The sequence below is a fragment of the Thermobia domestica genome, unplaced genomic scaffold (genome assembly GCF_964235325.1).
Source record: "Thermobia domestica unplaced genomic scaffold, izTheDome1.hap1.1 HAP1_SCAFFOLD_119, whole genome shotgun sequence".
NCBI classification, from domain to species: Eukaryota; Metazoa; Arthropoda; class Insecta; order Zygentoma; family Lepismatidae; genus Thermobia; species Thermobia domestica.
The window spans coordinates 14,117-86,205 of record NW_027655891.1 but is presented as its reverse complement, the minus strand read 5'-3'; the positions used below and the strand labels follow the sequence as shown (position 1 = coordinate 86,205).

At 35.9% G+C, this 72,089-nt stretch overlaps 1 protein-coding gene across 3 annotated transcripts; it reads left to right on the top strand.

Moving 5' to 3' along the window:
- The first annotated feature begins 16,629 nt into the window (after positions 1-16,629).
- LOC145676372 (uncharacterized) lies at positions 16,630-63,052 on the top strand. Of its 3 annotated transcripts, none has more exons than XM_081747224.1 (3): positions 16,630-16,730; positions 31,978-32,530; positions 59,503-63,052. In XM_081747224.1, exons 2-3 carry the CDS (start codon positions 32,043-32,045, stop codon positions 60,701-60,703), a joined length of 1,689 nt encoding a protein of 562 aa, XP_081603350.1. In that variant the 5' UTR covers positions 16,630-16,730; positions 31,978-32,042; the 3' UTR covers positions 60,704-63,052. The 3 variants fall into 3 exon arrangements, with proteins under 3 accessions (XP_081603350.1, XP_081603349.1, XP_081603351.1); XM_081747223.1 differs by lacking the exon at positions 16,630-16,730 and adding an exon at positions 16,801-17,303; XM_081747225.1 differs by lacking the exon at positions 16,630-16,730 and adding an exon at positions 17,183-17,241.
- Positions 63,053-72,089: the final 9,037 nt, after the last annotated feature.

Genomic DNA, 72,089 nt, shown 5'->3' with positions numbered 1-72,089 from the left:
AATTAATTTTGATTTGTGAAGAACAGTGAGTGAAAGTCGGGTAAGGAGAATAGCTGAAGTGAAGGAAATGGTGGTTGTAGGCTGTTTTTGATGTAAGTGGCATTGTGTGTGGAAGCGGAAGTGACTATTTGGTGGAGAGCTACACATGTTTATGCAAATAATCTTAACACATCAATCTCCGACCATAATGCAGTTCAAATAAACATAACACTTCAACCCCAAGATCGGAAAATTGATAGAAAAGAATGTAAGTGGGCAAGAAACTTTCATGAAACGAACGTGGAGTACTTTCAATATCTTCTTAGCAAGGAAGACTGGATGGACACACTACTAGAAAATGACGTAAACAATAAATACAGACAGTTCATTAATACAGTTAGGCACTATTTCGAAATAGCCTTTCCACTTAAAAAGATAAAGGTATTTTCTCACAAAACTAGATGCAACTGGATAACACGAGGCATAATTAATTCCTGCATGAGAAAGAAACAACTACATACAATTGTGAAAAGGACGAATAATAGGAAACTAAAATAATATTTTAATAAATATAGGAGTATTCTTAAAGGTGTAATAAAAGAAGCAAAGAAAATTCACACATCAAATAGGATATCTAAATCTGATAACAAGAACAAAACACTATGGTAAGTAATAAATGAACAATCAACCGCATCACAAACGCAAAAAAATAGAAATTAAAAAAATAATACAGCATGGCCGAGAAATAACAAATAAACAACATATTGCAAACCTACTTAATGATTTTTTTGCCAACGTTGCGAAAACATACTCAAATTCTGAGTCTGAAAAGACTAACAACATAAAATTATCTAGTAATTCTGTATCTATATACTTAATACCTACCACAGAGTTAGAAATAAGATCGATTATTAAGAAAATGAAGACGAAAAAATCTTCTGGGCCCGACGATATTCCTTATTACTTGCTTAAAATGTGTGCCGAATATTTTCTTATACCGTTGACTAATATATGCAATTCCTCTCTTGAAACGGGAACATTTCCAGAAGATCTTAAACTTGCAAAAATAAGACCTATACACAAGAAAGGATCAACTACTGACCCAGGAAATTATCGTCCTATCTCTATTCTATCTGTTTTCTCCAAAATTATAAAAAAAGTTATGTATAACAGATTGGTGCCCTTTTTGGAAAAGAATAATATCTTCACGAAGAGCCAATTCGGGTTTAGGAAATGCAAATCAATTAACAATGCCGTAGTTGCTTTTCTAAGTGATATATATAAAGCGAGAGAGAGAAGAAATAAAATATATTCAATTTTTCTGGATCTCACAAAAGCCTTTGACCTTGTTAATCACAAAATTTTATTGAATAAATTGCGTAGTTATGGTATTAGAGGTCATGCTAATTTATGGTTCCACTCCTATTTGACTAACCGCATGCAATATGTAGAAATAGGTCCAACCAAGTCAGAGGTAAGACACATTAGGCACGGAGTTCCACAAGGATCAATATTAGGTCCTATACTTTTCCTTATCTACATTAACAATCTTCCTGATTATATAGTTCCAAACAAAAGCGTACTTTTTGCGGATGATACAAATATTTTAGTTGAAATTCCAAATAACATTTGCTCCGAGGGAATAATATTTAAGAACACGACAGATAAAATTACAGAATGGATAAAAGCAAACCAACTTAAATGCAGCGAAAACAACTATAATGAGTTTCAATGAAGGAAAACTGAACTCTCTAAATATACATCAAATACGTATAGACGGGGAACTCATACAGGTATCTGACACTTGTAAATTTTTAGGGATAAAATTAGACTCTAAGTTAACATGGGACGATCACGTGAATGATTTGTTGAGGAAACTAAGCGCGAAAATATATCTCATACGTAAAGTTAGTAAGATTCTAAGTACAGAAACATTGAAAACTATTTATTTCGGATTGATCCAGTCAATTCCATCGTATGAAATCATTTTCTGGGGTAATACCTGTTATGCAAAGAAAGTGTTTACTATGCAGAAGAAAATCTTACGAATAATGTTATCAGTCCCGTTTCCTACACCAAGTAGACCACTGTTTCAGAAACTTAAAATATTACCATTGCCGTGTATATACATTCTAGAAACAACATCATTTATACATATGAATAAAAGAAACTTTCAACTCAACTCGGACCTACACGAATACAACACAAGAACAACCAATCATATTCATATCCAAAATTTCCGTCTAACAAGAACTCAAAATTCGTTACATTACATAGGAATAAAACTTTATAATAAATTACCAGATCGTGTCAAACGAATGCCAAATTTGCAGTTTAAAAGACACCTCAAGTTACTGTTACTCAAACATCTTTTCTATGGTTTAGATGAATATCTTCACTGTGATCTTTCTTTATAATGTAAATATTAAGATTTATTTGAATTTTAAAATATATAAAACAAGGTAAATTTATATTTTCTCTAAAAGTACACTTAGTTTGTTTTATTGTTACGTATATATTTTATATTATTACTTTATATATTATATTATTATATATTATTTTTTGTAATAATTGTATTCCTAATTGTAGCCTATCTGTTGCAATTATTATTATTATAACTTGTAATAGTAACTGTATCTCTTGACGAAGCCATGAACGCTAACTTCTTACAGCGGAAAATGAAATAAATAAATAAATGTTATGATTTACTTCTGGGAGATGCAGTGTGCAAATGGTGAGTGAGGACTGTGACATGTCGTGTTTGAGTTTTACTGAATTATATATACATAACGAACGTCAGTCGTTGAAATTGTGTGAAAGTCACGGTGTAGTGTTTACAAGGGCATTACGCGAGCAGAGGGCTCTACAAAATTTTCACACATTTATTGCATTTTCCGGTAACTTCTTGCAGAGCATGCACTTAAATGAGGAGCTAATGCATAAACCACGAACGAACTTGCTAGGTGGTCACTCAAAGCACGAATGCTCTCTAACGGAATCAGGGCAGGAACGCAGCAGGGGACCGAGCGGAGCGAGGGGGTGTGTCCGTACCGAGCAGGCGCGTCAGTGACGGGGGGCATATGAATAAACAAGGATAGTAGAAAAATACATAAAATATCCGCAATAATTTTCACCTTCAAAAGTACTAAAATAATCGTAATAACTCTTACTTTCAAAATGACTTCACTGATTTCCCGGGTACAAATAGCCCGCTGCGAGGAGAAATTCGCCTGTTTTAAATTTTTACTTCTTTTCCACACTTCGCATAGTTGATTTTACGTTTCAACATACCATGACGCTGCAAAAACCTTATAATAATATGCTCTTTATCACACATTTCTTTGTAATAAAATCGTATATCCATCGCAAATGAGTAGTAGGCCCCCCGTTATGGCCAGCCGAGTCAGCAAAAATTTTTGTGACGTCATAGGTCAAAGGTCAATGACCTTGGCCCGGGGTCAATGACCTAGGGATACCTAGGACCACCCCCTCTAAATTTTGGCAGGGGTACCTTGGCCCACCCCTTAAATTTTGGCAGGGGTACATAGGACCACCCCGCTTAAATTTTGGAAATTGCCAAATCTAAAAATTGGGTATGGTAGCCTAGGACCATAGTATGTACCTCTATCAGTATTGGGTGTCTATGTCGTTCCCTTTCATGGGTAAAAAATTGCCAAAAATTGAAATTTCGGGGGTTTTTGACCTAATTTATCCCCTTTGATGAGGTGTTATTACCTTATATAGTTATATGGGCGTATACAGGGGTTCATTACCTTTCATAAGACATGGGTATATTTGTGCACCCCTTGAGAAATTTGGGAGGGGTACGTTGGCCCACCCCTTCAATTTTGGAAATTGCCCAATTTCAACATTTGGTATTATAGTACAGGACCCTATATGTATTATAATAAATTTGGATGGTCCACCTCGTTTCCTTTTAGGGGTACCAAATTGCCAAAATATAAACGTAAGCAATACGTTGTACCACGTGTTTGGTTTTTGGCTCAATTTATCCCCTTTGATGAGATGTTATTACCTTATATGGTTATATGGTCATGTATAGGGGTCCATTACCTTTCATAAGACATGGGTATATTAATGCACCCCTTGAAAAATTTGGGAATGGTACCATGGCCCACCCCTTAAATTTTGGAAATTGCCCAATTTCAACATTGGGTATTATAGTATTGGACCCTAACATGTATTATGATAAATTTGGGTGGTCCACCTCGTTCCCTTTTAGGGGTACAAAATTGCCAAATTTTAGTACAACCACATGTTTGGTTTTTTTGGCTCATTTTATTCCCTTGGATGAGGTCCTATTACCTTATATGGTTATATGGTCATGTATAGGGGTCCATTATCTATTATAAGACATGGGTACATTGGTGCACCCCGGGAGGGGTACCTTGGCCCACCCCTTAAATTTTGGAAATTGCCCAATTTCAACATTTGGTATTATAGTACAGGACCTCAATATGTATCATGATAAATTTGGATGGTCCACATCGTTCCCTTTTAGGGGTACAAAAATTGCCAAAATATAAACGTTGTACCACGTGTTTGTTTTTTTGGTCCATTTTATCCCCTTTGATGAGATTCTATGATTACAGGGGTTCATTTCTTATCATAAGACATGGGCACCCTTCTTAAATTTTGGCAATGGGGGGTCCACTGAAATTGTCCAATTGAAGCATAGTACAGGACCTCAATATGTTTCGGTGGTCCTATTACCAAATTTGTTTAGTACAACCACGTGTTCGGTTACTGACTCAATTAAGGTTATAAGGTATGGCTGGGTATCCCCTTTCAATTTGGTAGGAAACTTCGGGTGTAGTACAGTCACGTGATCGATGATTTGGTTTTAATGCGCGACGAGGTCCCTGGTCAATGTTCTCTAGGAAAGATTCTTGGCATTTAAAACTTTTTTCTTCAACTTTTCAAACTAAAAAAAAATGAAAACAAAAATTGAAACGAAAAAATTTCGAAACAAAAATGTTCAAACAAAAAATTTTAAACAAAAAATTCGAACATTTTTTAAACTTAAATTTCAAACAAAAAGTTTTTTAGTTTGAAACAAAAAAATTTTAAACAAAAAAAAATTGGAAACGAAAAATTTCAAAACAAAAATTTCGAACAAAAAAATTTAAACAAAAAATTTTGCAACAAAAAAAAAATAAAAATTTTCAAACGAAAAAAAATTTCAAACAAAATTTTGAAAACAAAAATTTTCAACAAAAAAATTTCAAACGAAAAAATTTTTAAACAAAAATTTTGAAACAAAAAAAAATTTAAACAAAATTTTTGAAACAAAAATTACAAAACAAATTTCAAACGAAAAATTTTCAAATAGAATTTAAATCAAACAGTGATCAGCTTTCACGGTTAACCGTTAAACTTTATCCGGTTTTTAACTATTCGATTAACAAATAAACGGTTTTCAACTATTCGATTAACAAATAAACGGTTTTCAACTACTCGATAAACAGATGAACGGTTTTAACCTTTTCACACCAGTGAGTGCAAGAGTTTACAATCTAAAACAAAAAGAAAATTTGTACTCGCTTTAAATACGCATCATTTTTGAAACAAGGTGTTAGTGTTCATCATGGATACACAGTGGAAACATCCATTTACCTGTATTCTCGCAGGGCCTAGTGGGTGTGGAAAAACGTATTTTGTGAAGCGATTACTGTCACATCTCCCAACCATGATCAATGCAAAATTTCGTAAGATATACTGGTATTATGCAGAATGGCAAGACGTGTATGCAACAATGCCAGTTCCAGTAGAATTTCACGAAGGACTTCCACGAATGAAAGATTTTCAGCCTCAAGATGGACCACATTTGATTATTATTGATGACCATATGCGAGAAGTGAATAGTGATATTGTTGATATGTTCACAAAAGGATCACATCATCGAAATATTAGTGTGATTTTTATAACACAAAATGTATTTCATCAAAGTAAAGCAAATAGAAATATGAGTTTAAATTGTTCGTATTTGGTGTTGTTTAAAAATCCACGTGACAAGTCACAAATCAAGCATATGAGTTATCAAATCATGCCTGAGCATCCACTGTTTCTACAAGAAAGTTATGCAGACGCAACAAGAAATCCACATGGTTATTTACTGATGGATCTTAAACAAGATACACCCGATGAAATGCGATTTCGTACAAATATTTTTCCCGACGATTTGCATCATTATGTTTACGTACCAACAAAACATGTTTAAATTGTTGTGTATGTGAAAAGAATGACTTAGTCTGTCACGATGTCTCCTACAGTGAAACACGCTGATCTGCTATGTGCTCTGCACAAAGCTAAACCAAGATTGCGTAAAGCTATTATTGCCAATGCAGACGCTTCATTAATTCATAGAATTTGTGAATGTTGTTATAATGTCTTAAAAGGCAATGTTCCACTGACAAGTGCGCAGAAGTCAAGATTAAAGCGTTACAAGAACACGCTCCGCTATCTTGTAGACAATACAAAATCATTGGATAAAAAGAAGAAACATTTAGCCGTACAACAAGGAGGATTCTTACCTGCATTACTTGCACCTATTGTAGGAAGTGTGTTATCCAGTATTTTGTTTAAACAATAAACTTCATGGAACATAGCAAGAAGATGGTTTTAGTGCCACCAGAAATGCTTCAACGAATGCATGCATCATCATCCCGTGCAAGTGAAAATCGAGAATCTAATCTCGATCGTGAAATGCAATCTATATTGAATACATCGTATCCAAGTGATGAAGAAAAATGGAATCAGTACAATAGAATATTACAGAAATATCTTTATGTGATACGTAAACAAGAAGAACCAATACCACTTACAATTACATCAATGAAACCTGATGGTGACGTCCCGAATAATGACGATAGCACGAAACAAGAAATTTTAGCCGCAATACCACAAATGTATCGTAAGAAAGCCGAACTACTATTCCGTCGTTTAAAACAAGATGACGCAATTACGTGGGATCATAAAGGAACAGTTTACATCAACGATAATAAACTACAAGGATCCAATATTGTAGATTTAATGTGCGATGTGACTCGACCGAGGAAACATTCTAATCCTCAAGGCTGGGAATTGTTTTGCAACTACCTTGCATCGTCAAACACACCTCAAGAATTGATTGGTAATCCACGGAGATTAAACTATATTGTCAAGCATAATAGTACAACAGCATCTGAAGGATCTGCACCACCAAAACCGGCACCTGAATTATTTTCTTCCGGAGAAAAAGAAGAAGAAGATGATGATGATGATGTTTTAGAAGTCCGACCAAAAAGAAAACGTATCATTCCACAATGGTCAACGTACAAACCATGAACAAAAAGTTGAAATCCATTTATTACAATCCAGCACATCCTGCATCATTTTCTACTGCAAAGAAATTATGGCAAGCCACAGGAAAATCTATACCTCTAGCCAAAATAAAACTTTGGTTAAACAAACAACCTACCTACACGTTACATCGTCCTGTACGTCGTCGTTTCCGTAGAGATTTTTATCTTGTCAACAATATTGATGATCAATGGGAATGTGATTTAAATGATTTACAATCACTTCAAAACTATAATGACAATTACCGCTATATTCTTACAGTGATTGATGTGTTTAGTCGGTACGGATGGGCTGTACCACTAAAATCAAAAAGTGCCGAGGATATAGTGAATGCATTTGAAATGATTTTCCAGGACAGGAAACCAATTGTGCTACGTAGTGATCAAGGAACTGAATTTACCAACAAGACAGTACAAAAGTTTTTCAGGAAACACAACGTGCAACATGTTACAACAAAGGATCCAGATATTAAAGCCAGCATCGCAGAAAGATTTAATCAGACATTGAAACATCGTATGTGGAAATACTTTACCAAATATCAAACATACAATTACATCAAAGTATTGCCTTTACTTGTAAAAGCATTCAATGAAAGTCGACATTCCAGTATTAAAATGGCACCTGCAAATGTTTCTCAGGACAATTTACTGGAGGTGTGGCATAACTTATACGACAAAAAGCTACAACGTTCAAAACAAGATACGGATTTATCTGTTGGTGATACTGTTCGTATAAGTAAAACAAAACGTATCTTTGACAAGGGTTACCTCGAGAACTGGACTTGGGAAATATTCAGAGTAAAAGCCATTGTACCAAGAAACCCACCAGTGTATCGACTAGAGGATTTAAATCATCAACTTATCGATGGTGTTTTCTACAGAGAAGAATTACAACCAGTACCGCTCCCTTCGACGTTCCTCATCGATAAAATATTACGTACAAGAACAAAAGGTCGCAGAAAGGAGTATCTCGTCCAGTGGAAAGGATATCCTTCCTCATTCAATTCGTGGATCCCTGCAACTTCATTGAAGAAGAAGAAGAAGAATGGAACCTGATCAAGATTTTTACGTTACACTTCCCAGTAATAGTTCCATGGATTATTTTCCAGAAAATACATTGACTTCATATATTACGAAATTACAACGACGTGTAGAGTTTCGCCAGAAATGGGATGTGGCAATTGTAGAGATTCATTATCCACATTCTTTGCTGAACATTAACAGTAAAAACAATAAAATATATTACAAATCATCAAGTAGTAATGATCAGGAACCGTGGAAGGTTGTAACGATCCCTGTACGCTATTATAACAATATACGGGATCTTATTCATGCAATTAATATATATCATAAAGAAACCAATTTATTTATATCTCATGACGCAACTAATAATATATGCCTCATAAGACATCCCAAAAAGGAAATCCATACTTCTGTACAATTGTCACCAAGTGTTAGTTTAATGCTTGGATTTGACCCGAAAAGTGATTTAAAAGATATGGAAAAGGGACAATATACACCGGATGTACGATTAGGCTTACCATCACAAATGTACGTCTATTGTGACATTATTGAATCTGTCATTGTTGGAGATACAATGGTACCCTTGCTACGAATTGTCAACATGGATCCTGTGAATCATACTTTTGGAAGTCATGCAGTACAAATCTTTAATCCTGCACATTATGTTCCGGTGGAAAAAATGAATTTTGAGCAAATACAAATCGATATAAGGGATAGCACAGGTCATCGTATGCCATTCACCTTTGGAACGGTGTGTACAAAACTACATTTCCGTCGTCGTCGTCATGACTGATCCGTATTTGCAATACTACCAAAAACAAGCGTTGTCTGGTATCGGCAACGTCTATGTGGGAAGTCCCTATCAAGCAGGACATGGCATTGGAAGTTTCCTTGGTGGCTTATTTCGTTCAGTGTTACCACTTGTGAAGCAAGGCGCTAAAACTGTGGGAAAAGAATTATTAAAATCAGGTGCCAATATGATTAATGATGTTGTGATCTCGAATCAACCGCTGGAAGAATCGTTTCATCAACGTATGCAAGAGGCAAAATCAAATTTACAAGAAAAAGCTAAAAACAAGTTGAAAACTATGCTGGGAAGTGGATATCATAAACGAAAATGGGATGACTGCTCTCAGTTTGAGGTTGACCTTCCAACGATCAACAACACCATCAATCCTACAAAGAGACGTAAATTATCACATAAGAAGAAGAAGAAATCATTGGCATCGTCACCAGATATTTTTGATTAATTCAACGATTGCTTTCTTACATCATCAATCCTGTGAATGTGTAAAAAGTGAATTGGACATTTTTTCAACGTTGCCCACGCAAACCAGTGTTCTGGACAATCGTATTATAGGCTACAAACCAATTAGTTCAATAGCTGAAAATTCACCAATAGAATTTGTAGTGAGTGGTAGCAGTGATGAATATATTGATTTGCCACAAACCTTATTATACATCCAAGCACAAATTGTGAAACCAGATGGTTCCTCCTTCATCAATACGGATAAAGCAATTGCACCTGTCAATGATTTTCTAAATGCTATGTTTAGTGAAGTACAAATCTACTTGAACAATAAACTGATTTCATTTCCGTCACATAATCATCCATATCGTTCGTACATGGAAAAACTACTCAATTATAGTGATGGAGCTAAAAATACACATTTACAAACAGCAATGTGGTTTCAAGATACGGCTGGTCATATGAACGCAACCACAAGTGAGAACAAAGGATTTCAACAACGCTATGAACTGACAAAACAAAGTATGAAATTCGATATGATTGGACATCTTCATTGCGACATTTTTAATCAAGATAAATTTTTAATTCATGGAGTGGAATTACGTGTGAAACTTATTCCTGCAAAACCAAACTTTTGTCTCATGGCCGGTGAAAGTGGTGTCAATGCAAAAATCAATATTCTAGATGCATCGTTGCAGGTGAAAAAAGTCAGCATCAGCCCTAGTGTCAAATTGGCACACAATAAAATTTTACAATCTACACCGGCAAAGTATCCTCTGACAAGGGTTCAAATGAAATCATTTACCATCCCGAAGGATATACAATCCAAAACTATTGATAACCTGTTTATGGGAACATTGCCAAATCGTATTATTGTAGGATTTACATCGAATGAAGCATCCAGTGGAACTATTACCACCAATCCATTTGAATTTCAACATCTAAACATTAATTTCTTTACACTGTACGTGGATGGAAAAGCTGTACCTTCAAAACCGTTGCAACCCAACTTTGAAGAAAATCTCTACATTTCATCGTACCACACATTGTTCTCAGGCTCTGGCATACATTTTACCAATACTGGAAATACAATTTCAAGAGCCGACTACAAGAATGGATATACACTGTTTGTATTTGACCTAACTCCCGATTCTTCTGCTGGAGATTGTCACTATTGGAATTTACAACGACATGGAGCCATCCGATTGGAAGTTCATTTCCAAGAGAAATTAGCAGCACCTGCAAACTGTATTGTGTATGGAGAGTTTTCCTCACTCCTAGAGATAGACCACCAGCGCAACATTATCCTGGACTTTTAAATTACAAGGTACGTATACGTTATGTATCATTTCCATTCACGATGTTGAATACATTACAATTAGCTAGTGCTTTAAACGGTAGTCCATTATTCAGAAATCATTTTACCGGGGTATTTGCAAGCGATGAGTTGCCCTCACGGATTTCTCTTCCTCTGGCAATCATTGTAAATACAGATCCATCCACAAAACTAGGAAGTCATTGGATTGCAATTTATATTGATCATCGCGGTGTTGGAGAATATTTTGACAGCTATGGCCTTCCTCCTTATGTACCACAACATGTTGCATTCTTAAAACTTCATTGTATATACTATAAATATAATAATAGCCAAATGCAAAGTCTTGGTTCATCCGTATGTGGCTATTATGCTTATTTTTATTTGTGCTGTAAAGCCCAAGGAAAATCTCTGCGTGAAATTCAATATTTGTTCACAACAGTACCCACGGTTAATGATCGTAGACTGTTGCAATATACCTTCCAGGTAATTTTATCATATTTATCATTGTAAGTGTATTTGTTTTATCATCATCTATTTCTATACTAATCATCTTTTTCCTCGTTCTTTTTTACAGAATTCACAATACGAAGCTTTGCAAACGGGTGCTATGCTGCAAAACATGGAAACAAATCATTACAATCAAGAAGAGGAGGCGGTCTAATGAAGAAACCCAGCTCAATATACAAACATTGTCAATAAGAAAGAAAAAGAAGAAACCAGAAAAATGAATAAAATACAATTTATACTTATTTATGTGTTTTTATTGTCCATTCCATATACAACGTTATCAGATTCTCCTAAAGAACTGTGCGATATAAGACGAGAACCCTGTGCAAAGTTTCCACCTAATTCCTAGAGAACATTGACCAGGGACCTCGTCGCGCATTAAAACCAAATCATCGATCACGTGACTGTACTACACCCGAAGTTTCCTACCAAATTGAAAGGGGATACCCAGCCATACCTTATAACCTTAATTGAGTCAGTAACCGAACACGTGGTTGTACTAAACAAATTTGGTAATAGGACCACCGAAACATATTGAGGTCCTGTACTATCCTTCAATTGGACAATTTCAGTGGACCCCCCATTGCCAAAATTTAAGAAGGGTGCCCATGTCTTATGATAAGAAATGAACCCCTGTAATCATAGAATCTCATCAAAGGGGATAAAATGGACCAAAAAAACAAACACGTGGTACAACGTTTATATTTTGGCAATTTTTGTACCCCTAAAAGGGAACGATGTGGACCATCCAAATTTATCATGATACATATTGAGGTCCTGTACTATAATACCAAATGTTGAAATTGGGCAATTTCCAAAATTTAAGGGGTGGGCCAAGGTACCCCTCCCGGGGTGCACCAATGTACCCATGTCTTATAATAGATAATGGACCCCTATACATGACCATATAACCATATAAGGTAATAGGACCTCATCCAAGGGAATAAAATGAGCCAAAAAAACCAAACATGTGGTTGTACTAAAATTTGGCAATTTTGTACCCCTAAAAGGGAACGAGGTGGACCACCCAAATTTATCATAATACATGTTAGGGTCCAATACTATAATACCCAATGTTGAAATTGGGCAATTTCCAAAATTTAAGGGGTGGGCCATGGTACCATTCCCAAATTTTTCAAGGGGTGCATTAATATACCCATGTCTTATGAAAGGTAATGGACCCCTATACATGACCATATAACCATATAAGGTAATAACATCTCATCAAAGGGGATAAATTGAGCCAAAAACCAAACACGTGGTACAACGTATTGCTTACGTTTATATTTTGGCAATTTGGTACCCCTAAAAGGAAACGAGGTGGACCATCCAAATTTATCATAATACATATTAGGGTCCTGTACTATAATACCAAATGTTGAAATTGGGCAATTTCCAAAATTGAAGGGGTGGGCCAACGTACCCCTCCCAAATTTCTCAAGGGGTGCACAAATATACCCATGTCTTATGAAAGGTAATGAACCCCTGTATACGCCCATATAACTATATAAGGTAATAACACCTCATCAAAGGGGATAAATTAGGTCAAAAACCCCCGAAATTTCAATTTTTGGCAATTTTTTACCCATGAAAGGGAACGACATAGACACCCAATACTGATAGAGGTACATACTATGGTCCTAGGCTACCATACCCAATTTTTAGATTTGGCAATTTCCAAAATTTAAGCGGGGTGGTCCTATGTACCCCTGCCATAATTTAGAGGGGGTGGTCCTAGGTACCCCTAGGTCATTGACCCCGGGCCAAGGTCATTGACCTTTGACCTATGACGTCACAAAAATTTTTGCTGACTCGGCTGGCCATAACGGGGGGCCTACTACTCAAATGTCTATTGCTAACACGAATAGAACATTCCCGTCGTTTATTCCCATCTTTTTGGCATTGTATCCTTCCGCTTCAGTAAATAGTTACACTTAGAATACGTTCACTCCCATTCAAAATGTATTTCAATATGATATCTAATGTCAGAAATTACTTAAATTCACACTATACTTGTTTTATGAAAGGTGCTTGACATCGTATTTAACGTATAAATTTTGATTTTGGTAGAGCCGTCTCTCGAGTGAACCCTTTCTAGTATGAAATGAGCTGAAATCCACCTAGGCTTGTGTATAGCCCGCTCCCCCCAGTTCTTAGTCACCGGAATTGCAAGAGTCACTACTACTACTATTACTACTACTACTACTACTACTACTACTACTAGTACTACTGCTACTACTATTACTACTTCTTCGACGACTACTACTACTACTTATATCGAGAACACAACCCAACCAACCCCTGCGGGTCTTCTAACCCGTTCCTAATACTACTACTACTAGTATTGCTACTAACTACCACCACCACCACTACTACTACTACTACTACTACTTATACTAAAGCCTCCTTACCACAATATTTACATCTTAAATATTTATAACATGTGATTCCGATTCATCATGAACTAATATGAACCGTTAGAATCACTATGATTCGTTAAAAATCACTGGGGGGAGCGGGCTATACTCAATCCTCCACCTATTTTCACTACCGTTGCTCACGCGCAACCCATGGCCGGTGACGGGTCTGGTCCCTTCGAACGCACCTGCGCGGGCCTCAGCTTCTCCCTGCTCTGACTGTTAGATAGCATTCGTGCTTTGTAGTGGCCACCTAGCACGGGTTGCTTTGTGTTTTTTAGTTGTAGTAGTGATGTCACACAGGACATCGTATTTATAGGGAAATAGTAATTCCAATTCCCTGTTTTGAAGGTAACTGAACCTAACCTTGGCTAATGTAATGTAACTTAAAGTAACCTAACCAAATGTAGTACAATTTCGTATTTTTCTTCGATTTTCCTGTGATTCGGTGGTACAGCACACACATATTTTTTATAGTGGTTATTTAATTATTATTATTATTATTATTATTATTGTGAACTTGTGTCCCTACAACAAAGCAAATGTACCTACCTCTTTTCTGCTGGGATAGACTGTCGCATAACTGTATCTTGTCGTGCTATTTTAGGTCCTACCATTTCTAATAATTCACGTAGTGTGCGCTCGTCCATGCGTAGGAAGTTTCTATACGAATCTTGATCGTCAAGACGTAACTCGTTCTGCAGCAACGCTAATGTTCCGCCCTTCTCATGTCGACGTTTTAACCAAGTCCTGGACCACTCTTTCCTTCGTCTTTTCTTAAATACTGCAGTAATTATTGACAGGGCAATCACTGTACTCACATCATCCAAGTCACTTTCGGATGAGTACATTTTTTTCAAATAAGTCATTTTACCACTTACTTCCACACAAAAGAAATGTACCGCGTTGCACTCTCTTCTTCACTTATCAGTCAAATAGCTAGGTGCACCAGCTATTTGCACTCTCAGGTATAACAATTGAATGAAGAAATGTAAACAAATGAGCAAAAAAATTAACTTTTGCCTTTGATCGTTTATAGTTCGTGTAAAAGTTTTAGCCAACTTATTTGATCAAATTACCATCAAAGAAAAGTTTGATACAATATTTGATGGAAAAGTATGACGATGTATAATAGGCTTAACGAAAAGATATTTATTCAACTGCAGCTCTGTCTCACGACGCCATCATTCTTGTTTTGTATTTTCCTGCACTCAAAATCGAACGCTGATTGGCTATTGAATGCTCTTGAATTGGATTGTTTAGAACACGACCGAAACGAAATTTCTTGAACGAAACTATTGAAATCAAGAGAAAAATGACGTCAGTACTGACGTCTTTTTCATGAAATAGTCTTGAATGGTTTTGAACAAGAGTCTTGTTAAAGCTTTCTTGGATCGTCTACAAGCAGTATTAGGGCGTGAGCCCCACCTACCCCCTTGATGGGCGGCCTTGGTCCTGGCACCTTGCGGCTAGAAGACCATCTTCCAGTGATTGTTGGGAACCGGTCAAAACCCCCACAGCCAAAACCCCCACACTCAAGAAATGTCAAAACGCCCACACAAACGGTCACAACCCCCACACAAATGGACAAATCTCCCAAACGCACGAACGGTCAAAACCCCCACAGCCAAAACCCCCACACTCAAGAAATGTCAAAACGCCCACACGATCGGTCATAACCCCCACACAAATGGACAAATCTCCCAAATACACGAACGGTCATAACCCCCACAGCCAAAACCCCCACACTGGTAGACGGTCATAACCTCCAACGGTCATAACTCCCACACAAATGGACAAAACAGCCACACATAGCAACGGTCACAATCCCCACATAAATGGACAAAACCCCCACACAAATGGACAAAACTCCCAAATGCAGAAATAGTCACAACTGCCACACAAATTGACAAAACCCCTATACTCATGTATTGCCCTTGTACTTTTTAATAATATTTTTTATTCCACTTAAACTGATGTTGCAACTATTCTTCTTGGGCGCCATAAAGAGCCGCAACAAAGACGTGAAATGACGATCATTTCAGAGTGTGGGGATTATGTCCGATTTTGTGGGAGTTTTGTCCATTTATGTGGGGATTATGACCGTTGCTATGTGTGGCTGTTTTGTCCATTTGTGTGGGGGTTATGACCGATTGTGTGGGCGTTTTGACATTTCTTGAGTGTGGGGGTTTTGGCTGTGGGGGTTTTGACCGTTCGTGCGTTTGGGAGATTTGTCCATTTGTGTGGGGGTTATGACCGATTGTGTGGGCGTTTTGACATTTCTTAAGTGTGGGGGTTTTGGCTGTGGGGGTTTTGACCGTTCGTGCGTTTGGGAGATTTGTCCATTTGTGTGGGGGTTATGACCGTTTGTGTGGGTGTTTTGACATTTCTTGAGTGTGGGAGTTTTGGCTGTGGGGGTTTTGACCTAGACCCATCTTGTTGAGGACTTCTCCCGGGTTTGTATATGTTGGCAGTGTTTCCAGATCTGGTTACAAGTGCGGATTGGGCTAATTTTTTATGTCCTCGCTACCATAATTTCAAATTAGGTGACACGATACTTTTTGGGCTACTTTCAACAATCTGCAGGCCATAACTCTTAAGAATATAGCCTTATGTAACTTTCTTATTTTCATACATAACATCACAAATTGTTAGTTTTATATGCTTATGTACCTTGGTACTTATATACAATAAAAGGTTTGATCAGATATTCGATACCATATCACCTCTTGTTTTAGTACTTTTTAATGTCAAGAACTGACAACATTATATTCTGATGAGTTTACGGTGTTCCAATATCACCGACGTTGTTCCTGTGTAAACGTGAAAATCGCAAATTTAATTGTGTTACTCTATTATCCTCATTAACATAAGGAGTAAGTAGAGTTACGATAAAAACTTCCAAAATTCATGGCTCCCAGATAAAGAATTTAACCATTGAACTAGAGAAGTGAGGTATAACAGTGAAACACATACTGTTTACTTTGTAAGGTGTATTTCAGAGCCCACAAAACTCAGTTAAGCAAACTTGTCAGCTAGGAAATCAAAGAGTTGCTCATTTTATTTTAAGTTCATTGTAGTTCTACTACTCCCGAGGTGGTATGGAGTTTGCATTAAAACACAACCGCGGCCAACCCAGATATCTCACATTATTTCAACTCTATGTATTCCAAATCGATAAGGATATATATGATTCGTAAAAGTGTATACCGGTAGCTGCAAATTAATTCATTTTTTACATTGGGGCTACAACTAGTTCAAATCCACTACCTTTGGAGCATAACCTCGCTAGTTTTTAATATAAAGACCTGGCAACAGCGTGTGTTTATTGTTTTTATGTTGTAAGCGGTGCTGTATGTGGAGGCGGGTGGACTATATAGCTGAGAGGTACTCTTGTTTTACTGTGCGGAACGGATCCATAGGTTGTAAAATGTGCAGAAAAAATTTGCGTAAGTCTTTAGTTTGCCCATATTATATCGAGAACAAAACCCAATCATCCCCTGCAGTGCTTCTAACCCGTTCCTACCAGTACTGCTATTACCTATGATGAACAATGGGAATATTTCCGGGTGTTTTCCATGATACATAGAACACGGGAAGAAATTTATTTTCATTTATTATGATTTACGTTTTATATAATTTGAAGGTTAAAAGAATAAAATTCGTTGACTGTACTTTATATAACTAATTAATAATATGACTTTTTAATTCCCATTTCTATTTGTACTAGAAAGTATCAAAATACTAATTTATAAGTGATGAAAACGAACCAGTTTGTAAAGTTATCCTGAAATTCTGTAGAGTTATGTATCTACCAGGGTTGGCAAAAACCATGGTTTTTATTGAAAAAACCAAAAAAAAAAAAACGTTTTTTTGGGTTTAAACCAGGTTTCTTTGGTTTAAATAATTTGCTCTATATATTCATATCATATATGGAGAGAAATAAGTTTCTTTCGCCTTGATGTTATTATGCAACAACCGGGTTATGCTGGAAGGGGTCACATAAGCTTAAAGCGGAATAAAAACTGTTTCTCGAGTTACATCCGAGAGAAATTGTACTCCATTTGAACTCGGAACCAGGATTAATTGGTCACAAATGCGATACGTCTGCCGACTCACTGACGAAGCACTCCTGATAAAAAAAAATACGTTGTACTGATCTTTACATGCTTCTTAATATAGCTGTCAAGAGTCATTTCAGAAGGACAAACAGATAAACAGTTGCACAAGTGAAACTATTATACAGAATTACATATGGACAATTTCAAAGTACTACGGAGTACAGAAGAACTAATTTAGTTCGAGTTAGTTAACAACGACTTTTATTGGTCCAAATTAAAGAAATACAACGACTTAATTTGCATATCAGTAAGAAAAGTGAATAAAGATACGAATTATTTGAGTTCACTTTGGCTCAGACTTATTTATACATAAATAGATACCAAAAATACTTCTCATTTCACTAAATGCCTTTCGTGGGGTCTGTATGACCTCCCCCCTCACACACAAAGTACGGCATTTCCATGTATTTTATCAATAGTAAACATTGAAACGAAACAATATTTAGAATTTTTCTTTGATTGCAATTACATAACAATAATAACAACTACAAAAAAATCACAAAACAAACATTTATAAACTTAAAAAAAAGTTGCTTTTGTAGTATGATCTTTTTGAGTAATGAATGGGAAATTTAGGTCTGAATATAATACGAATAATATACGGGAGTGAAATGTGATAACCTACAAATGTGTGTTCATCAAGATTTTACACACACACATTTTTACGAACATTTTTCGTTTTTGGTTTAAACCAATTGTTTTTTTTTTTTTGAAAAAAAAAAAAACAGCTGGTTTAAGCCTTGGTTATACCAGCCAACCCTGGTATCTACATATCGAATAACCGTTAGTAATACATGTTGTCGTCGTCTCTGACTCGAATTTCGCTCTCTGAGGAACAATCAAATATTGAATAAAAGAATCTTTGTAGCTGTAAATACATTTACATTTAAAATATAATATTATCAAAATGAGGGTTGCATCTCAAGATGTTTCGTTAGTACTAGCGTTTCCGGACCTTTGTTAATTAGTATTTGTTTTCTTCTTTACGTGTGTGTACTTGTGCCAAGCGTTGTTGCAGAATTTTTGTAACACCGTAAATATTGTAAATAATTTTCTTAAATTAGAGATTTAATAGTACACAGTGACAAAGCACTGTACTTTAATCAGCATTCTGTATATAGGCCATTACCTATACTGGGAACCTTACAAATTTTTCTACAGACTAAGTATCTTGTGGCAGTTACATGACTTAATTTCTTTATAACGTGAGTAATTAATGTCTTTAGAAAATTCAACATGTAAATTTAAACTGCTTAGCGGTGTAAAAGTTTGTGGACTTTCTATACCAAATGTTTTTAACATATTTACTCGCGTAAGACATATTTGTAAATAAATATACATTTATGCGTACTCTCTAAATATAATTAAATAACATAATACCGTTCAGAATATACGTTTTAAAAACTTCTGGAGATAACAGTCACAAATATACTCTGATAAAAATCTAATTTTATTTAAAAATCATAATATAGCAATAGAATGCAATTTTCTTCTTTTTTGTACATACATTCCCGGAATATTCCCGTTTTTTGAAATCTTCCTGGAATGATTCCCAGGAAATATTCTCGAAAAATGTATTCCCGGGAATTTGCGCATTACTACTATACACCTACCCTTACTACTACTACTGTTTATACTGTTTATTCGTATAGTAAAACTGCATGCCTAATAACGTAATCTAACGTAAGCTAATTTAGTCCAACCAAATGTAACTGAAAGCAGTAATATTCAGTCAATTTTTACGATTTTGAAGTTGGTCCGGCGATACAGCAGTAATGTCTAATTTTGTATCTGTGACCTGTATGATGTATCTCTGAGCCCTTATTTTCTTTTAACCGTCAGTGTGTTTGTAGAAGAAAATATACCAACGTGAGTGTATAAAATTTTGAATTCACAATGTGGCAACGTGAATTTATACATGTTTATAAATAGACTTAGGGGTTAACTTTGCAATGCTTGCACCAACTTGTATACTCACTCAGAAAAAAAAGAAGAGTAAAATGAGTCAAAACTACCCTAAGGTTAAGCTAACCCGTTCCTATCTCTATCTTACAGTACTACGCTGAAGCGGTCCTACATGTCGATGCGTAGGTAGGTCAAGTATATTAAAGTTTACTCTGAGTTAGTATTTCACGTAAAAATTTCGTACTTCTTACGATTCTTATTATCCTCCAGAATTTTTCGCTCTCATCAGAAAATTCTACTTAGCATAGATGAAATTCACGGGATCCACCAGAAATAATTTGGTGGAATTTTACTATACGAATCGAGAGATTCTAAGATGTACGGAAACATTTGGCCAAGCCTTAAATTTGCACATTTATGTATAGAACAAAGACCATCCAACACCTACGGGGCTTCTAACCCGTTCCTCTACTACTTTTACTGCTACAACTACTTGTATTGTGGATCTGTATAGTAAAACTGCACGAATAATTGTTTAAAACATAAATTCTTTCATGATTTGTGTGTAAATACTCGGTACAATAGAAAATATCTACAATAGAAAAGAAACCAGTTTGTGTTACCAAACAACACGTATGCCTTGTGATTCAAACACTGCGAATCTCGTGCTCTGGTGTGAGTCATTAAATCAGCCTATTAATTGCATATCTTGGGAAAGAATCCTCTTCGGGTCCCCTCATTCCTACAATCAATCACTCGCAAATAATTTTCATAAATCCAAAGGGAATAATATGCTGCTGGTAGTTCTGTCGTACAGTATGCAAAATTTGATCAAATCTATTGATGCGTGTGAAATGCCCCTACAGCAAAAAGATTACCGGCTGGCACGTTCACTAAATTCCTTTTTAAATTTATGAGAATGATATTGTCAGGTACATTTTCTCGCCATTTTTGTGCTAGGATGAGATAAAATCGGTATCAGACAAGAACACCGACACAATAGTAAGGACGATCTCCTCTTCATCCTGTAACTAAATTCCGATCCATGAAATCCACGGTATAATTAAAATTGCTAACTTCGTACAATTACGAAGGAAAACAAAATATATTTTGATTGGAAACATGTCTTTATGTGAGCACAGTCTCAGTATATTCAACCACTCCGTACGCATAGGTCTTTAATACCCAGTGTTAATATGCCATTGAAAAATTAATTGTAGTAATGACGATTTGAGAAGTTTTCTGTCTAAGATTGAAAGAAACACTGCGAAAGCACCTGTAACCCTGCTTCAGTCCGATCGAAGAAACCTCCTGAGGGAGTTTTCTAGCTCCGGGAGGAAACATTCACTGTCGTAGAAAAAGGAACTTGAGATGAAGATTATCAGGTAACTATGATCTAATGTACTAACACTCATGCCTGAGTCAAACCAATATTTCTAAAAGGAGGAAATAATATATGATTCTTTGCCTGTAAGGTAGAGAAAATCATGCAGATTTTCTTAAGGCCCACTACTCGAAATAATTGGCGAAAAAATATAATTGTTTCACTATTTTCCTTCTTATTGAGCCCTAAAGGATTTGCGGTTGTCAACATGAAAATATGTCGTTTGGACTAGATAAAGTTCTATGGGACCACCAGAAGTAATTGTTGAAAAATTAGAATTCTTTTACGATTTGCGTATAAATACAGCTTTTGAATATATAATGTAACAACTACAGCGGAAAAAATCACCAAGCTGTGCTAGGCAGACATTACAAGCTACAAATGCTCTCTACCCGAGTCGTAGCAAGGCGTGTGCGGGGCTGTCTCGAAAAAAGGAAGCCTCGAAAAAAATGTAATAATGTATAAGAAAATAATAATGATATGGAAGAAAGAACCTATAGGCCTATGATATTTCGTATGCAAGTAGAAGAAAGTAATAGGTTTTCCTTTGTGAAGGGGTAAAATTTAAAAATCGTATATTGGTGAGTATTTCGATATTTCTGTATATTTATGTATTTTAGCATTAAGGTATGTCCTTATAAGAAGTAGCAAAATTTCTGATATTTTAAAGTACTGCTTTCAGTACTTTTTACATCCCTAGTGTGATCACAAATAATTCCAACCACTTACTTAATTTCACCTGAAGCGGCAACTACTGTTTTCTCCCTTTACTGTCCACTGTCCTCACCTGTTCTTGTTACGCCACTGTCATAAGGACCTCAGTTTCTAAAGTTTAACATGCAATAAAATAAATGAATATGACACTAATCTCGCCTAGGGATGCGCACGAGTCGAGACATGTCTTGAATCTCGACTCGAATTTTCGAGTCGAGACACGAGTCGAGTCGAGACTGCTAATAAAAATCTCGAATGTCTCGAAAAATTTCCATAATTTTTCATATTATTTTGAAAGTATTCATTCAGGAACAGCCTTGATACCAATTCCAGCATTTACTGCTTTAGAAAGGTACAGAACGCATAAATTTAATGGTCAATCTTTCAAGATCAAGATTTAATTTTCAGCTCAATTCAGTTAATTAAAACTAATAATTAATGTCGTGATATTTGATTGTACTTCAAATATAATAATATTAATAATAATAATAATAATTATTATTATTGATTATCTAGTTTGTATAAAATCCTTGCAAGAAATTGGCAGTCTACAGTAATTTAGCATAGTTATAACTATTGTGTTTTTATTTCCTTGAACGCAATAGGGCTACATAACTTCTGGATTATTCGCTTCCCCAATCACGTGTTACGGATTATATATAATGTAACATTTATTGTACATCACATATTATGATACGAAACTATTTTACATAGTATATTACAATAAATGGACTGCTTGGATGCCAAGAACTAGTACAGGAACCTTTCACTTCTATAGATAGGTATTTTTTAAAAGGAGTTTTTTAAACACTAAATAAAACAATTTTGGTTCCCAACATAAAAGAAATGTGGATTGTTCAAGAAATATTGAACTTCAACTTTCACCCTTGGAAAATTTAAATTTAGATCACTTGGCATCAAAGCAGTTCACTGTGAGATAAATACACTTCTCACTTTACTCTTCTGGTTGCAACGCTATTTTCTTTTTTTCTTTTCATGACAATTCCAGATTGTTTTGTTTTGTGCTCGAAGTATATTTTATATTCACCTAATAAAATTAAGGATTCATTTTGTAATCAGTTTTAAATTTACAGAAACTATTAATATAAGTTCATAATCAAATCGAGCTAATTCCTTAATGCATTTTGAAGGCTTCATAATCGTAACATTTATGTACTTCGAGACTATGAACGTAAAGTGGACTTGACCTAGCCCCGGGTCCGCTGTGACTCAGTGGCACAGCTTTCACCCTTGGTGTGTGAGGACTCTGATTCGATTCCCAGCTGGTGCCAAGTGTGCTTTGTGGCACAGAAACACCGTGTATGTGGACTTTCTCGTGGTTCTCTAATTTTCTCCCACTTACTTCATTCTACCATTTTATTCATTCTCAACGTCACTGTTTTCTTTAGCTTGCAGGACAAAATCGTGCGACGTGAAGTAATACTGAAAGATTTCATTTCGAGTTAGCCGCCCAAAATTATCTTGCCCTGACCTGTTTTAAGTTATGGTTGGAGGTCTGAGTTGGAGATGTGAAATCCAGCATACAAACACTTCGCTCATGAAGTAAGAAACAGTAATTCCTATACTGCTCTAACTTCAGATTTTATAAGCACATAATGTTGAATGTGAGGATTAACTTAAGTCAGAGACGTGAATTATTGATTATAATCTCCTCAATAAGACTGAGCAAACACGCATTCCAGCTTTCCCGTTTTAAAAGGAGGAAGAAAAGTTATTTCGTATAACACTGAAATTACTGGGATTTTATTAATTAAACTTTATTCTTCCTCACGTAACTCGGACACTTCTGCTAGTATATACACTCGACCTAGGTATACACTGTTGTGCAACTCTTAGGAGAAAAGTAAATTCCGCGTGCTATGTCACTTGCGAAAGTAAGTTTCATATGCCCGAAGTGGCATAGATTGGTAGAACTTGAACAATACACAGAAAGTATGATACAGGAAGCAATACAAAGAAATACATGATTAGAAAAAAAATGACACTTTTATTCAAAGTCAACGCTGAAACCACTGCGATTCATGATGTCTCCTCAAACATTACAGAAGGTCTAAGTGGTCCTTACAACGTTCTATGATTACTACAGACAGTGATGCATGCTCTGCATTGTGCTTCCATGCTACTTAAAAAAAAGTTGGTAATGAGAAGACATCGGATTTTTATGCAAATGCATATTTTATTTGCTTATATGCATCTCTGTTAGACTTGGTAGGGGCTTCTAACAACGATAATGCAGCTCAAATTTGAAGTTTTATAATGCATATAAATACATATTTCAAAGTTAATGCATATATTAGTGCTTTTAAAAAGTGTATATTCAGCATATTCTGTTTTTGTTTAAGATATATGCTTATAGCATAAAAAAATATATATGTAACAGAATGGCTTTTTGCATGGGAGCATCCGGGCACCCCTATTGTATTTATGAATATACAATATTTGGCATAATTTGAATGCAATTTGTCTTAACATCCTCATATATATACCTTCTACATCTGACTGCCCCCCCCCCAAATTTACAGAGAAATCGGCGCCCTTGCATGAGGAATGCCTAGTTTATGGAGAAACAATATTGTTAGCAACCAAGACAAACAAGAGATAAACTTGTTCTGAAATCCTACAGGTTTTTCCTCACATCCCCCAGCCCTTCCTCGTCTAGAAGGACTAGACAGAAAATGGAAATTAAAAAAAAGAAAAAAATGCACGGCCATTCTCTTGTAGAAGGCGAAGGAAAGTTTAGAGGCAGAATGGTACACTCCCTCCTCCTGCTAATCTCTCTGCCTAGTATATATTCTTTATTTTATTGTCTCCGAAACAGCATTCCAGACAAATGCTTTTCGGTAGAAAAGTTAGAAACAAACCATCCCACTCTTGGACAAAGTGGGCAAGATGCGGTACACAGGTCAATGAACCTGCTTTGGAAATTCTCGTGCATTTTAGGTTACTGAGAGGGTATAGTTTCTTCAACTATGCCGCCTTCTACTATGGCTCGTGCCATAAATAAGTCATCGTCTGATCATATGGGAATCACCGCTAGTTGTCCTTGCTTGACATCTGTTTCATATTCATATTAGCCAGTGGCGGCCATAAAGGGCCCGCAGACCACGCGGTGCGTGGGAGCAGATTTGAGGGGGCCCCTACAAGGTACGCTCAGCAAGACACCTTTTACTTGTCATTTATAATTTTAATGCACTTTGAAAGCGTTTCTACACAGTCTATAATTAATTCTAACAGTTTCACAGACTTAAATAATGAAGTAATCATTAAAATTAAATAATGAGGTATGACTGTGAACATGAATGTCTGGTTGCTCTTTGCGGTTTTCCAGATTTTATTTTCCAGTGTAACATTTGCATGTTATTATGTTAGTCTATAATGCCACATTTTCGTTATCGCGTATCTTAGACTACAATTACCGTGTATCACAAAAAATTATCGTGTTTACCAGAAATATCTACCAAGAAAACAATTCGAGATATTGCAGCTTGTTAATTGAAGAAAACAGTTGCTTACTGACAGTTGAGTCTCTCCACTGAGATCCAAACGAGACAATTGTGTTCGCATTTGGTCTGTTATAACTAGACGAATCCCGAAGTTATACGTGCCACCGGGCGGGATATCGTGAGTTACAACATATTCAACGAAATTAAAAAGTTCGTTACTTAATTCTCTATGTCTGTGTGTCTGTTTGTCTGTCCGTTATTTGCGATTTTTTTTTCAATTTTGAACATTGCATTCGATAAAGCATCAAAAACTATCAGAGGAAAATATTTCGCGTCACTCTTATCGTTCCCAAGATATTGGCCAAAAAAAAAGTCGATTTCCAGAAATTTAAAGACCTGTATCTCGGGAACCGAAAGTCATAGAAAGATCATATTGGTGTTGATCAATATCTACATGTAAAAGGATGGTAAACATTTTGGTTCCAAATAGTAACCGGTGGCCACTGGATTGGACAATGGTTAGTTCACTAGTGGCCACCCATTATTATCGGCACCAAAATGTTTTCCATACTCTTTAGGGATGCGCACGAGACAAGATTTGTGGCTGTCTCGTCTCCAAAATATGCTGTAAAAATGATGTCTCGACTCGAAAAATGTATATTTCTCTATTGGAAGAGCCGTGTCTCGACTTGAATTTTCTCAGGAAAATCCTGTCTCAACTCGTCTCGTGCGCATTCCTAACACTCTTAAGTGTTGATTAACACGAATATCATCTCTCTATGACTTACCGTTCCCGCGATATTGGCCAAAAAATGGCCAATTTCTAGATATTTAAAAAGCCATAGCTCAGAAACAATAAGTTGTAGAGAGATGATATTGATGTTGATCAGTATCTAAGATAATGGTAAGTATCCTGGTATCAAATAGTAACCGGTGGCCATTGATTAACTGTCTACTGGCCAACTGGCCACAGTTCCCCAGATATTGGCCAAAAAAGTTAGAATTTCTAGATATTTAAAAAGCCATAGCTCAGGAACCATAAGTTGTAGAGAGATTATATTGATGTTGATCAGAATATTCTGGTATCAAATAGTAACCGGTAGCCACTGATTAACTGTCTACTGGTCAACTGGCCACAGTTCCCCAGATATTGGCCAAAAAAGTTAGAATTTCTTTATTTAACCAGCCATATCTCGAGAACCGTGAGGTATAGAGAGATGATATTTTGCTAATTTTTGCGAGAAAGAGAAGAAGGTGCGGATAAAAAGACTCACTTTTACATCTAGGAACAATGACCGTTATAGTTCCCACTCTATATCTCCATTCTTCTTAAGTTCGTTCTGGCAATACTCTTGGAGCATTCTAATCTAAACTGGTTTGTAATGTAAAAGCTAGGAAAAATTACCTGGTAGAATAGTTTGAACCGAGTCATTTGTTCGGAAACGGTTGGTAAATGGAAAACTCGATGAACACGTATCCCATCATTTTCAAGGGCACACTTTTTTGGGGTAAATAAGTTTTGCCCCAGGGTTCCCCGCAGGGTCCCAGACGGGGTCCAACTCAAGGGGTCCCTGGTTCGCTACAAGCTTGCGCCGTGTGAACTTTGTGGTAGACAAACACCGTACTCGTGGTTTTTCTCGGGGTTCTCCCGTTTCCTCCCACTTTCTAAATTCTACCATTTTACTCATCTCTCATCATCACCGTCTCCTTTAGCCTAACCGGCATAACTGTGGGACGTAAAACTTAAAGATTTCATTTTTTTGAAAAGTTTCAAATGGCAAGGGAGGTTAAGTAGTACATCGTTTGAAAGCTTTTGTAAAGTGGAGGAAAATGGAGCAAGTCTCGACTCTCTACGACAACCCTGTGCAAAATGGCGGCGGGTCAAAATGTAAACAAAAAAATACTTGAAAAGTCCACGGCCACCCCTATAAATCGAAAATGGTGAGACAAATGTAAAAACAGTAAAGGACGTGTGGCATTACGAGATCGAGCTAAAGAGAATTTCACAGTGAATATCAAGCTCAAGCTCGAATTAGTGAGAATCTTAACTAGTGTGATCCTCATTGAGATTAGCGAACGCGAGCTCCATTGAGGATAGAGAGCATGAGCCCGAGTGAGTCACGGTTGCAAAATTACCATTTTTACTTCTTACTTTCTATCTTTTTTTCCAACTCGAATGAGTAAGGTTTATGTACAGCAGAAGTGCTTGCTAATAAGACCTTAATTAGCATACGCTTCAATTATCCCTAACTGTTTAGATATCTAATGCAACTTACGTTAACATTTTAACAATTCAGGTTGTAATTAAAACCTTGAATACTGAGCAGAAGAGCACGTAGAATTTTTTGCTGGAGTGTATTTCTAATTCGCAATTAATTCTTCGTAGGTAGGTAGGTAGTCACAATGTTCTGACTGATCAGTACATAATAAATAAATTTAAAATGTAGGAAACTTTTAACATTCTGATTAACTTGCAAATACAACTGTATAGTGTCTGAAGCGGCTTGAGTTGGATTGAATAAAAACGTGAACATATATTCGAACTGCGCAGTGTATTGTTAATTATCATGTACTGGAACAATTTTAAAAAAATGGAAGCGCGACAGATGAGCACCAAACATCAAAATTTCACAAGGCATGGTCAAAGCTCACACCTCAAAGACCAGAAAAATGATTGTCTCATCAACTAACCGTTGTCTTGTCCAAGTCAGTTCCTTCTTGTCATAACTTGTGAAATTCCCTGCAAGTTAATCAGAATGTTAAAAGTTTCCTACATTTTAAATTTATTTATTATGTATTGATCAGTCAGAACATTGTGACTACCTACCTACTATCGATATAAACCCGCCCAGGCGATATCTGCCGAAGAATGCCTGCTAGTCAGTCACACGTACGCTGCATGTACGTAGTATCAGTGAGAGTGTTGGGCGTGTGTAGAATGGGGAAGGCGCGCGATCTGAGTTTGACCGAGGGCAGGTTATAATGGCCTGGAGACTCGGCAGGAGAATTTCGGAAACTGCACGACTTGTCGGGCGTTCGAGGAGTGCTGTGGTAAATGCCTTCAACAAGTGGCGAAACCAAGGGGAAACGACGTCCAAACGTCGAAAGGTTGGGCGCCCCCACTTCATTACAGATGTCGGACGTCATAGGCTGGGCAGACTGGTGTAACAGGACAGGCAGCGAACTGTGGCAGAACAAACATCAGACTTTATTACTGGGCAAAGTACAAGTGTGACTAAACACACAGTACACCGAACACCCCTAACGATGGACTCCGAAGCCCATGTCCCATCCATGTGCGAATGTTAACACCACGACATCGGCAACTACGACTGAAATGAACACATGACCATCGTCACTAAACCTTGGCACAGTGGCAGAGCGTTGCATTGTCTGATAAATCCCGATACCTTCTTCATCACGACTATGGGAGAGTGCGAATCCGTCGTGTTCCAATGGAACAGCTCCTTGACACCTGTACTGCGGGACGGACACAAGCTGGTGGCGGCTTAATCATGCTCCGGGGAACATTCACGTGGGCATCCATGTGTCTAGTGGAGCTCGAGCAAGGCACAATGACCGCCGAGGCGTATCGCACACTGCTTGCAGACTACGTACACCCCTTCATGACGACTATGTTTTCCAACGGTAGTGACATTTTTCGAAAAGATAATGCACCATATCACAAGGCCAGGATTGTGATGGAGTGGTTTGAGGAACACAGGGGCAAATTCCAAGTGATGTGCTGGCCGCCCAACTCGCCGGATCTGGACCCAGTCGAACACAGATGTGATGTGATTCAACGTGACGTCAGAGCTTATCGCCCCCCTCCCCAGAATATACGGGAGTTAGGTGACCTATGTGTACACATGTGGTGCCAACTCTCTCCAGTGATCTTTCAAGGATCTTTGCGTCCATGCCAAGACGCGTTCGCCATTGTTATCCGTGCCAAAGGTGGACACACTGACAGGTAGGTAGTCATAATATTCTTGCTTATGTATGCGTATATTTTAACTCTATATTTTGTGTCGACTCGAATTTCGAAACGTCTCGTCTCGAATTCGAGTCGAGTCGAGACAGAAACATATTTTCGAGTCGAGACAACCTTTTCTCGAGACGAGTCGAGACAGGCGTAAATCTCGACTCGACTCGACTCGTGCGCATCCCTAATCTCGCCAAGTAAACTGCAGAGAGATTGTTTATGATGCACTTTTTCCTAAGACTAAAGTAGATATTCGAACGAAAAATCACCTATCAGACATCATCGGCTACACGCACATCTTTTTCAAACAGCAGACAGACCGACGTCTATTACTAAACTTGGCTCAAGGTGTATTTATGGCACTTCATTTCTATTTCTACAGAATTTCTACATTACTTTACAAACTGATTCCTTTTCATCATTTGTAAGTTAGTACTTTGCTTCTTTCTAGTGCAAGTGGAAATGAAACTTAAAGAATCATCTATCTATTAAAATGCTAAAACAGGAATTAAAAGCGCTTGCGCTCCAATTCATAACTTTGGCTTTCAAATCTTTCATTTACGGTTATATGTGATTTCACGTTTAACAGAGACAAACATCTTAAATTTGTGTACTTTAAGTAAATACGCTAACAATATCTTTTCCATAAAGTTTATGATATAAAATTATTGCAAAAACCTTTGTATTTTAATAAGCCTTCTCTAAAATAAATGCATGTGAATTGTGCTTCCATCTTCGAGTTATTTTAAACCATATGTTATGGACGTTTATATGTTTGTGGTCAATCCTTTCGACAACGAGACCTGGGAAACTACAGGCTCTCACTGATCGATTGGAAATTTTGCGTAGATTGTCCAGTTCTAATTGAATATTAAAAAAACAGATATTTAAAAAAAACATATTTCTTTATTACATTTTTAGGATACACTGTAAACGTTGAAAATAAAAAAAAAAACTAAAGCATAATATCCTAAGCGTTATACACACTTGTATATAGGGGTTGCATATGTCTCAGGCGTTCGTTTCATGGCCAAGTAATAATAAAAAAGGAAGGATAACCATTTTTCCTGAGCTCCTCCGTGGCTAAGCTGTTAGCGTACGCGTCTTTGGCGTGGGAGGCCCGGGTTCGATTCCCGGCGGGAGCTCATATGGTTCGGATTCCACGTTAATCAGTAGGTCCACGTCTCCACGCTGCTGAACGAGACGTTAAACTCAAAATCAACTCAACCATTTCTCCAGTCTAAGATGAATATTTTTCGATTGTTTTGCCCAATGAACACCATATATAGCTGGCATTATAATTAATTGTGTATGTAATGTATTTGCATATTACATACTGCGCAAAATTAGACACTCCAACCGGAAGTAGGCTCAAATCTTGCAAACGGTGCGAGATATTGAGAAAAAAAGATAAAATCTCCCCTCTATGATACGCCTTGCCGATTTTTTTCCAAGACTTCTTTCACTTGTGTCTGTAAAGGGACATGCACAGATGTTGTGAGGAACGAGAAGATTTATGCCCATATGCGAATGATCCGCTGTGTAGGGAGCGCAGGTTCAACTAGTATTATTAATTAATTATATGAAGTACAGTCCACGAATTTTAATCTTTCAATCTCCAAATAATTTAAAACCTAGAAGTAAATGATAATAAATCAAAGTAATTATATTGTTCTTATAATTTCGAAAATAAAGTAAAGAAAGGAAAATAAATTCCCCCCAGGTCCCAGCAATTTACCTAGTTATATGCCAGGAGAAAAAACCTGGATTATCCTCATTTTTATTTTCCGTCCACTGGGAATAAACCCACTGGCTACTGCTACTAGTACCACTTTGCCCTAACCTAAGCTAACCATATTCAGTCTAACCAACATCTTGACGTCATTCCGTATTGTTCTTCAACAAATTGTGTGCATAGTCTCAACATAAGGCATAGTTATGCGAAGTGACATAATCTCTACTATTTAGATTATCTCGATTTTTCAGATATGCTAAAATTTGTATAGCATTGCTGTCATGTTTAATTTTAAAAATATAAGCTAGTAATATAGTAGAAAATATTTTAGTTTTGGCTTTTCTGTGCTCATGGAACAGTTATCTACGTTGAATATTGGTGACTATAGAGTATGTAAAGAAAAGAGAAAAAAAGCAAGTATCGTATCTCCATAAAATATAATAATGTATTAGAAAAGTATAATGATATGGAAGAAAGAAGATAGATGCCTATAATATCTCGTATGTAAGTAGAAGAAAATAATAGGTTTTTCTTTGACGTGGGATAAAATTTAAAAAATCGTATATTGGTGAGTATTTCCATAGTTCTGTATAGTTCTGTGTTTTCGGCTTTTAGGTCTATCAATATTTTGGTATAGGTAGTAGTAAAATTTCGGATATTTTAAAGTACTCCTTTCAGTACTTTTTACATCCCTAGTGTGATTTTAAACAATTTAACCCACTAATTAAATTTCAACTGAAGATCCAGTTACCGTTGTCTTCTTCCGACCCGCTCATAAATTTTGTTAAAGCGAATAATATTTTTCTTATTGGTTTCAGATCTATTGGTTTTTGTCGAACATTAACTGCTGAAGGTTTCAAATCTCCGACGTGAACAGTTTTATATGATCAAAATGGCTTCACATTATTTAAACTTAGCCTATAATAAAACTGAAATAAAAACAGAAAACTATTGTATTAAAGTTGAAATGAAAACAGAAAATGAGTCATTTGAAGAATGTGATTATAAGCTATGTGCTAGTAACACTAATGGCCATAAAGACCCTCTTGCAGTACATATGGAATATAAGAAACGAGAAAGTGCAACGGAAGGAGAGAATATCGATTTACAAAGGAATGAAGATGAAACAATATCAGATTGGAAACTAACTTCGAAAGCTATATGTTTGGTGAAGCGTTTACCAACGGCTGATGTATTTATAAATGCCGAACATTTTCGCAGTAACATCAGGCCAATATCTTCCGATCTTACAAACATCACAGAAGGGTCAAGCAGTCACATGTTTGCCACTATCGGAGACAAGGACGATGACGAAGAGTATGTTCAAGAAAAAGATAATCGAGAAGTTGGTAGCAATGCACAGGCCCTGAGGTACGTTTTAATGCATTTATTTCATCTGGGATATGTTTTGTATAAATATTTCTTTTCAACATTTGCGATACTTCGTTAAGTATTTCTTTTTTCTTTATTTTAAACTGTATTATTGGAATCGCAAACATTTGAACACATAAATAATGCAACCTAAAGCGTAGCGTTGTAAAAGGTAAGACAGTTCGGCACTGAGATAATTATGCAAAGGTAATTGTATATTGCTAGAAACCTCCGTGCACCAGGGTTGAATATCAGGATTAAATACTTCTACGCTTCTGCGTAATGTCAATATTTGAAAATACGTTTCCTATTACAGGGGAGAGTACCTCGCCGAATTATTTATATCTTTCCCCTCTCACTCAAAAAGTTTTCATGATATAAAAATGATACTTTTTTATTCATTTATATATTGGTTTTGAAACTGTAACATTATTTTATATACAAAACACCTTAATAATTAAAAATACCAAATGTGGATCACGAAGGAATTATCGAGTTTTTTTCTTTTTTATATAAGATCCTTACACGAATTATTGAGTTTTTTATATGACGTTACAGAATCCTTTCACTTATTGTGATTGCTTTAATATTGATGTATCATAAACGAACTCGTACTAGACCAACCATAAATTCAACTTTTCCTCTTTTAAAAGTAGTTTATTTTATTATATGGCTCATTAACTTAACTTGTAAAAGTTGGTTTCTTACAAGGTTATATCTTGAGATGGAGTGTCTCATAATATGCACTTGTACCGTCCGCAAAGCTAATAGATAAAAAGGTTTTTTCTTGCTACTTTTGTATGACATTTGCAGGCAAAATAATATGTTCTGTTAAAAAAACGCTTTCGTTTGTTCTTTGAACACTGACCATGTTACAAGCTCAAGGTTGCTCACTGGAAGTGTCATCACCTCCGGCCGGCATTGGGGCTACTGGTTCTGTCCCAAATCACGATAGGTTCGTTCGGTTTCTTTGAGTTCTGACGTGTTCTCACTGTCCTCTTTGCACTATTGTTATGCGTTTCATCTTCTCCTTTAGCCAGCGTTCATAAACATAGGATATTTAAACTTAAAATAACCATTCTACAAATAAATGTTGACAGTCAAGTAGCCCAAGGTAAGAGAATCTAAGAGGATTAAAATTCAATTGAAATCGATAGGATTTGGTAACATTACAAAGAGAAGGAAGTTATGAATACTTAACTACTCTCTTTCGATTTTTTCAAGCGAATACATTACTTCGATACTTCATTTTGCTTAGGTATAGACAGCAATATACTTATTCTATATCGAAATGTTATCAGGTTACAACTTTAGGGTTTTTTCTTTGTATTTAATGATAATTAGTCACATAACCGTTTAATGAGAAATATTGAAACTGGTGCTTTGTAATTGTTTAATGAAATGGCAAGCAAACACTCTATTAATATAACGTGTGCTGTTGTACGTTTATTAAAAAAGTAAGCATTAAATTATTTCAACGATTGGGAGTAAGGAGTTGATTAACTCGAAATTTTAAGTTTCAAGTAGACGACTTTTGATAGAAAGTGCAAGATAAGAAAGAGAATGAAGAAATATTTAAAACTTTCAGTAACAGACTGACTTATGTAGGTAGTGACTTCATTTTACCTCACTGTAACTTTGCTTCTGTGGGCACTTTTGACTCTTGCGTTTAGGCAAGCTATAACCAATATTCAACCTGCATATATCATAATGGCGTGATGTACAGTTACTGCAGAGGAAAGGCTCGTTTTAGAATTAGCCATAAAGATTCACATTCTGGATGTCAACGTTCTTTGTGTTTTCTTCCCTCTCACCACGTAAAATTTATTTCAATCATGTATTACATTTAAATAAATACACATAGAAATGTTAATATATAATGCTCATTTTCAGCAGGTGTTTCTTAGACACCGAACATAATAGATGACGGTTGACCACAGTAGTTGCTAAGAGTGGTAGATCGTAGTATTTACTAAGGTTAAGGTACATAGTTGGCTTAGTGGATCGTGGTCTGAAGTAGTGAATGTTTCATGGATGAAGTTTTTATTGACTCGTGCTGTTCGGATACACAGATCACCTTTTTAAATCTGAAATATGTTTGACAATTTTCTAATATTTTCTTTATGTCTGATTAAAGTGTTCAATAGAAAAACAATATTAAGATTACACGTTACACTAGTAATGAGTAATGTATAATGTTAACTTTCTTACCGATATTTCGGATGGAAATCTCGAACTCCTTGCATTGGGATGTTTTAAGCTCTTCTCTAAAGGTGTTGGTTATCAGCATTTTATTGATAGTATTTCGGTGGATTCACTAATAACTAATTAAACGTGTAGTCCACCAATATTTAACACAATATTACCCTATGCGTTCCAGCCCTGATGATTCATTACTACTAAGAATAGATAGAAAACTTCTCGACTGGAACGCTTACAATTGAGTATTAAGTATTCCATCTTCTAACAGTCCTACGGGTAATGAAATGTTTTTCTCTATTTTTCGAAGAAGTAAGAAGGAAAGTCTAACTAAACGAGTGGATGAAATAACAGGTGAAGTCGCCACACGTACTCAAGAGGTGAGAACATGTTTGGAGTATAGAAAGTGAGTTAGTGAAAAATATAAGCAATATGAATAAACAAGTATGTAAGGTAACCCAACAATTATCCCAACGTATTGATGAAACAAGTAAGCATTCCTATGATGTTAATGCCTGTTTAACAAGGCAACTTGAACAATTAAAAGGGAGTATATATGAAGATATCGATAAGATAAGGGAAACTAAACAATGACATGACAATTATGCAACAAGAAGTAACCCGAGTTGAAGCAGATCATGAAATGCTATCACGAAAAGAATAGATGACCTTGTCATTTGTCAGGATAATATAAACGCGCGTACCTCTAGTAATCATGATAGTGAATTATGGCGAAGTGAACGGTGCAAATCGTGTTATGATTGAAGAACAATACTGCAGTTTTGATTATTGTAGAGTTGGCAAATGTAGCAATGACAGTGTAAAAATATTTTACTACTCTCATCAACGTGCGATAGCTTCAAAGAAGTCCCGTTGTGAAACAAGACCTTCACAAAGCAGTAATGCAGGGGAAGAACGATGCAGATTTTTCTATAAAAGAAAGAAGGAAAAGCATGTGCATGATTCTCTTTTGTATCATATGGGAGATCCAGGGAGAGAGAGATAGGCTGAAGAAATATATTATGGGACACCAAGTGACACAGACGTCATACCAGTACTGGATAAGAAAAGTCATCCTATTAAGATGAGCCGATTACCAGTTAACCTGACTGAAATAAAGCACTAAACAAGATTTAGTGGACAACCCAATAGACTCCTAGTGCTAACCTTCTTAGCGAGAGTTGAAGAAGCTGCCATTTGAACTTGTTAAATCAACAATTTCTTCGAATAATGCCTCGCCCGCCGAGGAGTTGGCTCAAATTGTAAAGGAAACCTTTCTCATTATATCAGAAGTTAGTGAACCCATTGATATAGACGTTTCTATCTTCACAGGTTGTGGCAAGTAAATTGACTGTATGCAGAAATTAGCATTTTGACACTCGCAAGTAACCTACTGTTAAGGAATTTGCTACACACAAATTGCAGCAATTGCAAGAATTATGTCCGAATACACCTGAACCTCACATTCTCTCGGACATCATGACAACTAGGTTGGAAATACAGTAAGGTATTGGTCTTTTCACCGGTATATTCCTTTCCGGGAGCGAGTAGAGTCTCTAGGAATGGGGAAGGAATGAGGAAGTTTGATATATATGAAAAAAGTTATCAGACGACATGCAACAATAAGGTAGATCGAGTGACTCTTCAGCAAGAAGTAATAGTGCAGTCGCTTGGTACAAATTTCAATAAGAATATTTCTTTTCCGGATACCAGAATAAAATTTGGCATAGTTATTTAGATGGTAATACACAATAAAAAACCAAAGGGACACAAGTCATAGGAGCTTCTATAAAAGGAGGGGAGAGGGATAATTATTGCAATTAAGTTCTTTGGCAATAGGGTGATAAATAGAAAGTAAAGGGAGTGAAATTAAATAATATGTTAGCATTTACTAAATTATTGCGTGTTAAGATAGAATATAGTGTCCCTGGTGGATGAGTGGCTCCAGTCGTCGCCTTGCAATCAAGGGGTTCCGAGTGCGATTCCCGGTGGGGACACAAGTGGTTCGGATCCTTCGTTAAACTGTAGGAGTCGTCCTTAGAACGTCATCATCATCCCATGGAAGGCAATATCAAGGCCACCATGGCTTCACCTTGCCCAGGAACCTTCGGGCCAACTACCTGCCCTCGAACAGAACATCATCATCAAGTAGAATATTAAAAATGAAATTATATGTACAAAAGTGTGTTTCAAATCTATTCTTTTTTATTTCGAAATTTGCTAAAATAAGAATATAACCTTAATGAATATTCCTTCATTCCTTTCTTTTTTTGAAAAAGAAATTGCGAACAATTTTAAAGAGTACTATATTTTAATCGTTCTGTACTAGAGATGGAATGCTTGTCTAAGTCTCATCTATCAATAACTCACTCACTGTATACATTGTCCATCACAAGAGCATAAGGCGGTACACTGCATGTTCAAGCTTTGACATTTGCATTTGTTCATATACATTGTTTTGCAGTGGCAGCAGGTTAATTCCGAACATTTCATTGATACTTCTGGAAGAACTGTCCATAATGGTGTAAGCCATGGTGGGGGAATCTGAGACTTTCCATCCCCAGTCGGTAACATCAGGAATGTCAGGCTGACGCTGTAGACACTGTCTCCAAACACTGGCTTGAAACATTGTTCTTTTCAAGTGATATCTTAAAGCATCTTCATTAGGAGGTATATTTTCAAGGAATCTATTCTTCTGTGTGAAAAGTATCCTCCTGTATTCATTGACTGCTTTTGTTGCGCTGATTATGTCATACAGAATCACTGTAAAATACTGTATCATATCAAAATCATCAGATAAAATGAATGAGGTAGGCAATCGAATAAAGACGTCCGTTAGTTCTGGCAGTGTCTTCGACACATTCCAAGCTTTAGTTTTACTAACCCCATGAAAAGAAAATACTGTGTCACAACCCGTGTAAGCGTGAAAAAACGGCAATGCTTCACAAGTTTCAGGACATACATTTTGTAACATTTCACAGAGTGAAAACTGTTTTCTGTTTTTCCCAACACCGTAAATAAAGTACAAGTTCTGCAAATCGAGAACCTGCAACTCCTTCAGGGCCGCTGCAGCAATTATTATTACATTTGAATCTACTGTTGAAATTACATTTTTGTGGCCACATAAAACTGCATCTTTCACATGTAGAAGAATTGTTGTATCTGCCTCTTCATGTGAACAAGGAGACAGTTGGTTGTTATGGTAGAATCCTACGCAAATTATGAGGTCTTCATAAGTGCAAATACCAACTTTACAACCAACTTCCAGTGATTCAATTTCAGAAGCAAATAAGTGGAAAAGTTGCTTTTTATTTTCATCAACTTGCAAAAATTTCCTAAATACCCTTGGGAATAGTGTTGTTCTTTTGATTAACATTTTTTTCTCCAGAACCTCGTTTCAAACGAGTGTCAGCCTTAAGACTTCTTGCCAAGTATCTGTCAAATACTACATCAACTCTATCAAATTTCTGCAGGTGAGATTCTACGGCAGGTCGAAATATTTTGATTGCAAATTCTCCAAATGTTTTTGATGAACCTGGAGTAAGAGAATGGATAAGGGCAGCACCATCTATAACAATAGCCGAGTAAAATGAAATACTACAGTCACTGTCATGATTGTTACAAACATCTGAAAATAAACATATAATAATGTCAGACTTTCTTGATGGTTTGCGAAGTTTGCCGAACTCGCTAATAGAAGGAGGATATGGGTGAGTTTCGTGAGAAAAAAATGTAACGTCAGGTTGCCTAATCTGATTCGCCACATACAATTTGCATAATATTTTTGCGTCCTTCCTAAGGACTGTTGTTTGCATTTGAAGTTTAGATTTCCCCGTTGTCATTCTGTTGTTAAATAACTCTAAATTACACATTTTAATTAGTGTATGAATTGATGTTTTCCCTTCAATCAAACTCTCTTGTACAGAATTTTCGTACAGACATATTCCAAGATTCCTGGCTTCTCTGACCGAATTCTCTGCATTTTTTTGTTGCACATATTTTGCTAACTGCTGTTGTTAATATATCTTCTTCAAAAGGGTTACCATAGTTTTTAAAGGAAGTTACAACATAGAAAACGTGTTCCTTATATCTCTTCAAAAGCTTTGCTGCTTTCCCTATGCTGTACGTCATTTTCATCACCTGCATCTTCTTCACCATCAAAAACTGAAAACTGTTCTTCAAAGTCAGATATCATTTTTACAACATCTGGCCCTGCAACCATCCATTTCAAAAGTGCAGCAGGTTTGTCAAAAAGTCCTATTGCTCCACCAATTTCTTTAACTTGTTTGTTATTTTGCTCATGCAAATGGTCATCCGCCATTGCTGAAAATGCTCAATTGCTCTTCTGACTTACGAATTTGTCTTTCGTGAATTCTTTATATATAAACGGATGGCGCATCTCCAGTTCTTTCAGTGTTTTGATGAAAACTGGCAACCAGCGAGCATAGTTTATGTGATCTAAAATAAACATCCAGGGACATATATCTTCCAGAATTGTTTTGAATTGTACAAAATTTCCTTCAAGTACACTTTGTAAGAAACAGAGCAATAGAGTCTGTATTTCCATAGTTATTGACTAGAAAATAAATTGCGGAGATTCTTCATTGCGTAGATTACACCATTCGTTAAAATCTAAATATGACATTCCTTCAGAGGCCTTGATATATTTAAATGCTTCGTATGCTTCTGTTTGCAAAATATATAGTGCAGCCACTGTTACTTGGTGAGCATAGCGAGCGCGCTTGACATGAGAGCACGATAGAAGCGATTCAGCTCGTCCAGTTGATGTTAGTCTAGCATGAACTAATATATTAGTCCATGAGATTACTGAGATTACTAAAACAACATGAGATTACTTAAAAACACATAGTTAACACAACTACAATAATACCTTTGCATTTACTTATAAGGTCTGAACACGTCATTCAAAATATTAAAAACGATTTTTTCGTTGTTATTACAGTAAATAGTATGTTTAATTTTGCATTAAAATGGATGTAAATATGCCATAATTCTTTATATTTGAAAATCTATTACCTTAATATTTTTAAAAGAGCGTTATTTGAATTTAGCCTGCCAATGAACATATAAACTGGCCCGAAAAACGGCAAAATTGGAGTATTTTCAGTTTGTGCCGCCATTTTGGACGCCATCTTGAATTCTGTCCGACGGGGTGACCATCGGTTTTGTGTCCCGGCGGATTTTCATTCAACGTGTTATAATTAATAAATGTGCCAAGTTTCATACTGGTATCCAGAATAGAAATATTTTTGTGTCAAACGACTGCACTATAATGCTTCAGGAGACAAACATGGGACCAAGACCACGAAAAGGACGATCTCTGTGGAATGGCAAGTAGAAAAAGATGGGAAAGCGCAACTAGAAGCCAAACATCTGATCAAGAAGATTCACTAATAAATGAACCAGGAATATCGTCAACCCAACCCTATGATATTAATACGTATAAGCCCAAATAAGAGTCTCGTAGTCACACAGCATTTTCAACATCCAACAGGGAAGACCACACGTGGTAATGTCCAGGCTTGCTCACAATCTAACCATTGATCGGGAGACTGTTAAGACGCATTGATAGTGGTCCATATCGACAGCGTGTGGAAAATGATATTACTGCAATACAGAGGTATCTTATTTGTTCTGCCCACACCACAAAGGGAGAAATAAAGGATAACAGTGATGTAGAAGATGAAGAAATAAGTCAAGATATGGATAATTCATCCATTTCACAAGCAAGATTAACATTTCCATAAACGGAGTTTAGTACCAATGGCTATTGGACAGCGGTAGTGAAGTTTCTCTTATGTCTTGTGATGCATGGAGGCGCGCTAGTTACAATGTGACGCACTCTCAATTGTTATGTGCCAGCGATGTATTTTGCAGGGAAGGCCAGGCGAGTCTTAGGCGAGATTCAGATATTGGTCTCAATAGGTGGTGTTCAAATTAACGTCCAAGTGTTTTCCGTACGGGCGCTGAGTGTAGAGAATTTTTATGATGCATTGATGCAGTAAAGAAATTAGGCACTGCTTTGAGTTTCAATCATCCAATTATTAGAATTCGAGGACAGGATGTGAGTAAAATAGTCCGTATGCTTCTTCTTCTATCAGAAGAACTACTGAAAGCAGTATTGAAGACTCTTACTTGGCACAATACTTAAGGCCAGACAACACAATTGGGTTAACGGATCGTGTTACTGAAAGAAAGAAAGAGATGCGTGATAGTAATGAATCAGATGATTCCTTAATCAGACGCAGAAAGAATGTTAAGGGATTACTCGATGAATTGAGGGAAATGTTCCAAGATCATCATGGATGGCGTAATAAACTTACATTTAAGGTAGAGGTGAATACACAAGATTCCATAGCAAGAAAGAAAAATCCTACTCCACTGAAGTATAGGTCTCAAATTAGAGAAGAAATCAAAAAATGTATGAAGCTGGAATTTTACAACCAAATGTATCTACCTATTCTAACCCCATTTTCCAAAAAAGGTACGGACAAAATTAAAATGTGTTTGGATGTGAAGGAAATGAATAAACATATCCCACTAAGACAGTTGAAGGACCGATTGATAACGTTTATTAAAATTAGGTATCGCAAGTTTCTGTCGCAATTCGATTTTCTTCTGTTACCATGCAATACAATTGCACCCTATTTCGCGACAATTTACTTTTGAAGGCAAAAATGGAAATTTATGGTTGTGCAGTACGGATACATCAATGTATCAGTACAACTGGTTGCAGCACTCCAAAGAATATTGCCAAAATAGGAATTTGGTAAAGGAGTCGATAGATACGTAGACTACATATATTTATCTCATGACACCTTTGATGGGCATACAATAATTAAGAACATTAATTGCAAGTTTGAAAAAAGCCAGTATTTACGTGAGTCTCGAGAAGTGAGCTAAATGTCGTTCAACTCGGAAGTTCCTTGGATACATTATCTCTCCACCTGAAGAGAGAAGGATATGGAATTTAACTCCAATAGTAAACTATCCAAGGCCTGTAAGCATAAGATCGCTACAACGATTCCTAGGTTTCCTTCAATATTTAGTATACTTTTTTTTGAGAGCTTGTCCGGAGTTGCCGCACCGCCTTACGCATTTTTAGAAAAGGGAACAAAATGGATATGGACAGAATAGTGTGAAGCGCCATTTATTAGATTAAATCAAAGGATTTTCGAACAAGTAAAATTAGCACTGCCAGACCTTAATGTTGGGTTTATGTAAAGGAGTGACACATCCCATATATCACTAGCCACCTCTTTAGAACAAGAACAAGCCTTGTATTGAAAAAACACGAAACCAAATATGACATTTTGCATCACTGATTACAGAAAATGTACGGAAACAAATGACGAGTATTACCCTATTGTGAAATTGATCGAATCATCACATTAATGTCAGACAAATAGTGTACATTGATTTTCTACGACTATAGCCCCCATCAACCTATGGATGCAGATATATACTATGTTTCAGAATCATTTGCGGTATATTTAGTCACATATCCACATCGTAAAGCCAACACCCGGGCTGTTATAAGGAGCTTGCAGGACTATTTTGGGCACTTAGACCAACCCGAAAGTTTATGTAAGAATGCTTCGGTGTTCTACACACACCCCTTTACTGAAATGCGGAGAATTTATGCATCAAGATACATTACACAATAAGGTATCGTCCGAGCAATAACTTCACCGAAAGGCAACATCTAGATCTTCTAAAACTCCTTCAAATGATAGGTAACGAAGATCACTAGATATTGTATCAGCATCTTCAACCATGCGTGAGATTGATTTATAGCGATAGCGTGTCAAGTTCGCTAGGTGTATCTCCAGCATCCCTAATGTTAAATATAGATGAGCATGCTGCTCTTATGAGACTTTTGGACAGTAACTCAATAAGGAATGTGACGACCCTGATTATCTCAAGAGTGGCAAGAAATGTTACTGAAATCAGAGCAGAAGAAGGTAAAATTGAAGAGAAGGAATGAGTAACACAATTCGAATCAAGAAAAGAAGCAGATCATCTTATTTTCATAAAAGAACATCATCTAAGTAAACATTCAGAAGCTAAGTCGTTAAATATTTTTAGAGGCCCGTATATCAGTAGAGACACATTTAGTGATAAGGTAGTTCAGCTTGTAAATCCTAATGATGGGAATATACTACCCTTTGAGTCTGTAGATAATTGTCGATTATGCAAACCATCTGAACACAACCGAGAGAATGCGTTGAAATAGCAAATCAACATGCAAAATATCGTTAATAAGAATTGAACAATTAAAAAAGGCATTGTTGCGACCTCAATCTCCTAGTTGCAAGTTCCAGATTATATCTGATATTTTGCATTGTTATGTATAAACAGTTGCGTAAGCTAACAATGAACTTCATCTATACCGCCAGGGTCCTCGAACTACTCTCAAGAAGTTCGGTCCTTGTTCGAGACAATTTATTGCCAGTCAGAAAGACGATAATAGCAGTGACGTTGGGAATACAGATAGTTGGGAGTGATGGAAGTTCCAAACTTGACAGGAAATAATTTCCCACGCTGGAAGCAGGAGAAAGCAGAGGGTAGTATTGAACATCGAATAGTATAACAGCCATCCGTCAGTGTATGTGAATAATAAGTGTTCAAATATTAAGTGGACGTCTATATGTTGGATCTATCTGCAATAATAGTGTAAAAGTGATAGTGTGTAAGCTGATATTTGTTGATATAAATAATCATCGATTTGTATCGGTGTATTGCTACGTCCAATAGTATACGTAAAGAAATTTATATAAAAGCATCCGATAGTAAGGGTACGGGATATACGATAATGTATCGAGTGGATTACTACATTTTTTAATATTTACATTACTGTTGTATAAGTGGAAGTATTCAAACTAATAGTAACTCATATCGGTTTTTCTAAAAATGGCGCCCACGAACCAGTGTACTATTCTACAGGTCACAATATAGCAGAAATCCAATATGGTGAAATGCCTTCCTCGGCCTCCTTCAGCCACTATGGAGAACTAAACTTATTCTATATGGTAACATAATTAAAACACTGCACTGCTAAACAAGATTGTTTTATACATAAAATTAAAAACTCTACATGATACGCCTCGACCTTCTAACTAAGATCCACATTATGTTGTGTGTACACCGTCAAAGAAAGCTTGAACAAGACCATTAAATACCTCAAATTTACACATTAAAAGAAATATTGTTTACAAGAGTCGCGAATGAACTTGAAACAACAATCAAACTATCATAGAGGTATTAAATTATGTTTTATGTAATTGTTGATAGGTGGCAGTCCAAAACAATTGACCGAAAGTATGAAAACAAATAAAAGCGAAACTGCGTACTGATCTAATTCAGACCTATGCATGAATATGTATTAGTATTTCTTTCCTAACTTTCTCCAGGCATTTGGAGTTTAATAGATTATATTAAATCGTTTAGGAAACAGAAAATTGATCTTGTAGTAACGCCATCGAATTTTCAGTAAGTATTTTGTCCTTTTACATTAAATACGAGTTTGGTTAGCTTAGGTTAAAAGAATAAAGTGCTACTTAGGCATAAAAATCGTTACCTGTACTAAGCTTTTTTTAAAATCTGATTCTCCATATAGCGTACTAATGACAGAATTACACTCAAGAAAAAATCGAACTGTTTCTCTTAATTGTGTATAACACATGACAATGACTGTCTTTTGATGTTATTTATGCTATGGCATCGAAGACTGTTTAAAAAAAGGATAAAAAGGGGAAACCAAACGAAGCAATGATAATACTTTTTCAGCTACTGGACTTACCGCCCATATCTACATCAGACTTTTACGCAAACTTATCCTATATTTGGTACTGGTTTAGAATAACCCGTCAAACAAATAGCAATTTTACTGTTAAAATGTGTGAGTACAGATGAAAAAGGATTGTCTAGGACAATAATTTCCACTGTGGGAACATGCTTGTATAATGTAAGAAACTTCCACTGTCGGAACATGTTCGTATAATGTAGGAAACAAGTATTTTATGTTTGGAAGTTAAATGTTACCAGTATCAAATCATTACAAGGGCTATAGTTGAATTCAAATGAGTGAATATCATATGAAAGGATTGTTTCACTATTCTTATTTATGCATTATTCTTATTCTTATGTTTCTTGTACTACAACCTCCATCAATGACGCGCCTGCTCCCTATGGACGTATTCTCGCGTGGGCCCTGTTCTATGTTAAATATTCTCGATATTAGTTTTCTTTTATTTCGTATATGTAGCATAAGTCTGAATGTGCATTTGTACTTTACGGGAAATACCTCATAAAATTAATCTGTGCACATGAACGCAACTCCTACCTTTAAAAATAACTTCTAAAACACTACGTGTAAATTTCGTGATAGAGTAATTGCATATATTATAACAGCATAGCATGTAGTCATTTCCAGGCAGTGTTTCTTCCAGACTTGTTTTTGGGGGCACTACTCCCCGGAGCTCTGACAGTCCCCCCCGCAGCAAACCAAATTAATACGTTTATTATATAATAAAAATAGAGTAGTACCAGCAGTGCCCCTCGCGGAATACTGAGTGCCCCCCCGGAACATTAATTCATAAAGAAACACTGTTACCAAGGTATCTCAATTTGCGGGCATATTATCGGGCATATTATCAATCTGTATGTAATTATTTATTATAATCCCAGATTAACAACAGTCCAAAACGTCTTATTGAAGCAAGAAAAGTCATATATATTATTTGATTGGCTCTTCTTTCTTAATCTACACTCGATATTCTTGTATATTCTCAAATTAATATTATTATACTAATCAGTTAATCAAAATTTAACAATAGTTATAAGCATGCAAACACTGTAACTACCTACAGTAAATTATCAACAATAATATTAACAATATCTTCCAGTGCGGATATTTGCTTTTTATTATTATTATAATACATACGTTCAATATCAGATAATTGTGGAAAAGAGTAATAAAAAGATATTTATTGAACAACTGCTGCTCTGCCTCACGACGCTATCATAGTTGTTTTGTATTTTCCTGCAATCAGCTCGGGCGCTGATTGGCTTTTGAATGCTCTTGAATTATATTGCTTAGAACAGGACCGAAACGAAATCTCTTGAATGAAACTATTGAATTCAAGACAAAAATGACGTCTTTTTCATCAAATACTCTTGAATGGTCTTGAACAAGAGTCTTGTTCAAGCTTTCTTGGATCGTCTTCAAGCAGTATTAGACACACGCAATATCTGTATAAAATGCAACTGTACTAATATATTAGCCACAAAACCTACCTGCTTCCTCATTGGTCGGAACAAATAGCCAGTCAACGACGCCCGTTGAAGACAGCCTAAGTCAATCAAAGACACCCAAAAATATATGACTACTCAACCAATAAGAGAACACTTCAAAATAACAAGAAAAATATCATGAATCAGCATTAACGCATAATTCCCTGTATTTGTCAGGGTGGTAAAATGAATAATGATGATGGGTGGTATGATGACAAGGTTAAATAATTAATAGATGGTCAGTATGAATTAGTGGATAAGAAGAAAGAAGAGATCATACAAGAAATAAAGGAAGAAGAATGGGGTCAAAAAGTGGGTAAATGAATAAGGGAGAATACCAGTGTAGAAAGGTTTTCCAAAGATTCACAGAAAGGAAGTGAAATTAAGACCAGTGGTGGATTGTAAGAATAATTAATTTGAACCATTGGAGACTGAATTAATACCAAATTTAAAGTGGATAAGAGACAGGATTCGTTGGCAGTTAAGGAATATAGTGAGGTAATAGACTACATAACTAATGTTGTAATTGAAAATAATTGTATTTTATTTAGTCTGAATGTCAAAGCTGTGTTCCTGAGTTTAGGTGCCATATTGTATGTTATTAAGGGGCCATGGGGGAAGAAAGTATGAAAAATTTTAAACGGTAGAACGTAAGAAAAGATCTCAACTTATGGGATTTTAGTTTTTGTAAACTGAAGAGTGAGATATAAAGAATTAAGGAAGGTGTGAGTATAGGGTCTAGGGTAAGCCCTGTGTTTCAGATATCATTATGGAAGAAGAAGGTAATGGAGAAGGGAAGATCAGGTATTTGTGTAGGTGTGTTGGTGACTGTTTTGGGATTTGGGAAGAGTCTAAAGAAGAGTGATTGGAATTTGTAAAAATCATTGGAGGAATAGGAAAAAGGCATAGAGTTAGTGCTTGAGATAAAGAAGTAAGGTATTCTTTGTTATCTGGATGACTAAAGAAGGCAGGAGAATTAGAACACAATGGTATCAGAAATAATTCAATGCGGGTATTTATTGTAATAAGAAAACTAGTGTGGACAAAAGCACAAAATCTAATTTTATAAGAATTATGATGACACAAATTACCAACGTTAGTAACAAAAATGTAGAGGACAACATTGAAAAGTTTGGAAAGCAGTTATATGTGAATGGGTATAAAGATATTTTACAAGCTTCTGTGGGTTTCGCGAAAGATGAAAAATGGGAGGAAGGTAAAGAAGTAATATGGAATGGTATTATTGAGTTAGGGTAGGAAACAGAAGTTCTTAAAAAGATGCTAAGAAAGCAGGGTGTGAGAACGTACAGAAAAGGCAGTAGATGGTTTTTAGAGTTAGTGAGAAGTAAGGGAAAAGTTTGAAAGCAAAAGGAAAAGAAAGGTGTTATATACTGTATAAAATGTCTAGACTGTGATATGAAATATATTGGAGAAAGGGGTAAATTTTTGAACGAAAGAGTTAAACAACATAAGAGTGATGTAAATATAGTAGAGAAATTAATGCTATATACAAACATGTCAATAGGACATAAGGTGGACTAGGAGAAAGTTATTATCTTAGAATATGAAGAAAGTATGTTTCCGAGGAAGTGGAAGGAGGCACGGCGGGTAGAAAAAAGAGATAAGTACTTAATGAACTGGAGTAAAGGCTTGTGTGTTAATACAGAATGGAAAACGCTTATTCACAAATGCAGGGGATTGTGTGTTAATGCTGATTCATATTGTTTTTCTTATTATTTTGAAAGGTTCTCTTATTGGTCGAATCATCATATATTTGGGCATCTATGATTGACTTAAACTATCTTCAACGGGCGTCGTTATTTTCTATTTGTCCTGACCAATGAGGGAGCAGGAAGGTTTTTCTGGCTTGTGTATTAGTTTGGTTGCACTGTATACAGATTTAGTGTATGTCTGATGAGGATCTTGGTTAGAAGATCGAGACGTAACATGTAAAGTATTTATTTTTATGAATAATATAGTCTTGTTCAGCAGTGCAGTGTTTTACTTCTGTTGTTATTTGCAAGACGTGCAATAATGGTGTGTTGTCAGATGGCAACAATAGCAGTTAATCTACGAATCCTTCACGTTGTTAAATCGATTATCGGCAGATGGAGTTATAGATGATAGGTGCAGAGTACTAGAAATCACATGATATATGTCATAGCAGTAATATTGAGAGTATCTGGGAATTATATCGAATATGCTAAATGGCTAATCGTCCGTTTCAGCGTTCTTCATTGGTAAATCCGTTCTCGATTGCAGAATAGGTTGTCATTGGTTGTACTTTTCTTTAGTCCAATGGACGTTGATAATAAATCCATCTCTTAGTATCGGTAGTATTATATCATGGTCTAAGAAAAATCACAACTGGAGTAATTTATATATGTGTGTGTATGTGTTACACAACTTACGCAGCGGATTGATACAAAAGGAAGTATCTTCTTGATAACTTGTTTAACATCGTAACAGTGAAATGTATTTTTAAATACTTGTACTAGTGAAATACTTGTCTTGTTAAATATCATTGTAGAAATTGAAGAAAACATTTTTTAAATAATTTCTACATTACAAGTATTACGAGGATAGTACTTTCTGTGAAACAGAACCAAAAAATGCCAATCCTCAGAAATATATCGATGCAGAGGCGGCGGTTTTGTAAATCATTAGAGGCCCTTTAATTAACATTCAAGATCAAGAATCTCAGCTTGGGGTGCAGATAACACTCAGACTTATAGGAGAATCCTTTCCCGGACGATTCTGGAAATTGGTGCCCCTAAAATTGCAATTTTAAATATTTTCAATGAATAGATTTTTTCGTGTTTTTTCTTTCTGTCATAGTGGAAAATATATATTCTTGGATGAGTGTATAGCGGCTTAACTAATGATGCTCTAAGATTCTAACCCCCGTCTTTACAAGAAACAGACATCAATGTGTCATCCGGACATCCGCATCAAACGTAGTCCATTCGATAAACATAACAAACATATGTTCATGCACAAAAGAGTAGGTGCAATGGACAACGGAGTAAGTACCTGAGACCCATTAACCCTTTTGTTATAAAGAAAATCGTAGACTGGCAGTGAAATAGGTATTGCATCAACTCTCTTCATTCCAGAGTCATGGTTTATAGTTCATTTTCTTCAGCACGAAACTAGCTTTCCAGAGGTGCTGTGTAACATACTTGAACAGATAAAATTGAATGTCGAAAAAATTCCTTCCACAATTCTTTCTTATCAATTTTGGACTCCTCTGGAGTGGCCCCGGGTAAAAGCACACAAACCAAATGTATCTCGAAATAGGGAGTAAGAAATGTGTGTAGCAAGTTTTGTTTTGATAGACGGAACACATATGAGGAAAAAGCTTTATATATCAATACACGCTTTTCTTTCATACTTATTCTGCCTATCAATACAAAACTTTTTATGACAAATTTTACTTTGGAAGGGGGTGATGCACTGAAAATTATAAATAAATATAAACTCTATAAAAGAATTGAATGTTCATAGCTTCAATACACATTCGTTTACAAACTTTAGTTAATAAGGCAATAATTCTCTAAAGGATACATATACTGGCTATAGTAAGTGGAGATATAGTAACAAGCATTAAAGTGTAGTAAGTTATAGTATATTTCCTTCTGACGAAGAGCGTACATAGAAAAAAGCCCACAGATGGTACTATAAAATGTACATTATAACAAATATCCCGCTCGACAGGATTTAGCTGGATTGTGTATAATCAGGATGTAAGTTTTTTTTCTGTCGTTTCAAATTTTTATACTGTAGCTAAGTCTTATAGGTTTAACTTCATTATATGTCCAATTGTGTCGAGATGCTGGGTTAATGCCAAAAATTTTGTCCAAACATATTCGTTTATGCTTGTACCCATCATCGCTTCGCGCCTGCTCCCTACGGGACCAGCCCCGCAAGTTTCGTTCAGCCTTAAGAGAAATATGTACCATTATTGTACGGTTGGTGCATGTTTTACGCATCAATAATATTTTCAAAGTATATCAGTTGGCAAGCATATTGATCTATACGATTATTTGGGCATGCACCAAGATAATAACACTCTATATTAGATTATGATATTATTTTAAGAAATGAAAATGAAATGCAATAATACACTATGCGATCAAAAGTATGCGGACACCCCCAAAAACATACGTTTTTCATATTGGGTGCATTGTGGTGCCATCTACTGCCAGATACTCATTATCAGCGACCTCAGTAATCATTAGACATTGTGAGAAGGCAGAGTAGGGCGCTCCGCGGAACTCACGGACTTCGAATGTGGTCAGGGGATTGGGTGTCACTTGTGTCAGAAGCCTGTACGCGAAATTTCCACGCTCCTAAACATCGCTATAGGTCCACTGTTTCTGATGTGATAGTGAAGTGGAAACGTGAAGGGACACGTAAGTACAAAAGCGTACAGACCAACCTCGTCTATTGACTGACAGAGACCGCCGGCAGTTGAAGAGGGTCGTAAAGTGTAATAGGCAGACATCTATCCGGACATCACACAGGAATTCCAAACTGCGTCAGGATCCACTCCAAGTACTATGACAGTTAGGCTTGAGGTGAGAAAACTTGGATTTCAACGTCGAGCAGCTGCTCATAAGCCACACATCACGCAGGTAAATGCCAAACGACGTCTCGCTTGTGTAAAGAGCGTAAACATTGGACGATTGAACAGTGGAAAAACGTTGTGTGGAGTGACGAATCACGGTACACAATGTGGCGATCCGATGGCAGTGTGTGGATATGGCGAATGCCGGCGAACGTCATTTGTCAGCATGTGTAGTGCCAACAGTAAAATTCCGAAGTGGTGGTGTTATAGTGTGTTCATGTTTCTCTTGGAGGGGGTTTGCACCCCTTGTTGTCTTGCGTGGCACTCTCACAGCGCAGGTCTACATTGATGGTTTAAATTCCTTCCCGCTTCCCACTGTTGAAGAGCAATTCGGGGATGGCGATTGCATCTTCCAACACGATCGAGCATGTGTTCCTATTGCACGGCCTGTGGCAACACGACCATAACATCCCTGTAATGGACTGGCCTGCACAGAGTTCTGACTTGAATCCTATAGAACACCTTTGTGATGTTTTGGAACGCCGACTTCGTGCCAGGCCTCATCGACCTACATCGATACTTCTCCTCAGTTCGTCACTCCGTGAGGAATGGGCTGCCATTCCCCAAGAAAACTTCCAGCACGTGATTGAAAGTATGCCTGCGAGTGTGGAAGCTGTCATTAAGGCTAAGGGTGGGCCAACACCATATTGAATTCCAGCAGTACCAATGGAGGGCGCCACGAACTTGTATGTCATTTTCAGCCAGGTGTCCGCATACTTTTGATCACATAGTGTATCATAAAGTGGATGACAGCTTGCAGAACCAGGGAGGATTGATTTAAACAAGTCTGATTTAAATTGCCTTATTTTTAAATAAAAACCGTTAATTTAAATCAAATTCCGAAATAAATTAATTGAAAATGAAAATAAGTAAAATCTCATTTCTGTTCTGTTATTTCGATTATGTAAGTTAATAATCATATTACAATGAGACTCAAATATACAGTATGTAGAGTATAGTATGAAAACAAGTGCCATGCAGTGGATGATGAGAGAAAATCCCGTCTTGAACTTGGAACGGAGCAATCCTGCTTTCTTCTCTTGGTAACATTGGGTTTGGGTTTATAAATCGTTAACTATTGCAACGGGGAAATAACCATGGACATTTAAGACGAAAATTTTTTTGTGTGCGTGTCTGTTTGTTTCTTCCCAGATAATAGGGCGTATTTAGAGTGTTCCTATCCCCTCTCCGAATTTTTTAGACCTTGTAACTTTAGGCGAAATTTATGTACTTTATGCCGCAAGCTAGTTCCGATTTTTTAAAAATAGGCCCTTGGCAAATATGAGTAACGTTTGTGAAAAAAGTGTCATTTTGATAAACGTTGCTGTAGTTTTTCCTTAAGAGTCTTCCTACTCTCAGAAAATTTGTTCGCAAAAACATGCATGCTCTCATTCCTTCCTGTTAATTAACAAAGTGAAAGATTGTCATAATTTTTGGATATGTTATAGACCTAGGATTATACTATGTAGCTTCAGGGTCCCTTTCTCAAAAGCCTAATATATTTTATTAGATCTATGATGAAAGTTACGGTAATTTTGTGAATCAATAAAAGTTTAAAAAAACACGACATTTGAAATTTTAACTGTTGTTCTCCCTAAATCACTATATTTTAATTTAGTTGTTTCAAATGTGTCGTAATACATTTATTAAACGTAAGAAAGTGTCATTTATGAACTATTATGCATTGATTAACTTCGATATTTGAATACTTTTTCTCTTTCTAAGTGGACATAATGCTCCTTCAACTGCTAGGTGTCACTACATGCATTTTCCCTTCCTCCCCTTTCTTTTCGGCAATAGCTGGGGTCGGGGAAGGATGGGTGCGTGGGGACTTCTGTTGAAAGAAAAACGACAAGGAATGTATGTGAGTAGAAATTCCAGCTTCATTTTCGGAACATACAAAATTCTGACTAGTCTTGGTTTTTAAGTTTTTCCTATTTCATACGTAAACGGCAATCATCCGTAAGGAATGTCGTATTTGATAAAACCAAAGATTCACACTTTTTCATTTTATTTTATTTATTTATTTTATTCTACAAATTTCCTTTGTAATAGTAAAGTAATTAACATGTTATAACGAGAGCATTCAGTATGCCAAAATATCAATTATTTTCATGCATTTGTGTCGGAGAGCAAGGCAACCGATTTTCCCTTTACCTTATAATGGCCTTAGTACAGCCTTAATGCAGGCTCTCTAGATCTGATTCCGTTTCGTTTTATTTCACCTAACCTCGTAAGTGTTCTCAATATGCGGGGTCTACAAGGGCGCCGATCCTGTGGGGCCGAGGGGGCCCGAGCCCCCTAAAGCTCATGTGGGCCCCCTTACATTGTATTTATGATTATACAATATTTGTTATAGTTTGAATGCAATTTGTTTTAAAATCCTCATATATCCCTTTTGCATCTGGATGGGACCTCCAAATTTACAGGGAAATCGGCGCTCTTGGGGGTCAACACCAACATTTTCAATTATTCTTGTTGGAATCGAATCCGGAACCCGCTCTCATCACATAGGATAATATCCGGATGAAGGAAATGGTTTTAAGCTCATATAGGAGGGAGGCATATCAGTCTCTTCTGCTCATTGAGATGATCATCCGCGCAGTGACTTTACCTTTGAAAGGTATTCCTTCTTAAAATGTTTCCTTCTAATTTTCTTACGTTGTTTCGGGGGACACGGTGCCTCAGAAGTAAAGCGCTTACCTCTGGTGGGGATGGGGTTCTTGGTTTGATCCCCGGACAAGTAAATTTGTGGTGGACATCATGTTCATGTTTTTTTCGGGGCACTTCCGTTTCCTCCCAATTTCATCCCACCAATTCTTCCATCATCATTCACTTGATTTAATCATTGTCTCCCATAGCCTAACGGGCATAATCATGGGACGTTGAAAAATATTTCATTTTTCTTATGTTGTCAGAATTTGACAAAGAGAATGGGAAAATATCCTGCATCTGACATATATTTTCTTTCAGATAAACTTTTAAACCTTCTATATTTCTACTCGATCAACATTTGTGTGTGTCCGCTCAACCCCGTAAACCTTATCCAATTATACAGTAAAAGCTCCTTATTCGCGCTTCCTTCATTCGCGTTTTCACTATTCGCGGATTTAAAAAAATGCGACCCAATTCCTATATTCGCTGCTAAAGATTTCTTTATTCGCGGATCTAATCAGTACGTACATACATAAGAATAAAAAGGATTCCAATGGGTATCCAATCCAATATCATTTGTAAACGCCATCAAATGAACAAATAAAATGTAAAATAGAACTTATTACAACTTTGCCTAAAGTATGTTGTTAAATGATATCGCCGCTGTATTGGTTCGGACTTCGACATAAGCCGCCTTCGCCGCGATCGGTGTTTTTGAGAATGTAAACAAACAGAATGAAAGCAACCTTATTACTCAATGAATAAAGTATATTTCTAAATGCCGCCACATTATTAGACGTTTCGTTCTTTGGTAAGAGCCGCTTTGCGTGTTTTATTGTTTCGTCTTTCCATTCGTTACAAAAATAGTGATCGAGTAACACGTCTCTACCACTGTCTTCCTAATTTATACAGTAATGTCAACTAAAAAAATGAGAAACGTGTTTCTACACGAAAACAATCTGTGTTACCGCTTAAAGTGAAAATAGAAATGCTTGATCGTTTACGCATTGGAGAGTCGTCTGCACCCATATCACGCTCATTCAGTGTCAACGAATCAACTGTACTATCGATAAAAGAAATCCGAAGATAAAATAAGGTCGTCTCTAGCTTCAACTTCACTGTCAGCGAAAATTGTTCGTTATCCAGCAATAGAAAAAATGGAAGTGGCGTTCTCATTATGGATCGAAGACCGCAACCAAAAAAAGGTGCCCCTGAGTGGTCCAATGGTCCGGGAGAAAGTAAAGCGTCTTTACGCTCATTTTAAAGAACCTGATGGTAGTTGTAGTGGTGAATGTACAGATAGAGGATTTCAAGCATCGGAAGGTTGGTTCAATAAATTTAAGGTGGGACAATCATTGCATAATATTAAAATCGTTAGAGAAGCTGCATGTACAGACACTGCTGCAGCAGAACGATATCCAGAAGAATTTGCAAACTTAGTAGCTGGTGGAGGATACAAATCTGAGCAAGTATTTAATGCAGACGAAACTACACTGTTTTGGAAGAGAATGCCAAACAAAACATTCATTTCTAAAAGCGAAAAGTCTGCTTCTGGATTTAAGGCAGCAAAGGATAGAGTTACGCTGCTGCTATATTCTAATGCATCTGGAGATTGTGTCATTGAACCACTGATGCTTTACAGATCGTTAAATTCTCGGGCTTTAAAAAATCTAAACAAGGACGACCTGCCAGTGTTTTGGCGTGCTAATAAGAAAGCGTGGGTTACAAGCGCTATTTTTTGTGACTGGTTCCGGAATTCTTTTGTGTCTGAAGTTGAAACTTATTTAAAAAAAAAAAACAGAATTTAGACTTTAAAGCAGTTCTTGTTTTGGACAATGCACCAGGTCATCCTGTGGAACTTGTAACTATGCATCCAAATATAAAAGACTATGCATCCTTTACCTCCTAACACGACGGCTTTGCTTCAACATGGACCAAGGAATAATCCAGCTCTATTACATTAGACTAACGTTGAAAATCGTATTGTATAATATGGAATGTAATCCTGATATGAATGTTATGGAATGCTGGAAGAAATTTGACATAGCAAAATGCATCGTAAACATAAAAGAAGTATTGGAAGAACTGAAGCCACACACATTGAAGTCATGCTGGAAAAAACTATAGCCTGCTCTGACTGCGGAAAATGACGAACAATGTGTGCAAATTAAAGCTTTGACTGCAAACATAGCCGAAATTGCGAATGGAATAGGACGAGATCGATTCGAACAGATTGAATCAAGTGACATTCAGGAATTGCTTGAATCGCAAGATAAAGATTTGATTGAAACCGACTTGGAGGAAATGTTAAATTCACAGCCCATTGAAGAAGGGGTTCAACAAGCACTGGAATCATGACATTTAATTTGAAAAATCTTAGTGAAGGTTTAAGAATGGCAAATGAGCTTTGTGATTTCTTTATGAAAATTGATCTGTCTATGGAAGGAAGTGTTATTTTTAAGAGGCAAATTGCTAATACCACTGCTGAATATCAGTCTGAATTGAAGCAGCTTTTAAAAACTGCCAAGCAAGAAAAACTTACAAAATTCTTCAAACCATTGCCTAAGCCTGAAGATAATAATTAGTCAATATGGTCAAAAACTTCAATAACAGTAAATTGATTTTTATATATGTATTTGTTTTTTTTTTTATTTTGTCACCTAGGAACGTATCCCCTATAATCCTATATAAATTACCATTACGTATTCACGGTTTCTGTATTCGCGTCATATTTATGGAACATATACCCTGCGAATAAAGAGCTTTTACTGTATAGTAACATTTTGTACCTTCCTCCAACCTTCCGAATTGTTAGTAGGTATAAGAACTTCAGTGTCTGATTTTATTTTGGTCATCATTTGATTTTCTTACGACAGCCCATGATTGGATTTTGGGAAATCATACGAAGAATAATATTTGTCTATAAGAAGCGGATAAGCGAAAAGTAAACTAAAACATGTTATGGCCGCAGTTGCTCAGTGTTTCCCGGTGGCAATAGCCAAGTGGTCTCAGGCGTTTGCCTTCGGATCACGAGGCGCGATCCACTGGGGTTTCGAACTCTTTTGATGAGCATGGTCGGAATTTTAACTGTCCTCCATCTTTCTGTGTTCGGATCCCTGTCGTGTTTGGATTAAGTAGAATATGTATGAGATGACCATGGAGACCAATATTCCGGTTGGAACGACCTTTTTTTTTAAAAAAAAAGTGGAAAAGCGTTCATCTCTGCAGCACGACGTCCCCTTTTCGACCCCAGCTTGCGCCAAGTGAGCATTTTTGGTGTATAAACACAGTGTGCGTGAGTTTTCTCGGGATTTTCCCGTTTCATCCTACTTTAATTCCGCCATTTCATTCTTTTCTCACCATCTTCGTCTACCTTAGCGTCGGTGCGTCACCATGGGATGTTAAACTAGATATTTAATTTTATTTCAAAACATATTAGTGGTGTTTTTCAAAAACTAATGAAAGGTGTAGAACATCGGTAATTCCGTACACCATAGGTGCCGACTACATGGGCATTCCTAGGCTCCGAGGCTTCAGCATCCGTTGGAAATTTTTAATGTGTTCCTATAGAATTAATATTACAATAACATTTTCATGACATTGAGAAAACACTAGTGCACGACGCAGTTAATTTTGAATGATAAGCATGCGTACTAAGTTATCTCTCTCTAAGAAGAGTGACTCGTGAGATGATAATTTTTGACGAACATTTCTAATTCTGTTCTTCTTATCATACACATTTTAATGAAAGGAAGATGATAAAAACTAAGGTGAAGGTAGACAACCAATATATTATAAAATCCATTTAAAAAAGTTCAGCCACCTTCCCTTTATAATGTAAATTATAACACTTTTCTTTCATTTTTTAAATAAACAGTGGGTCATTTATCTTGACACGTTCTTTAAACTTTAAAGTAATAATCAATAAACACTGAACTTCTTCGCAATGCAAATAATACCCGAGAGACGTTGTTTGACATACCCTGCGATAGTAGTATTGAAAACCAAGTATAGAATTTTGTTTTCGTTCAATGTCGTCATGAGTATATTACAAATTTAAATTCTAGGTGCTAACCGGATTGTAGAATAGCAGATTTGTTTTCCGGTGTGCAAGATGAAGACGTTACAGCTTAAAAACCTATGAAATTCGAAATGCTTGTAACAGTAATAACACAAAGGAGACGAACGGGGCACTATATTTGCTCATTATTCTAGCGCCGAATTTTATATTCATAATTACATTTCTTATAAATAGGTGAAAAGTTATGAGGAATTGGAAACTCGATGTTTCTCAAAAGGTTTTATTTCGAGAAAGCACCTACAATTGTATCACATTTAACCACGTAGATATATTTCAGTGGCCCTGAAGATCGTAATGTGGATTAAAATTTTAATATATTAGAACAGTCAGAGAATAGTAAAATCAAATATATGAAAACAATCCGAAGATACAAAAATACCAGCAGTTTATGTTACACTTTAAAATTTTAAAAGTTGTTATAGCCTTCCTTTGTTCCCTTGTGATTATAGTAACTGTCTCTGGTAGTTGTAATTGCAACAAGTACTCGCACTGACTAAAGTTTCTGTCACTTAAATTAAAAATGTTATTTATAAATATATTGACTTCCTACGTCCATTTTCACCTATAAAATCATGTTCACTCCATACTGTAACATATGCACCTTGGTGCGTACTTGAGTTAATCTGATTTCTAGTTTTTAACTGTAAACACAATGGATTCTCGTCCGTGGAGAATATAAGTGCTACGGAAAACACACGATTGTTGTAAATTCCATATTTCTACGACATATCATGTAATAGTTCCATAGTATGAGATTTCAGTTCATCACGAAATATGTACGAGTGCTTGGGAATAGTAATGGGCAGTGGGAATATTCCCGCTGGGAAGGAAAATATAAAAAGTGAATATTCCCTGTTTTTTCCTTGGCATATAAATTCCCGGGAAGGAATTTATTTTCTTTACTTTATCTTCCAAATTAGAAGAACCATGTGTCTAATTACTTTATTTTCATTTATTATTATTCTAGGTTTTAAATAATTAGGAGATTTAAAAAAAAATTGACAGTACTTTAAATACCTAATATGATATTTTAAGTACCATTTCTATTTGCACTGAAGAGGAGCAAAGTACTAATTTAGAAATGATGAAAAGGAACAAGTTTGTGAAGTAATGTATAAATTATGTAGAAACAGAGATGAAGTACAATTAATACACCCCGAAACATCGTTAGTAATAGATGTCGGTGTCTCCTCTCTCTGGCTCGACTTCTCTTACATGTGAAATAACGCATGAAATTTCAAGAAATAGGTAGGAAGAAAGGTCGTGTGTTTCAATGTTATGTGCTAAATTATAACACTTGGTCAGTATCTTGCAAATATTGTGAACATAAGAATGTATGCGCAACTTGTAAATTATTCATTCTAGCTTTGGAAAATTCAAGATTACTAATGAGACGCCAACTGACCAAAGCAGTATATATATATATATATTTTAAGATCATATATTTATGTATATATTTTAAGATTATGCACAAATATATAACCTTAAAATATATATATTGCTTTGCTCAATTGGACTTTTATTAGTAATGTATGCGCAAGTGTGTTTTCTGAGACATGCTGAAACATGTATCTTCTGACAGTTACGCAACCTAATTTGTTTATAACATATAAAAATTTAATATTTTATAATAACAATATTAGAATCAAGTTTAGAAAATCCACTTACATATAAATTTAATCTGTTTAGCGGTGTAAAAGTATGTGGAAGTACTATACCATTTTTTCCACATATTTACTTGCATAGAACATATTGTAAGTAAATATACATTTATGGGTATTCTCTAAATATAACATAATGCCGTTCAGAATATAAATTTTGAAAAATCATCTGGACATAACAGTAATAATTAACGGTGATAAGAAACCAATTATCCTATGAAATCATAATATACTAATAGAATTCAATTTTCTTTGTGATTGTACAAAAATTTCCGGAATATTACACATCACTACTTGGGAAACAGTCATATTTTAGACGCAAAAGAAGTATAATACAAAATAAATATCTTCCTATTAGTGGTGTACTTTATATACCAACGCTTGTATTTTTGTGGTGTTTCATATTATATATATTTCTATTTCGTTGCAGATTCCGTAAACATACTCCTTCCAGAAGAGCACATACGTTCATTACACGAATAGAAAATATTTCTCATTTTAGTAAGGTACCTCGTACTAACAAGGAAGTTTACAAAAGAATCTCTCGATCACTTTTGCCAACACAAGTGTTAATACATACAACAGAGAATTCTTGCACGTTCCAAGACTGCAAAAAGGAATGTATTAATCGTTCAAATTCGGCTGTACACATGGTAATACATACTCGTAAGAGAACTCACACGTGTGAAGAGTGTGGAAGCAGATTTACTCATCGTGGAAAGTTGGCAAGACACATGTTAATACATACGAGTGAAAAACCGCATAGATGCCGAGAGTGTGGAAAGGGATTTTCTAAACGTGGAGATTTGACGACACATATGTTAACACATTCGGGTGAAAAACCCCACACGTGCCAAGAATGTGGAAAGGGGTTTTCTCAACGTGGAAGTTTGGCAGTACACATGTTAATACATATGGGTGAGAAACCCCACATGTGCCACGAATGCGGAAAGGGATTTACTACGCGTGGAAATTTGGCAACACACATGTTAATACATACGGGTGAAAAACCCCACACGTGCCATGAATGTGGAAGGGGATTTGCTCAACGTGGAAATTTGGCAACACACATGTTAATACATACGGGTGAAAAACCATACAAGTGTCAAAAATGTGGAAAGGGATTTAATAACCGTGGATATTTGGCAACACATATGTTAATACATACGGGTGAAAAACCCCACACGTGCCAAGAATGCGGAAAGCGATTTACTAGACGTGGAAATTTGGCAAAACACGTATTGATACATACGGGTGAAAAACCCCACACATGCCAAAAATGTGGAAAGGAATTTTCTCAACGTGGAAATTTGGCAGGACACATGTTAATACATACGAATGAAAAGAACCACAGGTGCCAAGAATGCGGAAAGAGATTTACTCACCGTGGAACTTTGGCAACCCACATGTTTATACATACGGGTGAAAAACCCCACACGTGCCAAGATTGCGGAAAGGGATTTACTAGACGTCGATATTTGGCAACACACATATTAATACATACGGGTGAAAAACACCACACGTGCCAAGAATGTGGAAAGGGATTTTTTCAACTTGGGAGTTTGGCAGGACACATGTTAATACATACGGCTAAAAATACCACAGGTGTCAAAAATGCGGAAAGTGATTAACTGGACATATAAATTTGGCAACACATATGTTAATGCATATGGGTGAAAAACCCAATGGTGCCTCGAAAGCGGACAGGGATTTACTGGGCGCGAAATTTGGCGAGACATGTTAACGCATAGGATGAAATATCCCACACGTACCAAGAATGTGGAAAGGAGTTTTCTCAAGGTAGAAACTTGGCAACACACATGTTAATACGAACGGGCGGAAACTTCGACACGTGACAAGAGTGCGGAGAGGGATTTACTGGGCGTGGGAATTTGGCAGCACATATGTTAATATATAAGAATGAAAAACCTCCCACGTGCCAAGGATGTGCTAAGTGATTTTCTCAACGTGGAAATTGGGCAAGACACCTTTGAATTCGTACAGGTGCAAAATCCGGCACATGCCAACAGTTTCGCTAGAGGTTTAGTAAAGGTTCAAGCTTGGCAAGTCAAATGTTAATACATATTGGTGTAAAATAAACTATCTAGCAAACAATACGTTAGTAGACATAACGATATTTTCGAAAAATCATTGTTCTTGCAACCAGTAAATAATCAGGAAATCTTAAATACTACACTGAAAATGACAAATAAGAGTTCTTCAGGATATGATGAAGTTCCTGATAAAATTCTAAAGCAATGCTCTTATGAAATTGCTGATATCTTATGCTTCATAGTAAATAACTCATTTAGTAGTGGCATTTTTCCTGAGGCATTGAAGCTAGCAGTTGTTAAGCCCTTATATAAAAGTGGCAAGAAGGATCTTTCATCGAACTATAGACCAATATCATGTCTGTCTACCTTCTCTAAACTTTTTGAAAAACTTATGTATAAAGACTAGTTAGCTTTCTAAATAATTTTAACTTAATATCTCCTGCTCAAAAATAAGCCAAATAAGATCAAATAAGTCTACTGAAACTGCTCTTTACTCCTTTCTCTATTCTGCTTTAAATTCAATAAACGCTAAGAAATATACAACCGGCATATTTCTTGATCTTAGCAGAGCTTTCGATACAATTGATCATCAAATTTTACTTAAAAAATTGCAAGATTATGGTATTAGGGGAAATGCTTATGAGTGGTTTAAATCGTATATATCCAACAGAAGGCAAATTGTTGAAATTAACTGTCAAACTCGAGACACTCAGGGAGTAAGCAAATGTTATTCAGATACCAAAGAGTTAAAATTTGGAGTTCCTCAAGGTTCCATCTTAGGCCCTATTCTATTTTTAATATATATAAATGATTTGCTACAATGTTTAGATTCTGCTAAAATTGTTCTGTATGCTGACAATACAAATATATTAGTAACTGGAGAAACTTACGTTGAGTTATGTAATGCAGTAGATTCCGCCATGTCTGCGGTCTGTGACTGGATGGATAGAAACAAACTAATACTAAACACAACAAAGTCTTCGTGCATGTGCTTTCACGTAGCAAAAAACGAGATAAAGAAACGCCCTTGTGTAACAATTAACGGCAAAACGTTGAATTACGTCTCGGATATCAAATTTCTTGGTCTTTGGGTGTCAGATACATTAGATTGGAAAATTCACATTCAAAAATTATCTAGTAAATTGGCTCAAACCTGTTACATGTTAAAGCTTTTACGAAATAGTGTCAGTCAACATGTTCTGCTCACAACCTATTTTAGACTTTTTCATTCTAAATTGAAATGTGGTATTATATTCTGGGGATCTACTGCACTGCTAAATTCCATATTCGTTTTACAAAAGAGAGCTTTAAGGTTTATGACCGGAAGTAAACCTCGAACTTCCTGTAAACCTCTATTTAAATTTCTTGAAATCTTACCTCTTCCATGTTTATATATATATATGAACTTCTAAAATTTGTAAGAAAAGATCTACAGATAGATACAAGCAGCTTCCGGTTGAACTCAGATATTCATATGCATAATACAAGACAAGCGTCTGACCTTCATGTAGAGTCCTCACGTTTAAAAGTACATAAGAATAGTACATTCCCTATGGCAGTGAATATTTATAACAAGCTTCCTTCCACTTTAAAAAACAAAACATCTGGTTTCAATAAAGCAGTCAAGTACTACCTACTCGAGCACGGTTTCTATTCTGTAGAAGAATATCTTGCCTGTAGTAAATAGTGTTTAAAGTATATATATTTTGTATATCTATAATGTAAGGTTTTCTTAACTGTTATGTGTTTTATATCGATGTATGTAAATTAGAATAATGAAAAATTGTACCTTTTTTTTACACTATTTTAATATTGCATGTAGATTTAAATCTATACATATGTACACATTCAGTGTTCTTTTGACGTGTCCAACTCATACGTTCACATTGTGAACAATTTCTATGAATAAGGATGAAAATAAATACAATACAATTATTTTCCTTTTTTTAATTTAAAACATTATAAAGAGGCATTAAAATCTTTAGTGAACAATAAAAAGAATATAAAGCAAACACAATAACTGTCCTTAACACGGAAGAGAATTTTTCGCAAAACTATTAATAGCCACTGCACAGAAAATCTAACAGTCTTTGAGTGACGTCACAGTCAAAAGAAACAGAAGAAATATGTTCTTCAACGGAAATATATCTAAGCGTCCTCATTATAAGATGGATAGAAAGCGGTGACCGAGTTTAGAAATATCAAAAATAATACTTTGGCCAAACTGGAATTGGATACAGGGCTATAACGTAGTTGGGACAAAGTTACGGTTTGTAATATGAAAGAGAATTGAGATGGTTTATAACGACTTGTTGCGATTGAGATGGTTTATAACGACTTGTTTCGGTTCATTCGAAGACCAGTACGATTCAGAACCATACGTGAGCTGGATCTTTCCGCACAGTCTATCGCGCTTCATAATCCGCGAAGACCCATCCGTGGTCTGTAGGGCAAGTAAATAATCAGTTCCGAGACTTATCTTACCTAGCTGAATTAACTTACGGTCAAAGTGTACTTGTGTCAAGTCACTTTGTGTAATTGCGAATTTTACTCGTCGTTACATTTTATTTTATAGTGTAGGAATGGTTGTAATTATGTAAGTACAATAAGTCGTATATTACAAGTACGCATAACTGATTAATTAAAATAGTGCCGATATAGTTAACTAGGTCTCATTACGACGTTGGCCAGGTGTATTCTGAAGTAGAAAGGAAGCTTACTATCGCTTTCTCTCGAAATTCGTCTTCATGGCGAATGACTGAATACATTTATAATTACGCTGTGTTATGTTTATGTTGCATATTAATGCTGTCATTCTAGGTTGAATGTTTTATGATTTGGACAGCACGATCCTAAAACCCAGGATCTTTCTTAATTTATACTACCGCTCTTATGATCCTTTGTAATTAACTCTAAAAAGAACTATAATTTACTACATTAAAAAGTATCGAAAGTTCCTAGTTGATTTGCTTTCATTTAATGGCTAATTTGTAACTGATGCTTTCATTTAATGGCTAATTAGTAACAGAATACCTAAGTTATATCTTAAATATGTTCCAAATATGTATAAAAAACGACTAGAATCATTTCTAGATCTATTAGAATTATATCGAAGTATCACATATATGATTGAAAAGGAAAAAACCGTTATATTTACCCTATTTGGGTAATACTTGGGTATTTATCCAGAGTAAATACCCAAAAAGTATTTACCGGTAAAAATACCATCACTAGGCAGCACACATGTAAATACATTGGAATGAAAAATCTCGCACGAGCCAAGAATGCGGAAAGGGATTTACTGGATGTGGAAATTTGGCGACACATGTTAATACATACGGGTAAAATATCTCACAGTTGCCAAGAGTGTGGAAAGAGGTTTACTCAGAGTTCAAGTTTGACAAAACACATGATAATACATACCGGTGAAAACTCACAGAGATGCCTAGAATTTGGAAAGGGATTTACTAAGATTTCAGATCTGGCAAAACACACCACACATAGAGGTAAAAATCCTACATGTGCCAAGAATGTGGAAGGGCATTTACTGAACGTGGAAATGTGATAAGACACCTTTTGATACATACAGGGCAAAAACATCACAGGTGCCAACAATGTGAAAAGAGAATTACTCTTAGTTCAAGTTTACCAAGTCGCAAGTTAATAAATAAGGATGAAAAAGCTACACGTGCAACGAAAGCGGAAAGAGTTTTACTATACGTGGATATATGGCAAGACACGTCTTAATACATACAGACGCAAATCACTATATGTGCCAACAGTGTGGAAAGACGTTTACTGGTAGTTCAATTTTGCAATACACGTGTTAATACATACAGGTGAAAAGTCCCACAGATGGCAGGAATATGGGAAGGGATTTGCTCAGAGTTCAAATCTCGCAGCACACATGTTAATACATACGAATGAAAACCACCACAGGGGACAAGAATGTTGAAAGGGATTTCCACATAGTTTAAATTTTGAAAACACATGTTAATATATATAGGTGAAGATCTCACACGTGCCCACAGTGTGGAAAGAGGTTTACTTATAGTTAATGTTTGGCCGCACACATGTTATTACATACCAGAAAAAAGCCCATAGCTGCCAAGGACATGGGAAAAATTTACTCCAAGTTCAAATTTGAAAACACAGAGGCTAATACATACAGGTGAAAAAATCTAAACTTTCCACGAATGAGGAGACGGACTTACTCGTCGTGAAAACTTGGTATAACACATGTTAATACATACACATGAGAAACACCACAGGTGCCAAAAATGTGGAAAGAAATTTATTCAAAGTTCAAATTTGGCAACACATGTTAATACATACAGGTGAAAAAAGTCAAAATGTCCCAAGAGTATGGAAAAGGATTTACTGATAGTTATAGTTCGACAAGACACATATTGACACATAGAAGTGACGAGCTCACGGGCGCAAATAGTGTCAAAAGGGAGTTATTAGAAAATATTCGGTAAAACATATATTCCTACATAGAGATGCAAAAAAGCCGGCTTTTTTGAATCGATGGTTTTTTGCACATAAAAAGCCGGCTTTTTTTTGGGAAAAACACGATAAATTTGGAAATTTTGGATCTTTTTCATTTTCATGATTTTCTATTTAAATAGCTTTCTTATGGTATACTCTAAAATTAAATAAGATTTCATGACCTGAATGCTATATTTCGCTCTGGAATTGAGCATCATGATAGATGGAACACATATTTTATAAATAAAAGTAAACATAAAGTACGTAGTATTTGACGGCAGCTGTAGAAGATATTTAATTTTATTTTAACTTCTGAGTTATCGACATTTTTTCTTTTGTACGTCATTTCTTTTTAGTCATCTGTGTTTCATTTCCTAGAGATTAATAGGCCTACTCCAGCTTCTAGCACATAAGTTAAATTTAGTTTTTCAATGTATCCGTCAGAGCGTACGTTTGTCAGTATATCTGTCAAAGTGTACTTCCACATTCTTGTTATACTGTAGCTGTGCAATGATTTAGAAATAATCTTCCGGATACAAACTTGAATACCATTTTATACAAATAATCAGTACCGGATTTAGACAAGTATTTTGAGAGGTGTTTCTCTCCTTAATGTTTTTTTTTTTCTAAAAATTCCTAATTTTTATTAGGGAGTTTACGAGTACAAGCATAACTAATATTTCGTTTTGTTTGTATATTCAGCAATAAGTTTCCGGATACAAACTTGAAGACCATTTAATACTGACAATCAGTGGGGAAAAGTATTTTGGGAGGGTTTTTTCTTATTAATATTTACTTTTTCTAAAAATACCTAATTTTTATTTGAAAAGAGCTTAAAGTTTATGAGTAAAGGCATAACAAATATTTCATTTGTTTTAGAAATTCTGTAATTTCGGGGTACAAACTTCACCTGTAAAACATCCCCACCCTACCCTTCTTCGCAAATCCGTCACTGCTAGTAATTAGTAATAACAACAATTTAAAAATGATAAGAAAGGAAGTTGGCCAGAACTCACAGTACACGCATTATCTCTACATTCACAGATACAATCAACAAAAACTTTTGTCAAAATTGTCGAATGCAGGGTTGAATCCCGGACTTCTCGATAGAAGCGCAAAAGCTAACCACTCACTCATGGTTGTTGTGCAGTTGTGCTTAACTTAAATATATTCTCTCTCTCTCTCTATGGCCTATGGAATCCGAAGGTCCATTGCCCCGTTCACAAAAGCTGTCCACTGACTTCAATCCTTAGGCAACTGGATACAGTTTTTACTTTGTATTCCTATTTCTGCGAGATCCATTTTAATAGTATCCTCCCATCTGCGGCTAATGGACGTTTTCCGATTGGATTTCCAGTTAAAACTTTGAAAAGCGTTCCTGCCTTCTTCCATTCTGACTGCATGACCTGCCCACCTGAGCCTCCTATACTTGATGACCGTAACGATGTTTGATAAACCGTATAAATTATGCAGTTCTTCGTTATGAAATTTCAATCATTCCCGTTCCTCTTGGATCCGAATATTCTTCTCAGGATTTTATTTTCAAATACTTTCAGTCTGCGTTCTTCCCTCAAGCAACCATGTTTTATAACCATAACACACAACAGGCATGATTATCGTTTTATAATTTTGAGCTTTAAATTCCTCGACAGAATTCGCGACGACAAAATACTTTGAACTGAATAATAACACGAATTTCCTGATTTTAGTCGACATTCAATTCCTTTGTGGATATGATTTTGGTCTGGTGATATTGATCCCAGATGTTTGAAAGTACCCACTTTGTCGAAACTATTATTTGATATTTTAACGCATCCATAATTTGCCATATTACGATCCCAGTGAACTTCCATGTATTTAGTTTTTCTCTGCGTTTATTTCTAAACCTAAGCGTTTAATAAGGACTGCATTTCTTTCTATTGTTCTACTATCATCCCAATTTTACACCATCAGCATACGCCGTAACCTGGTGTATACAATTCAGCTCTAGGCACTGGTTGCTATCTTTAATTTTCCTTATAGCGTACTCCGGAACAAAGCTGAACAATAATGGCAATAACGCATCTTCTTGTTTCAGGCCATTCTCGACGTGGAAGCTCATGGACAAGAATTTTTCTGCTCGGACTTTACTTTGGGATTCATTTAAACACATTTTAATTAATCTAACTAGATTTTTCGGTATTCCGAATTCTGTAACAATGTTGTACAATATTTCCATCTTATCGGAGTCGAAAGCCTTTTTGAAACCAATAAACAGCTGATGTACTGGGTAATATATTCCCATTTCTTTTCGAGCATTTATCGAATAGTAAATATCTGGTCGATAGTTGATCGATTTTCCTAAATCCACACTGATAATCTCCAATAATTACATCTGCATATGGAATCAATCTTGTTAATAGAATGTTAAGAGAAATGCCTCGATAATTATTATATTCAGTTTTGTCGCCTTTCTTGTGAATTGGAAAAGTGATTGATTCTTTCCACTCTTCTTAAATGTATTCCATAGGATTTTTTTTTAAGTTTCGTATATGTTGACTTCCTGTCGTTAAAAGTTCAGAAACCTTCAGGGCTGGGTAAACCGTGATGGTGGTTATAAGTCTAGGAAACCGCACGATCAGACGAACAGTCTGTTACGCATATGATCCATTAACAGAAAATTTGGTACTTTTCCGATTCTGAACAAGCTTAAGGAACAGTAACTGAATTATACCTATAGAATTCAGAATTTTACCGATTTTGTAGATTCCAAGCACCTGAGAGATGGTAACATTATTACGTATGTGATCAATGAATGAAAAAATTGTTCGAATATTCATATGTATATGAAATTTAAAACGTAAAAAATTCAAGAATATACAGGACCACCCGAAACTAAGGTCTTGATGTGCAGCTTTTAAGATTGTCATATAAATGTATTTCTCTCATGTTTTATTTTTTGTTTGAAAACGAGGGTGGGTGATATTTTGAAGTAATAATACTACATGCAATTTAGATAGTTATTTGTGTATCTTTTTTTAAAAAAAAGTACCTTTTTTTGTGTGTAAGAAGTTAAAATATTATATATATATTTGTTAATCCTTTAGAATTCATAACGTAAATATGTTAAGAATTTTTAAAAAATCTTTTTGAAATTCATGGTTTACCTTAGAGGTTCTATATTATTATCTACATCAACCACTCATCAAATGGGTTCTTGTGCTGCAGAGAAGCGAACCAAAGTATGTTTTATTAATTTAAAGCAAAATTTTGAGAAAAGCCCAAAAATGTCCCAAGCAAAAAAGCGAAGCAGAAGAAAACGAGTTCTTTCCCAAAAAGCCGTTTTTTTTTCCGAGCTCTTGCATCTCTATTCCTACATGCAGCTAAAACAACATTATTGCCAAGAGTATCGAAAGGTATTCCGGGAAAAACTCTTCTGGTAAACAAGTCACATATACAGGTGAACAGTCTCACAAATGTGCCAAAATTGTGAAAACGTAATTACTAAGAAGTCAGACTTTGCAGCACATATAGTTGAAAATGCATAGAGTTGAAAGGTCTCACACATGTCAAAAGTTTGAAAAGTTTGGATTTCCATTTTAGTTACACTTAGATTCACACGTACATGTATAAAACTTTAAGTGACCGAAACTGTCCAAACTGATTTATTAAAAATTCACTTGGCAAAAGCTATATCGATATTTACAGACGTAACCCTAGACATGCATAGTGTATGGAAAAAGATATAGTCTAAGTTCAGATATTTATTTATTTATAATAGGTTTCAGATACAGCCAATTTTACACTGAAACATTTTAAACACTTGTGTAATATAACAATAGAATAATTTGAAATCAACATAGTGCTGTACAATGGCAACATTACAAAGATAGTTCATTTATAGATGATATGAAGGTATGCTCATTTGAAAAAAAAACGTCTACAGTTTCTGGTAGCTGATTATACGTGATAACAATTCGGTTAAGAAGGAACCTCTGGACAATATTATTCTCTCAGAGCTTGAGTGTAGAAGAGATCACTAGACCGTGTTGTTCTAGCGGGTACACGAAAATTGATCTGACTTAATAAATGTTCACACGATATATGGCCATTTACAATTTTATGCAAAAATATTAGATCAGAAATTGTTTCTAACTAGGGGAGATTTGAAATTGAGAAATGTTAAAACGTCCTTTTTCGAAAGTGTTCGGAGGTGAGGTACTCAATACGATACAATAACTAAAAAGATATTAATTACATAATTAAATTTTTTCAGACGAGTAGGGCAGGCCATAAACCAGATAGGAGAACCGTACTCAATAGTGGGAGCAACATATGACATAGGACAAGCTTAAGAAATTAGGATTTTTTATGTCAGTGAAGAGATAAAGGAGTTCTAGTTTCCTCATAGCAGTATAAGATATTGTGCTTATATGATCCGCAAAAGTAAGCTTAATGTCAATAGTAACATCACGATCCTTGAAAGAGGTGACAGGACTTGTTGTGATGATCAATTTTGTAGGTTTTTTTTAGAGCAATAATAAGAGGAGCACATTTCTCGATGTTTAAACTGTTTCCAAAAGTTACACCAGTTGAGAAGAATACAAGCATCACGGTGGATAGCAAGATCATCGTACTCTGATTTAACTTTTCTTTAGAGTTTGCAATCATCAACAAATAGAATATTGGTAGAGCTGTTTGTAAACGAAGAAGGCAGATCGTCCATGTATAACAAAAATAGAAGTGGACCCAGAACACTGCCTTGAGGAACTCCAGAAGTTACTGGAATAAAGTCAGAAATGTAACCTGAAACTGAAACTCGTCCTATTACTGAGATATGTTTCTAGAAGACTAAGTAATTTACCATGTATATTGAATCTAGAACTGAGTTTGTATAGAATAAGATAGTGTGGAAGAGAATCGAAAGCCTTAGACAGGTCCAAATACAAAATGTCGAGTTGAGAAGTTTCTGAGATGCTGTCCACAGCATCGGACAGAAGTACTAATAAATTAGTAAGACAAGATTTTTCTGGCAGAAAAGATTGTAACATTCATCCTAATTGAATCAGATAATGTAACATTCATCCTAAATTAAAAGTTTGCCAACACACATTTTCGAACATACAACTCAAACCCTTTGCACGTAGTAAGATTGAAGTAGAATCCCTTGAATAGTCATATTTAGGAAGATACTTAGTACAGACAGAAGAGAAACCTCGTAGCAAGAGAAAAAGAGAGGATTTTATTCAAAGGCCAACCTTGGTAACGCACATGTTGAAATACACAACAAATACGTCATGTACGCCTAATGCTAACATAAAAATAGAAAGCATTCTATTTACCACGAGTGCAACAATTTACAGTTCACATGCAGCAGCAAAGGCTAAAACAGTAGAAATATATCTGGCCAGAATGAAGGAAAACATACAACCAAAATCCAATTTTCTGAGCTATGTTAGAGCATCACATGAGATACATCACATGTGCCTACAGCTGGGGAAAGGGCGATCGAAATCAAAATGGGCTGCATAGTGCTAACAAATAGAGCTTAGAAAGTTTATACAGTATAAACTAAGAGTGGAAGGAAGGGATTACTTTAAAATTGAATTATAAAATACATATTTTATCTGATACAAGTTCTCTGTCTTGAGACAATGAAATTTTTGAAAGTCGAAAATTTTGTACACCCGTAACGCATGCAGACAAAAGGACTTAACGTGAGAGGAATGTGGAAAAGATTTATTGAAAGATCAGGCTACCAACATCCATATTAATTCATAGCTGTGAGGATATTTTCAAGTAATAAAAACAAACCACCTTTAACCCATTGTACTGAAATGACAAGTCTAGCGAACCAGAGCCTCCCGGTGCCAAGTCCCACAGTGACGAGTCACACTCGTCATAAAATTTAAACTATTGTAGCATCAGGTAGGGTTACTGTATTGATGTTTTGAAAGTTATATCATGATAAAATATCTACAATACACTTTTATAATTTATACGTCAATTATTAGCATTCAAAAATTGTAGTGGAAGGAGTTAAGAAACGAAGCGTTTACAGATACATAAAAGACCGTTTTAATATTGGCAAGAAATTAAATTGAAAGTGATATCTCACAAGAGAGACTTAAAGTCGAACGTAACAGAGCGGATTTTATAATTAAGTAAGTTTAAGTAAGCATTTGTAAATAGATCTTACAAAATTATCCATATATACCTTATATGTACAATTTGCTTTCCCTGGATAAATATGATTACGAAAATCGGTTAAAGGTTACTGTTCGAAATTCTGCTTTCTTGATAGCTCCTCATAACCCCGTCAACTCTTTACCTATTTCTTGATTTGAAACGTGTATATATTTTATCCAAGCACATATTAATACATGTATGATTTCGGGCGAGAACATAAGAGGAGAAGAAACTCTTCTCTTAATACCCGAAGCAAAGCGATATTGCTCGAAAACATGCATATATATTAAAAAATAAAAATTTA

What these genes read in the sequence shown, in the direction of transcription:
- LOC145676372 (XM_081747224.1), top strand. Translation starts at nt 32,043, where the DNA reads ATGATCAAAATGGCTTCACATTATTTAAACTTAGCCTATAATAAAACT. An exon ending in AGCAATGCACAGGCCCTGAG is followed by an intron (nt 32,531 to 59,502) that starts GTACGTTTTAAT and finishes ATTTCGTTGCAG; the next exon opens with ATTCCGTAAACATACTCCTT.